Source organism: Vulpes lagopus, chromosome 3, assembly GCF_018345385.1.
Source record: "Vulpes lagopus strain Blue_001 chromosome 3, ASM1834538v1, whole genome shotgun sequence".
Lineage (NCBI taxonomy): Eukaryota > Metazoa > Chordata > Mammalia > Carnivora > Canidae > Vulpes > Vulpes lagopus.
In genome coordinates, this window is record NC_054826.1 from 157,308,495 (window position 1) to 157,380,583 (window position 72,089).

General features: G+C 37.6%; 2 protein-coding genes across 5 annotated transcripts; both read right to left on the reverse strand.

Annotated features, from left to right (window-relative positions):
- Positions 1 to 7,297: 7,297 nt before the first annotated feature.
- IFI44 (interferon induced protein 44) lies at positions 7,298 to 25,986 on the reverse strand. 4 transcript variants are annotated; one of them, XM_041749924.1, is made up of 9 exons: positions 25,874 to 25,986; positions 25,129 to 25,628; positions 20,134 to 20,170; positions 19,209 to 19,404; positions 18,906 to 19,055; positions 15,926 to 16,097; positions 14,786 to 14,886; positions 12,998 to 13,172; positions 7,298 to 7,525 (listed from the first exon to the last, which is right to left on the reverse strand). In XM_041749924.1, exons 2-9 carry the CDS (start codon positions 25,616 to 25,618, stop codon positions 7,494 to 7,496), a joined length of 1,353 nt encoding a protein of 450 aa, XP_041605858.1. In that variant the 5' UTR covers positions 25,619 to 25,628; positions 25,874 to 25,986; the 3' UTR covers positions 7,298 to 7,493. The 4 variants fall into 4 exon arrangements, with proteins under 4 accessions (XP_041605858.1, XP_041605857.1, XP_041605860.1 ...); XM_041749923.1 differs by lacking the exon at positions 7,298 to 7,525 and adding an exon at positions 9,774 to 12,616; XM_041749926.1 differs by lacking the exon at positions 7,298 to 7,525 and adding an exon at positions 12,441 to 12,594.
- Positions 25,987 to 30,214: 4,228 nt separating this feature from the next.
- IFI44L (interferon induced protein 44 like) lies at positions 30,215 to 48,772 on the reverse strand. Its single transcript, XM_041750447.1, has 9 exons — positions 48,662 to 48,772; positions 45,476 to 45,960; positions 44,913 to 44,961; positions 43,982 to 44,177; positions 40,392 to 40,544; positions 38,479 to 38,650; positions 31,928 to 32,028; positions 31,459 to 31,633; positions 30,215 to 30,728 (listed from the first exon to the last, which is right to left on the reverse strand). The coding sequence occupies exons 2-8, from the start codon at positions 45,948 to 45,950 to the stop codon at positions 31,466 to 31,468; spliced, it is 1,314 nt and encodes a 437-aa protein (XP_041606381.1). The 5' UTR covers positions 45,951 to 45,960; positions 48,662 to 48,772; the 3' UTR covers positions 30,215 to 30,728; positions 31,459 to 31,465.
- Between the last annotated feature and the right edge of the window lie 23,317 nt (positions 48,773 to 72,089).

The following is a 72,089-nucleotide window of genomic DNA, read 5'->3' on the forward strand; positions in this document are numbered from 1 at the left end:
GTGAGATTACAGCAAAGCTTAAACCTCTTTTATTTAGATTTTTGACCTTCAAACCTGTTCATCAGCAGGTGCCTCAAGGGGCAGAAGCTGCTGAGGAAGAGGAGCTTAGCTCAGTGTATTGTTGGGTTTTTATTTTCCTTTCTTATTTCTGGTTGCCTTGGTTCCCTTCCAGTGCTTTTATATTTTTTTCCAGTGCTTTTAAATAGACGTTTTTATTGATTGATTTTTTTTTATTGTATCCAGTGTTCATTGTTTGTTTCAAGACAGGAAGTTTGCTCTGATGCAAGCTACTCGCTTAAAATCAGAAGCAGAACTATTTTTTTTTAATCTCTTTTTAAAAGTAAATACTAGTCTCCAGTTTTTTGCTACTAGGATTGCCAGATGATAAAGCTGTCCGCTTCATTCCAAGAAAAAAGTGACCTTAGGCTGGAAATCCTGAGAGATGTCTTTACAATATAAAGTACATTATATTTTCTCTGAGTGTCAAAGGGATTCGCTTTGTGATAGTAAAGATAATACAATTATGTGACACAGAAAAATCCAAACTATGACCTGCGGAAGAATGGAATTTGGTCCCAAGGAGATCTTTGGCAGGTGAAATGCCATTGAGAGACCATGAATCTATGAGGACTGCTCATGTCCGAATTGCCCTTGGATACCCAGTTTGGTCCCTTTTATCATGTTTCCATTCAGATACTGAGCTCTCAGACGAAGTACTCAGAACCAAATTAACTCTATCCCTCTTGGCTATTGTTCGCTTCTTCTCAGTAACCATAGAATGCTGATTTTCCCAAATTATCGCAGTAGAAGACTTCACTGCCATGTTATTTTCATAAAGGTAGACCTTGCCTTAAGATAGTCATAGGCAGCGCAGTGTTTTCAATTGCATTTCCCCGATGACTGTTGGCGTTGGTCATCCTCTGCGATGGATTGAGAGATAACTGGCCACTTTTGTGAAGTATCTGTTCAAATCTTTTGCCCATTTAAAATATTTTCTCTTTGAATAAGAGTCCTTAATATGCTCTGGATGAGGTCTTTGCTTATTTTTTTGGCTATCTGCTCTTTGTTGACATAGATATTTCAAAAAGAAAATATTTTTAGGGCAGCCCGGGTGGCTCAGTGGTTTAGCACCGCCTTCAGCCCAGGGTGTGATCCCGAAGTTCTGGGATCGAGTCCCAAGTCAGGCTCCCTGCATGGAGCCTGCTTCTCTCCCTCTGCCTGTGTCTCTGTCTCTGTCTCTCTTTCTCTCTCTCTCTCTCTCATGAATAAATAAAATATTTTTAAAAAAATAAAATATTTTTAATTCAATCTAGTCCATTTTTCCAATTTTTGTTTTTTGTGGCCATTGTGTCCTGTTTAAGAAATCTCTGTCTAAGCCAGTATCATAAAGATTTTCATTAAGCGCAACACCCGGGTGGTGCAGTGGTTTAGCATATGCCTTCATCTCAGGTGGTGATCCTGAGGTCCTAGGATACAGTCCCATACCAAGCTCCCTACAGGGAGCCTGCTTCTCCCTCTGCCTAAGTCTCCGTCTCTCTGTGTCTCTCATGAATAAATAAAATCTTTAAAAAAAAGATTTTTAAACTTCTTAATTGTAGCTCTTACATTTAACTTTATGGCCCATTTTGGGTTAACTTGCGTTTGTGGGATGAGGTAAGGGTTGGAGTTTCTTTCTTCCCCTTGCATTTATTTATCTACTTGTTCCAGTACTGTTTTTGAAAAGGCGATCTTTTCCTGTTGAATGACTGGAACTCTGATTGAAAATCCACTGAACATTTTAGCATAAGTGTCCTTTCTGATGCCTTTCTAAGCTCCAGCTAGGAAGCACTACATTAGAACAGCAGGCCACCCATTGGAGCCAAAGTGGAGGTCCTCATAACAGGTCATTTATAGGAAGGACTTAGAGACGTAAGCAGTTTTCACTGGTGACCTATACAGCCAAGATCCTACCTAATTCTCCACTTGTTTGCCTATCCAGGCACTTTTTGGCAGGCACCTGGGAAGAATGAGGTAAACAACATGTTTCTTTAGCTATTTTAAGCAGAGTTTCGCTATCCTTCTCTTTGATTTGGATGAGGGGATTTGATCACTCTGAAGAGTCATATAAATTAATAAATGATGATTTAGAAGAGTGCACGGGTTACAGTTAGCTCTTGTGAGTCCTTGTCTTATAATACTGTATAGTATTCTAAATTTTTGCAATGTATTTATAATAACTGGCATTAAGGGAAACCAACGATAATAAATGTTGTGCAGGGAAAATAGCAGTTAATGTGTTGTTGTTTTACAACTGATACTGGCTCTTAATGCAAGTGATTCATTTTGTGACTAATAGCAAGAGAAAACACATGAAATTAGCAGCTGAACAGAGCCACTTAGCCATCATCGTGATCAAGGATCACTGTTGAAGCTCCCAGGCCCTCGATGCACATGATTCTTTCTCAGTTCCCAGCCTCTTGGGTCCTTGCTCCCGCTGAACTGCCTGTCCCTCTCTCTCTACTCGGTCTGTCATTCTCCTGCCCTCCTCCCCACCCCACCCCACCCCCAGGCCTCACTGTAGATTATGAGTTTGTCTCTTTTTGTCCACACAGACTTCACTTGCCTGAAGTAATGATATTCTCACTTCTCTGGACATACAGTCTTGTCATCTGAGCCCACAGGTGACAAACCGGGACCAATTACAGATCCTTGACACAACATTTGGTAATTTTAAATGATCTATGAAAACAGAATAAACATGGATTGATTTCTATGTCCTACTTTGATTCTAGTCAGTTGCAAATTGTGATAAAACTTGTTTTGAATAGAAAACTGGGGAAAGGTGGGAGAAAAGTCACAGAAAGATGTTCTGTAAACTACAGGTTGCCAAAGTCTTTCTGTATTTCTCCCACCACTTGCTCATCAAAGATACTTGCAAAATCAAGTTATATCACTTAGGACCTCATGTGTCAGAGATGTATACTTCATAGAGTTTTAGCTTCCTCCCCCATATATGCAAATATTTAAATCATAATATCAGAATTTCAGAGCTGGAAAAGAGCTTAGAATTAATCTTGTGAAGTCCAAGCTGATAATTTTACAAATAAACTGACTATTACGGAAGTAAAGAAATTAACCTCAAATCACAGACTACTTAATGATTGAGCAAAATGTTGACTCCTTGCTTCCAAAGTCCCATTCTAATGCTACCTCCTCAGACCCTAGAGTCTGGAACAGTACTCTGCACCATAGAGAATCTCATGAAAATAATCTCAAAGAATGGAAGGAATCAATATTCTGGGATACAAATAAGAGTCCATTCTTGTAACTTATGATTTACATGATTTTTCAGGATAAGCATTATTTTCCATGCGTAGAAATATGGAATGCATAGAAAATGTAGTTCAGATGAGTGCTAAATGTTTTAAAAACAGAGTATGCCTGGAAAAGAAGCAAAATTAGAACAATACAGGAGGGAGTCTCAAAAATCCATAGTCTGAGGCTTTGAAGAATATCTCAAAAGTCTATGGAGATTACGAAATAGCTGCAAGTTTCTAGATACTGAGATGTTGAAATGACTGACTAAGGCCTATATGTTAAAATGCATGCCCTTGGCATGGCTGTGATTCAGTTAGATGGTATCATTTTACTCCAAACTGGGCCCTTGATAGACCCAATCCACATCCTGAAAGGAACCACCTCACCACCCCAGGGATCACTATAACCAAACTTTGTGCACAACTAGCCTTCCCAGGGGCCGCCTGGGTGTCTCAGTGGGTTAAGTGGCTGCTTCTGGCTCAGGTCATGACCCCAGGGCCTCGGGATTGAGGAGTTGTTGGGCTCCGTGCTTGTGGGGGAGCAGGGTTCTCCCTTTTTATCCCTCCATCCCTCTCCCTGCTCATACTCGCATGCTCTCTCTCTCTCTCTCTCTCTCTCTCTCCTCTCAATTAAATAAATAAAATCTTTAGAAAAAATAAAAAAAGAACCGACCTTGAAACATTTACACAGTCCATGGCACATGGATGCTTAATAGAGAATGTTGTTGAACAGGTAAATAATTTCTTCCCAGAATACTGAGAAATTTGTAGTATGAGACATTGGGAAATATGGAGTTCGAAGCTCCGTCGGCAGATAGTGAGCAACCCTAATACTGGTGTTACTAAATCAGCCTCACTACCCCTTGTAAAGGAAAAGCATACTGGCTATCATGTTCTCACTCTCTGGAGACTTGTCTTGAAAAAGAGATAGAAATTTCTGTATTTGGAAGAAAAGAAAAACAGTCCTTAAAAAATTCAGTGTACTTATTTTTCTAACTAAATTAGGTCCGTGCCAACAATGGATTCTCCAAAAGAGAGGGCAAAATCTGAACATCCATTATAGCTTCAGTGTCCCCATACCTGAGGAAGAAAGTTCTTTTCCTATCGTAGCTAAACTAACAGAAGTCTTCTCTGGTGCCATAGTCCCTGGGCCGTGGATAGAGGCAAACCACCTCAGGTAATGCCCTGTGGACACAACTCACAGTCCACACATTCTGGCACCAAAGAAAGTGTTGAATCAGGGGGGATTTTTTTAGTCAAACATTAGCCCAAAATATTTTTAATATTAGGAGAGAAGGACACATACATAAATCACCACACTGTAAAGCAAAATTCATTGCTACAGAGATATAATGAAAGTACTAGAAGGTACCAGTGGGATACTTTCTGTAACTGATAGCATGAGGAAAGTCATAAAATGTGGTCAAATTGGGCTTTGAACAATTTGTTAAATTCCAATAGGCAGAACCATCAAGCTTGCATTCTATGCTGCAGACGTAGTGAGGGTGTACATGTTTGGCCTGAGTTTAGGAGTGGAGAGACCAGAGGTCGCAACGTAAGTTGTGGGGAAGAAAAGAGTTATAGGATGGTCCCCGGCACCTTTGCCTCTAGATCTCTTCCTCAGACAGGCACCGGATTCCACTCAGTCACAGGAAAGCCCACTTCTGCAGGCCGCTTTCTCCAGGCTCCTACCTGGGCAGGTTTCCATCTGCGTCTGGCCAGTGGGAGGTACCCACTAGAGATGAGAGGACAGACGTGTGAGATCCGGGCTCCCCTCTTCCTCTTGGGCATGATCTCTGGCAGCCAAAGTGCCTCCTTCCTGGCTCCAGCTCCCATGGGAGGGCCCCATCCCAAGCCCTAACCTTTCACTTGGTACTTCCCTTCTGTTCGCTCCCTCTAGAGAGCTTTGGCCCCTCGGTTCTGAGACCTCTGTCTTATCACATTGTTCCTTCCGCCCTAAGGGTGGTAGTGGCTTCTCTCTTTTAGCTGAAGGGAATTGGAATACTTCACCCCAAAATATGCCTCTTTGACCTAAAAATGATTTTTGAGCTGTAGGCAATTAAGAAGCAGGAAATGCAAGAAAAGCTCTATCACCCCCCCCTTTCTGCCTAAAGGTAGGAGGTACATTCTCCCTTTCCTGGAGACAGACTCTTTATTGGCCCATGGACAGCACCAGAGTGACCTGCAAACAAACCTGACTGGATCAGTGCCCTCTCATGGATTTACCACCCCACAGCTTGCCATCTTGGAAGCCTAAAACTGTTCTCCTTGTCCAGCCATTCCCCCACAAATGTCTTGTTCTTTGACAAGGATGCTACATGAACTGGAGTTGTAAGCCAACAATTTTGTTTGTTTGCAATTGGCATATAAATTTCAGGTGCACAACCTAGAGACTGGATGATTCTGTATATCACACAGTGCTCGCCTCAGGTGGAGTCACCAAGTATGACCACATGACGACGTTACAGGATTATTGGCTATATCCCCCATGCTGTCCTTGTCATCCCCACAATTTATTTATCTTGTAACTGGAAATTGACGCCTCTTGTACCTTCTCCCACCCTCCACCCCCCCACCCTCCACCCTCCAGCCCTTCTGACCATCAGTTTGTTCTCTGTATTTGGGTCTTTTTTTTTTTTTTGACTTTCTGGTTTGCTTTTTTTTTTTTTTTTGATCATTTGTTTCATTTTTATTTTTTCTTAAGGTTTATTTATTTTAGAGAGCAAGTGTCAGCTGGGGGAGGGGCAGAGCGAGAAGAAGAGAATCCTGGAGCTGACTCCTGGCTGAGCACAGAGTCCAAGGATGGGGGGAGGGGCTCAGTCCCAGGACCCTGAGACCATGACCTGAGCCAAAATCAAGAGCTGGACGCTTAGCTAACTGAACCACCCAGGCACCCCTGTTTTGGTTTTAGATTCCACATATAAGTGAAATTGTGTGATTCTTGTCTTTCTCTGTCTGACTTATTTCAGTTAGCGTAATACATACCCTCTAGGTCCAACCATATTGTCACAAAGAGCAAAATTTCATTCTTTTTTATGAGTAATATTCTGTTGTACACATTTTTTCTCCATTTATTCGCTGATGGCCCCTTGGATTGTTGCCATATCTTGGTTATTGTAAATAATGCTACAACGAATATGGGGCTGCATGTATCTTTTTCCAAGCCATGGTTTTGAGTTACTCATTGAGGTTTCTCCATCATGATGTGCGGTGTGCATGTGTTAATAAACTGTTTTTCTCCTGCTGGTCCCGCATTTTGTTAAAGAGCTTCAGCTGAAAACACTGAAGATGATAGAGGTAAAGTTCCATCTCCCATACTTGGCCAACCTATTGCTTGCTTCTCCGTCTTTCATTTGACTTCTCAGCTTTCCCATCACTTGCATAGCCAAATTTCTACATAAAATCACATGGCTTAAAAGACCTGGAGTCCCTTCTATTTTCTGCCAGAGTCCGATAAATAAGGGCAACCTTTAAGACTGACTATTAAGGGCACTTGGGTGGCTCAGTGGTTGAGTGTCTGCCTTCGGCTCAGGACATGACCCCAGGGTCCTGGGATTGAGTCCTGCATCAGGCTCCCCACAGGAAGCCTGCTTCTCTCCCTGCCTATGTCTCCGCCTCTCTCTCTGTGTCTCTCATGAATAAATAAATAAAATATTTTGAAAAAAGACTGACCATTAAAAGGAGTAATGGCTTCAGCTCTACCTTTCTTTGCCTCTTCCTACTTTAGTTTCCTATATTTAAAAATAGTTTTTTTGTTGTTGTTCTCAATTGGCATTAAATGAATCGGGTTCACATTCCAGCAACCTTCATATGTTTTCTCATCACTTCTTTTAGTCTCCCAAAACATTATTGGATGTCTATTATGCACAGAAACTGTACTATTTGGACTCCTGCCCACAAGAAGCTGTGTACCACGTACACAGTCATGTAGCAAGATAATTCGCAGAGTGTGATAATGCTTGAATGATATCTACAAAAAGTCAGCAGAATGCCAATGGCAGAGAAAACAATTCTTTATTGGTAGGTGGTAGATGGGAAAGGGGAGAAATATTACAGAAGGTCAGGAAGGGCAGCCCGGGTGGCTCAGCGGTTTAGCGTCGCCTTCAGCGCAGGGCCTGATCCTGGAGTCCCGCGTTGGACCCTCATGGAGCCTGCTTCTCCCTCTGCCTGTGTCTCTGCCTCTCTCTCTCTCTTACTCTATGTGTCTCTCATGAATGAATAAATAAAATCTTTAAAAAAAAAAAAAGGCCAGGGAAAAGTGAATAATATTTAAAGGCATTTATTTAGTGCTTACTCTGTTTCAGACACTTTTCAAAAAGTACTTTACATATACTTTCTCATTTAATCCTCAAAATAATCGACATAGGTGAAGTATCCCCATTTATCAGATGAGAAAACAAGGCAAACGGAAATTAAGTAACTGCCCCCAAAGTATGAACAAAGCAATGGAGACAGGAGAATGCACAAAAGAGGGAAGAGGAGGAAGTCACGCAGTTGAGCTCTTGTTTTACAGTTTATCAAATATGAGATCAAATATGTCCAGATTAGGAAAACCATCCTAAGAAAGGTTGGACCCAATACTTTTGTAACTGAAAGGAAAGGAATCCACTGTAAATCTCTACAAAGGCAGCATTGGCAGGGAAACAAGGCGTATTTTCATGCTTTGGTAGCAATTTGCTACAGTAACTAATTTGCAAACTCTTGGTTCATAAGTAATAATCCTAAATCAAATAGAAATCAAAATTGAGAGAACACAGCACTTGAAGTACAATGTTTCTCCTGCTCCCCACAACTGTGATTTGTCTATACAAATTAACTCCTGGATAAGTGGGTTCAAGACTTCATCCAAAAGTAATGTAATTGGGGATCACATTTATGAAAAGCAAGGGGCAAAAGTACTCATTTTGTGTGTTCATTGATCACCATAAGCCTTAAATATTGTACATTCAATTTTCTATTCTGCAGGTTAACAAAAACGCTAACATGGGGCACATTACTGTTAGCTTAAAATGCAAATGTGCATAATAATAAGTCTAATATAACGCCAGAAATATTAGAGAATGCAGAACACAGCATTTCCAAATACTACCACAGCTTCAACCAGGAAAAATGTAAATTTTGCATACCTTTTATGAAATTACACATTTAAAATTGTTTCTGTTGTGATAGCTTTTTGAAAAATTAGAAAAACCTTAGTTTTTATGTGAGCTTCCAAATTCAACCTTCAGCATCCTTCCCGCTTTGTAGGGCCAGCAGGGGGCAGACGTGACCAAGCCATTTAATATGTTTCTCTGCTGTTATAAAGTTTGCATTTGAAATACAATATGCTCTTGAAGCCAAAGGTATATTAAAAAAAAAAAAAAACTGGATATGAAACAACCAAAATCGAAAACTCTGATAATTTGACTTTAGGTCTCTTTCATCTTTTTTTTTTTTTATGAGCTACCAAAATCCAAGTCTAACTTTTGTATCAGTTTGCCATTATACAAAATTAGCAATGCCCATGAGCACCTGAGTTTCTGTTTCTAAGCACCTGCACTGATAATCTACTTGTATATATTATCTAATTTAGTTCTTACAACATATCTATGAATAAAGTGTTATCATCATCTGTAAGATCGGGCAATGAGAGACTTTTTAAAGATCACATATGATGTAGCAGAGACTCAGTTTTGTCTAATTCTAATGTTTGTATATGATATCGTTTCTCATTTTTTTCTTTTTTAATTACAAAATATATAATACATACAGAAAGTGTATGCAAGACAAATACACAACTTAAAAATAATTATAAAGCAAATATCCATTTCATCACCACCCTGTTCAACACATGGGACATTTTTAGCTTCTGCAAAACAGCTAGGTGAGCCCCTGACTCTTCACAACCCCAAACCCTTGAAAGGTAATCACCATCTTTTTATGGTCGTCATTTCCTCTCTTTTATTTAGAATTTTTGTGAGACTTATAGAAATCTATTCATAATGTATAGATTCATTGATGTCTTTACCCTTTAGTCAATATTATATTTGCAGTATTTGCACTATTGTATATATAATTCTTTAATTTTCTTTGCTATATGAAATGAAGTACTTTATATAATATGGCACAATTTTATACTATTGATGGGTATGTGGGTTATCTTTTCTACTATTGATGGGTATGTGGGTTGTTTCCAATTGGGACTATGATGAACAATGCTACTACAAAAATTCTTATACATGTATTCAGGTGCACACATGAAAGTATCCCTAAGATACATAACTGAGAGTCAAATTGCTAGCTCATCAGGTCTGTCTGCATATCTTGAACTTTACCACAAACCATCCAAAAGTCTGTTAACAGATGAATGGATAAAGAAATGTAGTATATTCACACCATGAAATACCACTCAAAAAAAAGAAAGAACTATTGTTACATGCAACAATAGGGTTGAATCTCAAAACACACTGAATAAAAGAAGCCAGACACAAAAGGGTATATTTTGTACAATTTCATGTATATAAATTCTAAAAAATGAAAAGTAACTTACAGTGACAGAGTACAGACCAGCAATCATCTGAGGATCAGAACAAGAGGTGGAATAAAAAGAATGGATTATGAAGGCCCCATGTAAATATTTTTGGAGGGAGGGATAGAAATATTTGCTACCTGGATTGTCAAGATCGTTTTACGGTATATTCATATGTCAAAAATCACTCAATTTTACACCTTAAATATGCATACTTTATATGTCAACTAAATCTCAATAAACATAAAAAAAGAATCAAATTATTTTAGTTTGGATTTTTTAATTATTACTAATGATATAGAACACATTTCTTCTGATATAGAACACATTCAAAAAGGAAATATTTGAATTTCCTTTTTCTTTAGAGCTCTTTCTCAAGTCTTTGGTTCATTTTCTGTCATGTTTTAGTTTTCTTCTAGACCTGTAGGATTACTTTGTACATCCTTTTATTAGTTCTTTGTTAGTCATATGTTTTTCCACATTTTGTGGTGTCTTTTCACTATCTTAATGGGATTTGTTGAATATAAAAGTTACTGATTTCAGTGTAGTTGAATTTTCAATCTCTTTTGAGATTAAGCTTTTTGTATCTTGTTTAATAAATATGACATAAGAAATATTTTATTACCCCCATTATAAAAGTACCCTTCTACTTTATCTTCTCAATGCCCTTTAGCACATAGGTACTTAGTTCACCTAAAGTAGACTTTTGTGTATAATGTGAAGGATTCACTGTTATTTTTCCCCAAACCAATTGACTAGACCATTTATGAACTGTCTGTTGTTTTTCCATCCATCTGCAATGCTAACCTTATCATAGGACAAATGTCCAGACGTGTTTGAGTCTGTTTCCGGATTCTCCATTCTGTTCCATTAATTTATTAATGCACCAAAGTCAACTTACATTTCTTAATATGTCTCTTTATACCTTGTTTCCCACTTCATTCTTTAAGAACATCTTGACTATATTTGACCCTTTACACAACTCCATAAATTTTAGGATAATATCAACTTATTCATGATGCTACTTCTCATTTCCAAGGTATATTTACAAACTGAAATATAGTATGTTCCCATTATGGAATATTTATTATCATACAAAACTGGAAAGACCCAAAGTCATATGGTTTATTTCTATGTAGTTATAAATCAGAAAAATGCTTAACACAACATGTATGTTGACCTATAAGGAAAGTATTAGAACTGCCCATTAACATCACAATAACATGAGAGATAAGATTAAATTATCTTTACTTATGTACAATAATAGGAATCAAACAAATATACTATCTCATGAAATAAGTCAGATCCAAAAGAGTAAATAGTGCATGATGTTATGTAAGTGATAAAAGAGACAAGACCAATCTATGCAATTAGCAGCCAGAGTAGTGGATATCCTAGGTGGCTAGATGGGGGACTTCTAGGATATTCTACAATGTTCTGTTTCTTACCTGAGTTCTAGTTTCATGGGTTAAGTCTATCAAAATGTACTGAGCCATGAACTCTGTACTTTTTATGCATATATATTAATAAATAGCTTTTTTAAAGTAACTGTTAACAATTTTAGACCTATTGATAAGACTTTCTTTATAATTTAAGTGAGAAACTAGATACAAAATGTTCTGAATCTGTGAGATACTTCTTGAGGTGCGTCTCCAGCTGAGTTAATACAACAGCGACCATGTCCATGATTAACTCCCTGCTTCTAATAACAAATCACTCTTCCTGGGCAAGTATGACTCAAGGTAGGATGATTATATTTCTCCCTCTTCTGGAGATAAAGTGATTGCTCCTATAGGCTCAGCATATGATTCAAACTAGATCAATTGCGGTCCTTTTTTGGAATATTTCATAATGAAACTGGAAAAGAAAAGCCCTCTTCCTTTTTGGGTCCTGGGACTGAATGAATGTCAACTTGAAGCTTGGGTTCAGATGGCTCAAGATTTATCAAGAATGCTAGCCTGAGAAAATGACAGCAATAGACACAAAGAAGGAACCAGAGAGTCTGTGTTTGTGTATGTGGGTGTGGGTGGGTGTGGGTGTGAGAGCATGTCTGCAAGAGAGAGAAAGAGAGGATAGATTTTGAATCTATAGATACAACTAGCTGAGGCAGTTCTCTTCAATCCCAGCCTTTTCTATGGTTTATTTTTTATTCGTATAATTCAGGTTGAGTCTTTTCACTTGTAACTAAAATAGTCGTAATTGGCAGAAAATCAAGCTATAGTCAGTTTTAATTCTCTAGAATTCTCATAAATATTAATTGTCACATCCTGGAAAAAGGTTTAGATATTATACAAACAAAAACATGGCTTTAGGTTAAAGAATACAACATTGACTGGAGACCCAAAGAGAAGATCAAATGCTTTAGAAATAAAACAAGAAGGCAAAATTAAGATGACGTGGGTGAAGATCAAAATATGCTGACAAGTTATATTAAAATAAACTTTGCTAAAAGCACACACACACTTAAGGTAACAGGTTTTGTAAGAAGAAACCTTCATTTTTCACAGATACAGAACATAAATCCAAAAGAAACTATAATCTTTTTTTCACCATTAATAGCTATAAAGCTATTAGCTTTCCTATTAATAGCTGTTCCTAGTTATTTGCAGGTATTACAATTTCGCATATGCATCTTCATTCCAGATATACATAAAATATGCCCCTTCCGTTTCAGCTACTTCTATTTTTCCTGTTTTCTTATTTCTCAGTTTTTGCTCTTCTATGATGAGATTAAAATTATTAGTATGTGAAGGAGTCACATATTTGTTTCCTTCTTTTACTTCTTTTTCTCTGAGAAAAGAGAAACAAAATACTATTACTGGATTATTTAGGGAAAAGAAACCAGAAGGAAGGGGAACGTTGGGTTACTGGGGGTCTAAACCAACCAACCCCAACTTTGGAAGTGCATGCTCTATGAAGGAGAGAAACCAAGATGGTAGGATCAGTAGTAGCTTGAGGGTTTCTTCGTCATTTGCAAGTGAGAGAGAACAAAGAGGGTAGCATATTCTAATCTGATTTCTTACAAACTAAAATAAGATTTTAGTATAGATTGAAACTTCTATCTGATCTTTGATTGAACTGGCGCAGCATGTATTGTCGAGAGAATTTGAGAAACATGGTGAACAATAGATCCAAGCAGGGGGTAGCCATAGAGCTGACACTTTCAAGTGTCTATACCACCAAATACAACTACCTGTTTTCTCAGGAGGCAAATCCTCTAAGAAGTCATCTGCAGCCCACAGCATCTGTCTCAGTGCAGAGAGAATCAGAAGGTCCTTTACGGGTTCCAGTTCCCACTCTGAGGTATAATTACTAACCACCAAGATGTCAGAAAGAGCAAATCCAAGTTCTTTGTGGACCATCTCTAACTGCAAAACAGAAACAGTGACAAAGACTTATCTTAGGTCAATATATATTGTGAAAACAGTGACAAAAAGCAGGAGCTTGGCAATGGTATACCTGTTGGGGAAATGAGGATAGAGATCTGGTCTCATAAATACTTTCTTAAAGAGCTTCACAAGTCAATGTTCAGTATCGCTATTAATTTTCATCAAGAATACACACAACAGATTCCACGTGAATTAGAAATGAAAGATAACTAATAGTTCTATTAGATAACTTTGAAACTGAAGCATTTTTAATACTCTTACGCTGGAATCTGTAATTTCCCTGTTTCCTATTATAAGTATTCTCATGATTAGTCAATTTTTATTAGACTAGTTTAATGATGATATTTAATTCTTGCTTAGACTAATTTCTCTGTGGAATGACACCACCTGGGTTCAAAACGGGTCTCTGTTACTTCTTGTCACTGTCAAAAACACTGTGCTTTTGTTTCCTCATCTTTAAAATGCGGTAATGATGGCACCCATCTCACAGATGGTAGATTTAATAGGTGATGGGAATGAAGGAGGACACTTGTGATGAGCACTGGGTGATATATGGAAGTGTTGAATCACTATATTGTAAGCCTGAAAGCAATAAAATACAGTATATTAACTAACTGGAATTTAAATAAAAACTTAAAAGAAGAGGAAAAAAATTGCTATGACTCCCTGTAATGTACCTAATTAAGTCAATTCACCTGTGCAAATATAACTTTTTAATTTTATCTCTTCCTACAAGGATTCAGCCCTCCACTAAACGGAATGATTCCATGCTTCCCACTCACACTGCCTTTTCATACACTGATGTATTGACATATATCATCCTCATAACCCCAATTTTTTTCCTCTTTTTGTCTCTTCACCTCCTGAAACTTTCCTCCTCTTTGAAAGCTATTTTCCAGTGACACTCCAGGAATGAAATCTTCCCCATCTCCCTTAACATAATATTTTCCTCTCTAAACTTTCACTTTTGAGTCCCTTCATGAGGTTTATCATACTCATACTCTGTCAATTTTTTCCTATCCCACCCCCCATCCCCTCACCTCCATTGATAAAATTCTAAGCTTTTGAGTGAAGAGAAATTGTTTTAATTATCTGTGTATCTGGTTAGAGATGATCACTCTGACTCAGTATGAAAAGCAATCAATAAATACTTGTTGATGGGCACCTGGGTGGCTCAATGGTTGAGTGTCTGCCTTCAGCTCAGGTCATGAACCCCAGGGTCTCCATCGGGCTCCCCACAGGAAGTCTGCTTCTCCCTCTGCCTACGTCTCTGCCTCTCTCTGTGTGTCTCTCATTAATAAACAAATACAATCTTTCTAAATAAATAAATAAGCAAGCATTTGTTGAATTGAACCTAATTAGATTAAATTATAATGAATGGAATGATCTGTGTCTGTGTAAAGATGAATAAATATTTAATTTTTAAATCTTGGGACACGAATCTGAATTATCCAAGCAATTGTTTTAATTCTTAAGTTCTGTAGGTGTCCATTTTATTTTTTTTCCATTTTATTTTTATACACAGTAGTACCAGGTGATTATAGTGACATATCCCAGAATATGTGTTTACAAAAAGGAACATCATTCATTACCTTGCACTTCACAGGTGTACATCTATATATGTCTATGAAGTCACCTTTTGTAATCAGATCCAAGCTATCCACATGAGTGAGCAACACCACATGTATTATACCTAGACCAAACAGATACATGTCACTTTGATCATTAAAGACAGCATCAGTATTTTTCAGTTAATCAGCTATCAATTATAAAACACACTTTCTATGGAGTCATTTCAGAGATTTGGGAAGGTCCACTCCCCTAAAAATATCCCTTTCAACTACTCATTAGTACATGGAATTCCTTTGACATAGGAAATTTCCTTCATTGCTTTCTATGGTAAGAAATGAGGCTTCAAATAAAACCACCTCTTGGAAGAGATAAACTAAAACTGAGCTACAATATTGTTGACTGGTCTTATGTCCGATCCCAACAATTGTTTTTATGGAGACTAGAGAAAAGAGATCTAATAAACAAGATGGGGGAGAAGAAGGAGGAAATAGCATTGTCAAAGCATCACAAATAAACTGCTCTCTGTCACAATGCTTTCTGCACACCTCCCTTGCAAGATTTCAAACTTCAATGAGCAAGTAAATCATTTCATGCTTCTAACTTAATCAAGATTGTGATAAACTGGCTCTTTCCCAGACAGAATGGATAATAAAGCCAAGAAAAGCCAATATGGGGCTTTTCTAATTCCCTGATCCTGTTTACCTTCTCCTAAGCCTTTATACTACCACTCCCTACCTAACATCTTACTTCCCTGTCACCTTTTCTTACTGATATATTGTTTTCCATTTCTAATCATTTAAGATCCAAGGGAAAAGCTAGAACTTTTGGTAAATAAATTCATGCTAGGATATAGTGATAGCAGGTAGTGAGGACTGTGCTAAACTCTTCAAATATAATGATTTGTTTAATCCTTATAATAAATCTCTGAGGTAGGTGCTATTATTATACTAATTTTATAGATTAGGAAATTGAGACCATAGAGAGTTTAAGTCACTCACACAGAATCATACAGCTATCAAGAGCTTGATTTGATTGAACCACACTGATGGGCCAGAGAAGATTCACATGCCCAATTTCTTAAGCTTCTCATCCTGTTCTAAAACCATTCTATAATATAGTCTAATAAATTACTCTTAATAGCAAAGTGGAATGAGACTCACCACACTTTATCAACTCCCTTCGAATTTTTTTGATCTTTGCCATCATCTCATAAGAGAGGTGTTCAACAGAGTTGATGTTGAACACAAATACCACACAATGAATTCTGTCCTTCAGCAATGGGTTTTCAATATAGTTACTATGACCTGGTGTGATTGGTTTCATGGGATTAAACTGTAAGGTAAACATAAAGCAATATATTAATTCCATGGATATTTATGAGCACATACTATGTATGAGGCGGTATACAAGTCTCTGATATTATGAGGCTAGCAATCCAATAGGGAAGACAGTCTATGTAAGTAGCAAGCAGCCTGTTCACACAGGCAAGTAAAGCTTCTGCAAGAAAGGGACACGTAATCTGGGAGCTACAAAGTAGGGGGGGGGGTTGTCTGATAAAGGGAACGAGCATACAGTAGAAAGTGTTCTAGATAGAAGCAGTGTGGGCGAAGGTGGAGGTGAGAACATTCAGAAAGAAATCCGGCATCATCACACAGAATGCAAGGGCAGAAAGTGGTTCAAAACGAGATGCATATACTCTCAAACTAGCAATCCCTCTGCTGGGAATCTGTCACAGGTATACTAGCAAAAATACAAAATGATGTAGGTACAAGCCTATTAACTTCAGGGCTATTTGTAGTAGCAAGACTCTAATATATCAATTATATATATATATATATATATATATATATATATATATATGGTATTTCATGACTTCCCAAAAAAGAGAAGAACCACAAATCTGTAAGTATTTTCTTATACAGTAAAAAAGGAAAGTAAACCATACATTTTTATATGGTTGCTTATTTTTAAAAAGGAAAAAAAATGTATTTGAAGGGGCAGAGAAATAAAATGGATTCTTTGACTATGCCCCAGTTTGTAAAGTTGACTTTAGACTACATTTCAGTATGCCAAAACTAATTGCATATGGTTTGGGTAAATGTTAGTTGACTACTAAGGGTGTGTTCAGTATTTGTGACCATAGTTTTGGTGTACTTGCTATGATTTATGGATTAAATGCTATGATGTAGGGATGCCTGGGTGGCTCAGTGGTTGGGAGCCTGCCTCTGGCTCAGGTAGTGATCCAGGGATCCAGAATCAAGTCCCTCATTGGACTCCCTGCGAGGAGCCTGCTTCTCCGTCTGCCTATGTCTCTGTCTCTCTCTCTCTCTCTCTCTCAGTCTGTGTATCTCATGAATAAATAAATAAATCTTTTTTTAAAAATGTTACAATGTATTAAATTTGATTCCAAATAATACAGGAGAGGAGAAAGTGGATAGACATGGATGATGCGCTGTGAATCAAAAATTGTTGAAGCTGAGTAAATGGGAATTCGTTAAATTGTCTTGTCTACTTTTGCATTGGTTTGAAATTCTCTATAATAAATTTGTTTTTTTAAAAAAGAATATTTAAAAATAAACTTTGCCTCTATAAGATAATGCTATACTAAAGAATGAAAAGCCATTGCATAAATAGAAAAATAAAACATGCTGTGTTTCTGGATAAAAACACTGGATATGCAAAGATGTAAATAAACTTTCAATATAAAATTTTAATGTAATTTTAATCAAAACACCAACAAATCAAACACAAACAATCAAATAAAATACAAATAAGCTCACTTGGAAAAGTATATTGTGAAAATGTTAAGAAAAACAGATGCAAGAAATAAGTAATGAATATGACATGTCCGGTGAAGTATAAAGACATAGTTGATTACTATGGTAATTAAAACAATTAAATAGGGACACCTGGGTGGCTCAGGGGTTGAGCGGCTGCCTTTGGCTCAGAGTGTGATCCTGGGATCCCGGGATCAAGTCTGACATCGGGCTCCCTGCATGGAGCCTGCTTGTCCCTCTCCCTATGTCTCTGCCTCTCTCTCTGCATCTCTCATTAATAAATAAATAAAATCTTTTAAAAAACAATTAAATGATATGATAATAACAAGAATATCATAAAGGGATTGATAAATACAACAAAAGAACAAACTAGAGAATATGAAAACCAATCCCTACATTTGGTAGGTAAAAGATGCAAAGACATTCAATGAAAGATGTTGGCACAATTGACTATTCATTTGGAACTAGATAAATTAATGACTAATTCAAAATCTAAATGTTTATAAAAAGTACTAGAAAGTTTTAAAAAATATGACAGACTAAAGTGGCTTTCTCTTTAATCTCCCCCCTCCTCTCGCCTAGGACATCTGAGAGCATAAGGATGAAAGCCACATGTCTTAGTCTGCTTGAGCTGTTATAACAAATGACCATATTTGGTGTCTTACAGGACAAAAATTACCTCTCACAGTTCTGGGGGCTAGAAAGTCCAAGATCAAGGTGCTAGCAGATTTGGCATCTCCTTGCTGTGTCCTCATATGGCAGAGAGAAAGATTTATATCACTTCTTGTAAGGACACTACTCCCATTAATGAGGGATTTACCCTGTGACCTAATCACCTTTCAAAGGTCCCAACTGAAAAAAAAAAAAAAAGATCCCCTACAATGTGCTGTAATGCCATCACATTGGGGATTAGGGCTTTGGCAAGTGAATTTTAGGGAGACACAAAGCACCCCATACTGAGGGTCTCAGTAAGAGAAAGTCAGATTGACCTTTGAAATTGATAACCTCAGAGAGCTTTCACACTGGCCCAAAGCTGCCTACCTTCAGACTTCCTGTTACGGAAGGAAAATTACCTTTGTGAGTAAATTGCTGTATTTGGATTTCTGTTTCACATAGCCAAAGGCAATTGAATATGCAACAACATTCAGAGTTGTTATGGCAGCTTTGACAAAAGAGTCTTTGGATGTTTTAATTCTTTGTAGAATAAAGTATCAAAAAGGAACAAATGATCTTGAACAAGTATAGTTCAAGAAAATAAATCATAATGCATTAAATTAGACTAGCCTCTGCCGTTGTCTATAGTGAGCAAAAATAAACATTTTAAATATCAGTTATACTTTCTCAATAATTAGTTCAATCATACCTGGTATCTGTCAGAAATGTGGCCTTTTAAGATGTAGACTATGTCATCCATGCACAGCCCTTTGTCCTCCTCACCCAGGCCCATTGAGTCACACAGAATAAATGGCAGGGAGTAGTTATGCCCCGCATCCTTAATGGAATATACCCTGTACTACAGAGGAGAAAAAGGCAGTATTAAGGTACATTTTTTAAATTGCAAATGGAGGTAAAGCCTTCACGTAATGAAGTCAACCAGCAAAAGACTTTTCAACCCTAATTAACTCAAACAAAGAAGTAAAGACTGAGTGACCTTGAATGGACATACCTTGTCAGACACCCCGGCTGCGTCAGAGCCCACCAGAGCCTGGTGTGTTACATGGCCTCGGAAAACAGACTTAACTGAGTTGAAAAAGCTAGACTTCCCAGCTCCAGTTGGACCCAGGAGCAGAATCCGTATTTGGCGAACCAGGTCTCTATATGGCCTATAGGATTTTATGTCAAACAATAAGCTCTTGTGGAGCCTGTTGAAACAAGACAATTTTAACAGTTGACTGGAGGGTAGATCACAAGAACTTATCATAAATTTTCCTAGGATTCATTTTCTTTTCTTATATATTGTTTTTTTATTTTTGAGTAGCAATTTGCTTTCCTGTTAAAAGGACACGAAATTATCCTACTTCAAATCCTACTACAAAAGAAGAAAAAATAAAAATAACACTTATAAACTAAATCCAATCAGACATAAAATCTACCAGGTTTAAGCAAGCAGATCATATAAACCTAGTAATAAATATGAACTGTGTTAAGTATGAAGATAACTTATCAGTAATAAACTTCAAAAAGCACAACATAATATGTGACTTTTGAAGTTTGTGGAAGTAGGTAATTTCTAACATATTCTTGAAGTTCATATAAGCATTCTCCACCTACCAGCCAGCCCTTCCAAAGTAATTGCCTAAAGTAGTTGAAATTGTAACTGCAAGAAGCCTAAGATATAATGTAGACATACAGCCAAATAATGGTTTTCCTTCAAGTATATAAAAACATTAGGAAGGCTTTCCCTCTACTTGGTGTTCTTTCTGTTTTAACATTGGTATTATCACAAACAGCTTTATAATTATAATTATAGTTTATTCTTAATGATCCACAAGCTGTCTGTTATAATCTATGCTGCCAATTTGACAGAACCTATAATAGAATAAGTCTAAGATAATGAGCAGAATAAAAAAACATTCAAAACATTGACTTACTGAGTAATCTCTTCCATGTTTCTTTTGTCCAGTAAGTCTAGGGGAATAATCAAAGAAAAATGCAAATTACCAGTTGTTGAATGACTGGCTAACTGAATGTCAATGCCTTCACCAGGGAAAAATACAAAAATAGCTTTTCCATAAGAACAGCACAGTATAATGAAAGCAAGTGGAGAAAATTCTGGCAAACCTCCTTAACATCTCTTTGGAGAGTCTAGAGCTAGAGGCAAGGTGGGCACTGTAAGATTAGATGGTTCACAGATCTCTTCTCATCCAATTACTCAGTGGTAGTGTGTGGCTTGCTCCAACACGGGAAATGAGAACTGAGGTCCTTTCTGAATCAGAGAAGCAAGGTATAAAGGCAGGGACAGGCCAAAGAAAGACTGAGAATAGTTAAAGATAGCTACTCTCCATGATCCAAGAGGTCTGAAAGGGATAATGTACAGAGACACACAAACAAAAAAAAAACCCATAGGTACCAATGTTTCTCCGAAACCTACTATCGGTGGGATGCCTGGGTGGCTCAGTGGTTTAGCATCTGCCTTCTGCCCAGGGCATAATCCTGGAGACCCGGGATCAAATCCCACATCTGGTTCCCTGCATGGAGCCTGCTTCTCCCTCTGGTTGTGTCTCTGCCTCTCTTATGAATAAATAAATAAAATCTTAAAAAAAAAAAACCCTGCTATCTGCAATTGGATTTCCTGGAACTTCCAATACATTTGATTTTCTTCTTGGCTCCTAAGAGAATGTAGAACTCATCCCTACCGCATCAGAGTGTAGTGAGTGTTCAGGGAAGGACTGAGGACTTTATGTGAACAATGAGACTCAGGCACAGAATTATTTATTTTCTGTGAAGAGACACTCTTTTGTGGTTGATTTAAAATTGAAAAGGCAAAAAAAAAAAAGAAAAAAAGACAAGAAAAGGCACCTAGTTGGCTCAGTGGGTTGAGTGACCAAATCTTGATTTCTGCTCAGGTCATGATCTCCCAGTAGTGGGACCAAGCCCAGGTCAGGCTCCATGCACCACTTTGGGCTCCACCCGCAGTGTAGAGTCTGCTGCAGATTCTCTCTCCCCCTCCTCCCCTTACTCATGCTTTCTCTCTCTCTCTCATAAATAAATAAATAAATAAATAAATAAATAAATAAATAAATAAATAATAAAATCTTTAAAAAAGAAACTGAAAGGGTCAGGTATAGTGATGCTGGCAATTCTCTATAATACAAAAGAAGAATACTATGTGAAACATTTAAAAATATGGCTATCCATATCTTTCCAGAAAATCTCTTTAAATTACGGAAAGTAGGGATCCCTGGGTGGCACAGCGGTTTAGCGCCTGCCTTTGGCCCAGGGCACGATCCTGGAGACCCGGGATCGAATCCCATGTCGGGCTCCCGGTGCATGGAGCCTGCTTCTCCCTCTGCCTGTGTCTCTGCCTCTCTCTCTGTGTGTGTGTGACTATCATAAATAAATAAAAATTTTTAAAAAATTAAAAAGATAAAATAAATTACGGAAAGTAAAAATATTGAAGACTACATACAATGACTATAATAAAACAAAAAAAAGTGTAAGTGTAACCAAAGAGAAAAGCAACCTCTTGGGATGTTACAAAGCATTTTCTTAACTTTAACATCCAAAAGGAAATTAAAAATCAAAATTGTAAATATATAGAAAATAATAATATAAACACTATATCAACCTTGTGATAAAGTACACTTTGTTAATAACAAGAAAGAAGGAAATTTTTGAAAATAGAAAATAGAAAAGAATATTGAAACAAACCTTAGAAATATAAAAAGGAATTAACAAAAACACAAGATAAATTTTGTACATTGAAGAAAGGATAAATTAATATAGTAATTGGTTTAAACTATAAAATATATTACTGACTAGTCTAATCAAAGAAAACCAAATTCACAAAATGTCATGCCACAACTCACATGCCAAAATGGCTACATATTATAACAAAAAGTGTTGGGAAAAATTCAGACATGACGGAAACTCTAATATACTGCTTGCAACAGTGGAAATTGGTAGGACTATGTTGTAAAACTTTGTCAGAATCCATTGAAGCTGAACATACACAAATCTGATGACCCAGAAAGTTTATATTTATATTCTTTAAAAAATATGAACTAAAACACATGTACAAGAATGCTTATAGCAGTATTATTTGTAATAGCCCCCAACTAGAAAACTCAAATGTCTACCAACAGCAATTTTATTAAAAAACCAAAAGAAAACAAAAATAGAGGCTCCTGAGTGGCTCAGTCAGTTAAGTGCCTGACTTGATCTCAGCACAGGTCCTGAGTTCAAGCCTGGAGTTGGGCTCCACACCGGGCATGGAGCCTACCTAAAAAAAAAGAGAGAGAGAGAAAGAAAAAAAAGAATGAAAGAAAGGAAAGAAAGAAAGAAAGATGGAATCATTACACTGGCAAAGTATATGGAAATGAAAAGGAACAAATGACTACAACACATAATATGGATGAATCAGTAGGGAGGCAGGGAGTTAAACAGCTGTCCTGAGATACATTTGCTCAGTTTACCAAATAACACTCTCAGGGGAAAAAAAGAAAATGACTCAACCTGATTCCTTTGCAAATATGCTACGAATCTTATCTCCTGGTAAACAGACTAATGATATCTCCTGCAAGGAACATACTTATCTCTTGAATGTCCTTAACAGGATGTTCCTGGCTAAGGATTACTTAGGATAAATAAATACGGATCCTATGGATGCATGAGCACATCTTCAACAGGAACTGTCATGTAAGCTGACCGCCTTCGTCTGCTCAAGATGCCATACAAACCATGAAGTAGGACAACAGAAATGTATTTCTCACAGTTCTGGAAGCTGAGAAGTCCAAGAACACTGTGCAGTAAGGTAAATTTCATCCTGAGGCCTCTTCTCTTGTTTTGTAGGGGGCAGCCATCTCACGGTGCTCTCCCATGACCACTTCTTATATGTTCATGGGCGGAGAGTAAGCTCTCCGGTGTCCCTTCTTATAGGAATGCTTGTCGTCTTGAATTAAGGCCCCACTCTTATGACCTCACTTAACCTTAATTACTTCCTTCGAGGCCCCATCTCCAAGTATAGTCATATTCAGTGAACATATGAGTTTGGGGGGGGGGTGGCACAGTCAGGCCATAGCACTGACATATAAAGTTTCCATTACATAATCACTCTTCAATATGTAAAGTGGCCCATAAACTTCATAAAACAACTCTGCTTGTTGTTTTTATACAGAAACATATGTCTAATAAGCAAAGCAAGGACCTAGGAGACACACAGAATATTCTTGCACCCTTTCCGCCTTCTCTGAGATTTCTGATTGCCTTTATCCCTGAAATTATTACCCAAACCTAATACTGGGTAAGATATCTGATTTGTAGAGGTCTTATTTTATAAACCAATCCCTGGTTTAGCTCAGTCCCCCAAACATAATATTGAACATAAGAAGCCAAGCAGAAAAGAGTACATATTTTGATATGATTCCATTTATATAGAATTCAAAAACAAGAAGTAATTAATGTTGACACAAGCCAAAGCAACAATTAACTTGGGTTGGTAATAAGCTGAAAGAATCAGCAAGGAGTCTTTTGAAACGATGATAATAATCTATTTCTTCATCTCACTAGTGGCTGTATTAGTGTGTCTAATTTACAAAAGTTTGTCAGTTGATACATTTATCAATTGTGCACTTCTCTGTTTATGGGTTATACTTTTTTTTTTTAGATTTTATTTTTTTATTCATGAGAGACACACAGAGAGAGGCAGAGACACAGGCAGAGGGAGAAGCAGGCTCCATGCAGGGAGCCAGATGTGGGACTTGATCCCGTGACCCTGGGATCACGCCCAGAGCCAAAGGCAGATGTTCAACCGCTGAGCCACCCAGGCGTCCCTACGTGTTATACTTCAATATAAAGTTTTCTTAACTGATCCATGATTGTCAACATCATGACATAGCCAGGTAAATTTACCAAAGATCAACAAAAAACATTTTAAACGTTTGGGGCAGCCAGGAAGAAAGATCAAATCATCCAAAGGGAAACAATAAAAACAAGTAAGTCTGGCCCTAGGTTTTCCACAGCAACATCAATAGTGTGGAAACATTACAAAATCGCCCCTCCCCCCAAAATTATATACTCTGATGATCATTCAAGTATAAAGACCACAAACCATTAGTTTGGAACATGAAAATACTCAAGGATTATCATTCCCAGGGTCCCTTCTTTTAAATGGATAGACATTATTAACTATTTCAAAGAAGAAATATAAAGAGCCACTACCTATAGACTTGCTAGTAATCAGGAATAAGCACGGAAGAAAATGAGAAACCATCCTTTGACTATCAGATTGCAAATATTCTAACATTTGATATTACCGAATAGTGGCAAGAAGATAGGGAAATAGGCATTTCTATAACACTCTTGGGGATAGTATAAAAGCTTTTGAGAGGTATCTATCAAAGTGTGAATGTAAATAATTCTTAAACAACAATCCTACTTCCACGAAGTTACTATTAAAAAAGCATTTTTGTGCACAATTATATTCATAAATACCTTACCAAAGCATTATTTATAAAAGAAAATACTGGAGACAATGTCCTTTAGCAGAAAAATAAGTAACTTAATTTTGATCTTTTGATATAATGGATACAATGGGAAACTGCTGGATCTAGTACCAATCAAGAGGAGTTCAAGCTTTGGTTTCATTCCAAGAGAATCTAACAATCTTTAGGTTTGCTGCCTCTCTCTCTTTCTCTCCCTTCTCCTTCTACCTTTCCTCATCCTCCCTTACTCCTTCTCCCACACAAACACACTCCAGAAAACTGTAAATGCTACTTTTGGCCATGGTTGGGTCTCAGCAAACAATGTATGGCCAGGTTTCAGTCTGGGTCACCCAGAGATAAGGAGATTCTTTCTTAAAGAGATGAGTCAAAATCTCCCAAACATTCAGGAGAAAACTCTATATAAGTTTATCTGATTAAACCTACCTTCACATCGAAAAACTTCACATTCCTTAATGGAAATAATTTTATCTTTTTGATGCTTTTGATGTCTCTCATTTGAAACTTGACCTTTCAGTTGAAGTTTCTCAATTGTATCTAATTTCATAGTCACTTTTTTTCCATCCAGATTTAAGAGGAATTCTGAACAATTATCTTCATTGTACAGACAGAGAAATGTAGATGGTGAATATGCACCTATTTTGCATTCTGAAATTTCATTCTTTTGAAAGGCAAATAGGACAATGGGAATTTTTTCACCATATTCCTGGTAACTGTCTTTTATATATGCCCCAAAAATATCATGTTCACTATAAATCACCATCACAGTAGGCCCTTGGTTATTGCATCTCTTGTACACATTATGTCCAGAGAAATCATGGACACTTGCTTTATAGAGAAGGGTAAACCGTTTTCCTCCAAAACAACTTTGCAGCTTCTTTTCTTGCATCTCTGTCAAACAAGTTGTCACTGCCATACTTCTCAATCTAGTAGAAAATCAAACACATTCTCCATTAAATATTGAAAAACAGGTAACACATACTGTCACAAAGCTTACATTTGTGCCTCTTATTTACTCTACATTAGACATAAGATGAAGAAATGGAGGATGATCAAATAGCAAGAAAAAATCTTTAACTAGCTTTTCATTCTAAATTATTTTTTTCAATTCAAAAAAGAAGACTTCTATTGGCAAGTGGCTAGGAATAGTGAAAAGCAGCAAGTCATTTACCTGTTTGTAGAATCTGTACAGGGACTGAAGCCAAGGATAGCTGCTCTGTCCTGATAGCTAAGCAGACACAAGATAGAAAGAAAATTCTTCAGCAACCTCCAGGCTTCAGGGACTCCGAGAAAAGGAAAATGAAACTCAGAAAGGCCCAGCCCACTTGGCCGGGTGCCAGCTTCCTTCTGTGAGGGAGCACAAAGCGGCCCAGTTCAACATATACAGTCAAGTCAAATAAAAATATTAGGAAAGTCAAAGAATTGAAGTCAGAAGAAAACCTAACAGCTCGCTAGATTTTTAAGTGACTTTTTGGAAAGAGAAATTCAATTTCTCTATGTTGAGATACCAAAAAGTGCTGTCTATTCCTGCTCCAGGACACAGGCCTCAAAGTGTCCACTTCTCTGCTATCAACTTCCTCTCATCAGAGTCCACTGTTTCCTGTGCTGTTTGTTTGTTGGTTTGTTTTCCTGGGGATTTTTATTTATCTGTTTGGTATTAAAATCCACTAGTTCTTGAGTAAGACATGCAGTCTGAAAACAACTTTCTTGAGATTTATTTCAGCCAAGAACTGTGGAGACTTCTGTCTAGCTGTGACAGAGGAGCAGCAGTGTCACACAGAGAACACTGAGGCAGTATGTAAGGCTTTTGGAGATCAGCAAGTGTTGAGGACAATGTCACCACCATCTGAACACCTTTCATGCTCAGTTCCCACTGTTCCCTGACTCAGAAAAGCAGGAGACTCTTTTTCATTTTGCAGAAGGTCTCAAGAACTCAGGCTCAAGCAGGAGGCTCTAACATTGCCTGGCAAACAACTGTCAGTTCACTAAGGAAGCCAGGGATCTTCATGTTCGACGAATTGCTTGTATCATCAGTGGAATGGACATTTTAAAAGCTTAGCTCTTTAATAATAAAGATACAAGACATGGAGATGGTCGAAGAGATCATTTGGTAGTCTGTACTTAGCCCATATTCTTTTAAGAGGTCCTGTAGAATTGGCATTTAAGACACAGCTTTGAACCTCCCTCTTATCACCCCTGTACACACACCAATAATCCAATGATTATGCCCATAAGTTATGGCATTTGAATGAACAAGCACCTTCCAGAAAGTCATATTCCCAGCTCTCCTTCTCTTGAGCTTTTGGAAGACACCAACTCCCCACATGAGCTCAGAAGTGTGATAGGGCCCATCTAAGGATCTGTGTTGGAGGATGCCTCAGTAGTTCAGTCCGTTAAGTGTCCAACTCTTGATTTGGGTGCAGGTCATGACCTCAGGGTGGTGACATCGAGTCCCGCATGGGGCTATATGCTGGGTGTGGAGTCTACTTAAGATTTTTTCTCTCCCACTCTCTCTTTGCCCCTTCCCCTTCTCCCTGCCTGTACATGCATGTTCTCTTTCTTTCAAGAAAAAAAGAAATCCGTTGTTTTAAAAATTTTGAAAATTATATTTTCACACCATTATTTAACATAGCTTGTTATTCTTCTTCTGCATCTCCACTCCCATTCCTACAGTCTCTACCTGCAGTTTTGCTTATGCTGTCATTCCTGTCCTGGAGTCTGGAAGAGCTCAAATCCATTGTGTGAGCTGTACTGGGAAAGGAAGGGGAGGGGGCATGCAGCTGGATATTGACCATAATCCTAAATTCTCTTGTCTGGCTGGCCCCTGCCGTCTGCATTTTCTCTAACATCAGAAAAAGGTTTTGCAAAGATTTGCAACTAGTATGCAAGTTTCCATCTTGTTCAGATTGATGGCAAAAATCAGATCTACTTACATCTACTATTCTCTCTAAATCGGCCCAGAGATTCACCACATTTGGGATGGGATCTGGGGACTTCCAAATTCCCACAACATTTAGGAGCACCATGAAGACTTCGATCAGCCTTGTTATCAATATAGCTGCTTTAGCATCAGATTGAGTTTTGTCACTTCAAGATGATTACTTGTCAGCTGGTATCTGAAGCATCTGAGGGTTTATCTGAGTCTCTCAATCAACTTTGTTGTATTCAATGTGGACTTGCATTTTTTTTTTATGAAAAAGCAACATGTAATCTTTAAATTTAGCTTTCTAAAAAAGACACAGGCTTACACACCACTCACCGCAATACCTTCTTGGTATATTATTAAGGTGGATGCTGGGTGAATTTGTACCATGCCACAAACTTCTGTCAGAAACAGCCACTTTTACTTTACTTTCCCCGCCCCCAGCTTTATTAAGATATAGTTGATACAAGCAGACTTTTAGACATAGAGAACTGATGGTTGTTGGAGGGGAGGCAGGCAGGGAGATGGGTTCAACGGGTGATGGGCATTGAGGAGGGCACTTGTAACAAGCACTGGGTGGTATATGTAAGGGATGAATCACTAAATCCTACTCCTAAAATTCATAGTACACTCTATGTTAACTAACTGGAATTTAAATGACAACTTGGAACTGTGAACAAGATTAATTCATTACAATTAAAAGATAAATCAATAAATAGGACTCAAGAAAGTTGTTTTCAGACTGCATGTGTTACTCAAGAACTAGTGGATTTTATTACCAAATAAATAAATAAAAATCCCCAGGAAAACAAACAAACAAAAAGATATAATTGACATACTAAAATTGTGTAAGTTTAAGATATTCGATGAGATGATTTGATGCGTGTATATATTGCAAAATGGTTAGCACAATAAGGCTAGTTAACTCATCCATTACCTCAAATAATTACCTTTTTTGTACATGTGGTGAGAACATGTAAGACCTACTCTCCTAGCAACTTTCAGGTATATAATATCTCATTGTTGACTACAGTCACAATGTTGTACATCAAATTCCCAGAACATTCTCAGCTTATAACTGGATATTTGTACCCTTCGAATGACATGACCCCATTCCCCTCACCCCTCAGCCCCAGGCAACCATCATTCTACTCTGTTTCTACGAGTTTGGCTTTCTAAGATTTCACATGATAAGTGAGATCATGCAGTATTTGTCTTTCTCTGACTTATTGTCCTTAGCATAATGCCCGTAAGGTCCATCCATGTTGTCTCAAATAGCAGAATTTCCTTCTTTTCATGGCTGAAGAATACTCCAGTGTGTGTGTGTGTGTGTGTGTGTGTGTGTGTGTGTGTATGTTTAATATTCTTTATCCATTCCTCTGTCAACAGGCACACTTAGGTTCAGAAAGTCATTTTTTAATGCCACAAGCCAACCCACCCAGCCACCTACCACACAAACTCTCTTGCACTGATGCTTAAATTGTCTCCAGCATCCCTTTCCCTTCAGGTGATGTTCTACTTCCCACTATGTTTGTGCTTTATCCACAATGTCCCTTCACATTGTTTTGTTAACACATATTTTAGTGACTTTGGCTGCACTGTACCTGTATGTACAGGTATTATGTAAATTATGTAAATTATGTAAATTTTCCAAATCCTGGGTGGCCTCTAACGTGTGGCAAAGTGGTAAGTCCTCCTTTTAAGATGGTAAAGAAAAATTCAGCAGAATCCTCAAAGTCAGGAAAGGTCCTTTCCCAGATAAAAGAGGAGTCTCCCTTTTTGAGGCTCCCCTCACCAACCTTTCCAGCCTAAGTCCCAAATATACATTTAATCCCATTAAATGTTTAAGTATCCCCAAAGTAGTACAGTAGTGAAGGATTAGAAACTGTGACATCCTTTACCTAACACTGTCCTTTTTAATACAAAAAAGGGGGGAACTTAGCCTCAATTTTACACTCTCAAATGATGTTGATCCACCTGGACAACCCCTCATTGTTTCTCTCTCTTGATCTCTCCATTATTCCTCTTTCTTTCAAGGTCTCCATCTCCTTCATGAGGGTATTCCAGGCTACCCCTTCAGAGTAAAGAAGTTCCACTTTGAATCTAATTTCACATCTAGCAAAACTTTCCTCTGCTCAGATTTTTGCGGAGTCCCCCTGGAGATTGATGAGCTATGGCCTGATAGGTGGTGACGTCCAGTAACAGGTCTTTAATCATCTTCAGTCTTCTAACCAACGAGAGTCATGGCTTGTTTTTGTCATCAATTATGTGGAGAAAACGGGTCCATCTGACTCTTTGGACCTGTTCCTCCCTACATCCACTTCCCAATCATCCTGGCTGGAACTCGGTTTCTGTTTCCAATATCCACTTCTGGCTCTCCCCTTCAATATCTGACCATTCTATTTCTTTCTTTTAAAGACCCTCCCCATCACTTCCGCTAAATCATGAATCCTGAGCATTCATATAAGCACAGCCTTAACCTCTAGCTTTGCTTTAGGAAATAGTTCTTTTTCCATAACTCTCCCCAAGGAATTTTTGCCCTCATAATACACAGGACTTCCCAAAGAAGACAATAATTCTGACTAAAAGTACATTAGATAGCTTTAATATCAATAACTATTGAACCAAAGTCTATTCATTTGAAAAATACAAAGACATTTGGACAAGAGAGTTAGGGCTTTAGGGGGGGGGGAATCTAAAACCAATCTTCTGAAATTGTTTTTTTTTTTTCTTTACTAAACAGTCCTAACTTCTACAGCTGCCCAGAGGAACTTACAATCACTTACGGGCACTCGTATAGGGCGACCTTCTCATTGACTTGCACTAGTAACCTCATTTGATCACTGGACTCAGGAGACATGATAAGGATGGTTTGGAATTCAATTCATGCAAGTCAGGTATAGGTTCATTAAAGGAAGAAACTCTTGTTTGTTTGTTTGTTTGTTTTTGCAGAAATAACATGTAATACATGTAAGTTCTTAAGAAATATTTGCTCTTTTTAATTAACTTAAGTTCATAACTTCATCTGGAGGTAAGTGAAACATTCTCCTTCCTCTATGTACATTTCTTCTCTCCTCATTTCTTTCTCTTCCAGTCTTCATTTCTGTAAGGAGAAAAATTTTAAGTACCTGTTATCACCCAGGGGAAGTTGGGAGGAATGCATAATGGCAAGCATGCTTACATGCTATCAGGCCCTGTGCTAAATTCTATGAATACAAAGCTATGTAAAAGCCAAACCTTACTTCTTAAAGAACTCACCATCCATTTAGGGAAGTGACTATCCATTTTTAAATTGTTACTCCATGTGTTCATACTCACACAGAGTTTTAAATAAAGTGCTGTAGGCAAATAAGTAAGGGGCTAGTCCGTTTTGCTGGGGAGGTTGAGAAGAGTGTCTCAGAAATTAAAATCCTAAATGGTGGTTTGCAGTAGGGCATATCTTGGCCCACTTCTGCTCAGGGTTGGCCTTTGAACTTGAGATATGACTAATCCCAGAAGACACCATCAGTTAGATGCTGTCAGGGACTCTAGGCAAAACATGAATGAAAGCAGAAGTCATAAGGAGGCTGTCAGCAGAGATGGACTCTAACTGGGGCATGCCAATCCATATTTAGGCCAAGTATCAGAACCAAGGCAACTGGTGTCACATGCAGAGCTGAAACATTCCTACAATTTTATCTGAAAACAAAATAGAATAGGAACAAAGCAGATATCCTAACATGGCTATTAGGTCTAGAGCAAGCAAATCAGCACCAGCCATCCAGTGAGGTAGAACTCTGAGATTTTCAAAAAGCACCATGTTTTATGAGAAGAGCAGAAAGGGGCCAGATTACCTGTTTCCTAAAGAGGCAGATCCTCTAAGAAGTCATCTACTATCCGTAACATCTGCCTTAGAACAAAGAGGATCTGAGTGTCCTTTAAAGGGTCCAGCTCCCATTCTGATGTATAGTTTTCAACCATGAAGGTATTATAAATAGGAACACTTAGCATTTTGCTGACATCCATTATCTGTGGAAAAATTGATAAGCATAACTCATCTGAAAATTGACTGAATTCAAATGTAATTCAAGAATGAAACTGAAAAGGCAATAGCTTGATAAATTCTCTTCTGAATATAATCACAATGCAAGTAATTATTGTTTTAAGCTGGGACTTAAACTTGAATTAACCAGGCAATTGAATCATTTCTTCATTTACCTGTAAGTATGTAGCATAAACACACACACACACACACACACACACATTCACACATACACTATTAACACCATTATAAGAATGCCTGGTTAAAAATATATTCTTTACCTGGCTTTGAGAAGTCATAGCTTTAGCCATGTTTAAAAAGTTGTCTTGAGGAAGGGTACTGCAATTATCCATGTTAGTAAGCAAGAGTACACATGCTGTACCTACAGCAAAGAAATAAATCAATTATTTTCTATCATAAACAGCAAGGTGTCAACAAGGTAATTAAGCACATGTGAAAGCAGCTTTCTATCAGATGAGGATCTAACAAATGAAATATCCCCAATAAATGAAAATATGAACCTGAAGTTCTTCTAATAGAAGAAATGATCTTTTTCTTTCAACACGAGAGATCATTCCTAATGCAACTAAATGCACATTACATTGCAATCATCTACTATTCCAAATAGTGTGTTATAAAGTGATCTGAGGGAGGGGAGGGTGAAAGTGGTTGCTGCACACTGAAGACTGAGAAAGAATCCCAGAAAGTGAGGAGGGTTATGTGTGAATATTTGTAAAAGCAAGACATATATTTCGCAGTTCTACTAAAGACCTCTTGCCCTCTCCCAATTGGCTTCTAACTGAATCAAAGTTCTGCTTCACTAACAAATGCTTCCCCAGGAAAATATATAAAACCAAGATTCATTTTCATTTTCTTTGATAAATACCCAAAAGTAGAATTTCTGGATTTCTTGGTAGTTCTATTTTTAATTTTAATTTTTTGAGGAACCTATAGACTATTTTCCCAGTTTCAACAGTTTATATGCCCACTAATGGTGTACAAGTATTCCCTTTTTTTTCACATCTTCACCAATATTTGTTATTCCCTGTCTTTTTGTTAACAGTCATTCTAGCAGGTATGATATGATACCTCATTATGGTTTTATTTAGCATTTCCTTGATGATTAATGATGTTGAGCATCTTTCCAGGTACCTTATGGCCTCCTGTGTATCTTCTTAGGAAAGCTATTCACTTGTCTTCTGCTCATTTTTAATCAGATTGTTTTTTATGTCTTGTTTTGGTTTTGATTGGTATGAATTCTTATATATTTTATCTTTTTAAAGATTTATTTACTTTAGAGAGAGAGAGTGGGAGCAGAGAGAGGGAGAGAGAGAGAGAGAGAATCCTCAAGCAGACTCCCCACTGAGTGAACGCAGAATCCACTTGAAGCTCGATCCCAGGACCCTAAGATCATGACCCAAGTCAAAATCAAGAGTCAGACACTTAATCAACTAAGTCACCCAGGTGCCCCTTTATTTATTTTTGTTATCAATCTCTTATCAGTTACATGATTTGCAAATATTTTCTTTCATTCAGTAGGCTGCCTTTTTTATTTTACTGATAGTTTCCTTTGCTGTGCAGAAGCTTTTTAGGCTGCTGCAGTTCCATTTGCTTATTTTTGCTTTTGTTGCTTTTACTTTTGATGTCAGATTCAGTAAATCATCTCCAAGACCTATGGTGAGGAGCTTACCATGTATGTTTTCTTTTAGGAGTTTTATGATTCCAGGTCTAACTTCAAGACTAAAATCCATTTGGAGTTGATTTTTGTGTATGGTGTAAGATAGTGGTTGAGTTTTGTTCTTTTGCATGTGGCTGTCCAGTTTTCCCAACATCGTTTATTGAAGAGACTGTCTTTTGCCACTGTATATTATTGGCCCCTTTGTCATAAATCAATTGACCAAAATGTGTGGATTTATTTCTGGGCTCTCTATTCTGTTCTATTGATTTATGTGTTCATTTTTATGTTAATACCACACAATGCTTCCAGCCTTGTTCTTTCTCAAATTGTTTTGGCTCTTTGGGGTCTTTGGTGGTTCCATACAAATTTTAGTATTGTTCATTCTATTTCTATAAAAAACACCATTGGAATTTTGATAAGGATAGCACTGAATTTGTACGTTGCTTTGGAGGGTATGTGCACCTTAATATGAATTCTTCTAATCTCTAAGTACAGAATATCTTTCTATTTATTTGTGTCTTCTTCAATTTCTTGCACTAACATCTTGTAGTTTTCAGTATGCAGGTCTCTCATTTCCTTGGTTAAATTTATTCCTAGATATCTCATTCCTTTTGATATAATTAAATAAATTATTAAATGTAAACTCATTATTAGTATACAGAAATGCAACAGATTTTTGCATATAAATTTTGTATGCTACAACTTTACTGAATTTATTAGTTTTAATAGTTCTTTCATGAAGTCTTTAGGATTTTATAATATAATAACTTGTCATCTGCAATTAATGACAGTTTTAATTCTTTTCCAATTTGGACATCTTTCAGCTTTTCTTCAGTAAGTATGATGTTAGCTGTGGGTTGTTATATATGGCCTTTATTATGTTGGGATAGCATTCCCTCTATACATGCTTTGTTGAGAATTTTTATCATAAGTGGATGTTGAGTTTTGTCAAATTATTTTTCTGCAACTATTGAAATGATTATATGATTTTATCCATCATTTTGTTAACTTGGTATGTCACACTGACCGCATGGAACCAATATACGTTTCCCTATTCTTCTTTCTAAATACAATTAGAAACACTAGACATTATTTATAATCAAACACAAATATTGAAAAGTGAAGAAAAAAATTAACACTGGGAAAGGACCTCAGGATCCAAGGAACAATATGGTGGTGAGTTCTCTAGATTTTCTTTTTTTACTTCATAAATCCTATATTGGCTGCTGGAGAAGAGCACACTATGGAAAAAGCCAATTGGAGCTGGTGAAAGGAAAAGGAATGAAAGGAACAAAATGGGAAGGAAAGGGAAAGGGAAGAGGGGGAGAGAGGGGGGAGAAGGCAGGAAGACTGCTGTCTCTAACCAAGCATGAGAAAAGAAGCAACCTATCAAGATAGAAAACTTTCACACAACAGATACACTATCCCAGCCAAACACCAAGAAAGAGCTGCAGTCCCATCCACAGAAGTGTCTCTTCCCTTCTCCATCCTCCACACTATGCCAGTATAGTATCACAGAAGAAGAACAAGTAAGGAGCCAGGACTTTTATACCTGTAATTTGCTAGGTCCCTCTTGATGGTATCAATGGAAGCTACTTGGGGTTCCTGGACTTCTACCCCAATCATTAGGGTAGGGTGCTCCCATCCTCTTTACCAGTGTCAGAGGAGGCCAACCGAAACAGCAAAACTTTAATCACCATTCATCCAGTCTTAAGAAGGCTCCTAGCCTCCTTTGGTATCAGTGAAGGTCATATGGAGAGGAAGAACAAAGTTTGCTTCCCCCTGAAGGTGTCAACCAAGGCCTAGTGGGGAACCTACACTTGCAGATCCACAAGCACAGTGTCACAAGAGGTCTGCTAAACACAAGATTTAAATAAGATCCAGGGGCACCTAGATGGCTTAGTCGGTTGGGCATTTGACTCTTGATTTTTGGCTTGGGTCATAGTGTCAAGGTCATGGGAGGGAGCCCCGAGTTGGGCTCTGCACTCAGTGTGGAATGTGCTTGTCCCTCTCCCTCCCCTCACTTGTGCTCACTGTCTTTCTCAAATAAGAAAAATATTAAAAAAGAAAAAGAAAATAAATAAGATTCAGAGTATCATTGTATCATACCCCAAACATTAAAGGTATAAACAAGAATCACTTGTCATACCAAAACCAAGAAAACCTAATCAAATTTATAGAACATACACATAATTTTCAAGCATCCATGGAACATTTACCAAAATATACTATAGACTAAGACATAATTTAATTTCAAGAGCAATTTAAAGAATTTAAATCAGAGTGTGTCCTTTGACCATAATGGATCAAACTGTAAGTCAGTAACCAAGTGGTAACAAGAAAAACCCCAAGCACTTAAAAACTATACAAAACATTCTAAATAACTCATGAGTCATAAAGGAAGTTTCAAGGGAAAGAAAAAAATACATTAAACTGGAAGATAATAAAGATACAGCATATCAAAATCTGTGTAGATCACTGAAGAACTGTTTACAGGAAAATGTGTAGGACTCAATGCTTATAATAGAAGAGAAAAAAGTCCAAAATCAACAATCTAAGTCCCTCCCCTCAAAAACGTAGTAAAAAGAAAGCAAATTATATCCAAATCAGGAAGATGAAAGAAATCCAAAAGAGCAGAAATCAATGAACAAATTGAAAACAGAAAAACAATTTAAAAATCAATGAAACAAAAACATGGTTCCTTGGAAAGATCAATACAATTGACAAACTTTTAGAAATAGTGTCAGAACAAAGATAAGGCACAAATCACTAACATTAGGAAGGACACAGGGGATATTCCTACACACCCCACAGACATAAAAGGAATAATAAGGAAATGCTATGAACAACTCTACACACATAAATCTGACAACTTGGATGGAATAGACTGAACTAAAAACTACAAACTATCCCAATTTGCCTAATATGAAATAGATTATTTTAATAGCTTGCTAACTATTTTAAAATTAATTTTTGATATTAAAAACGCTAAGAAAGAAATCCCCATACTCAGATGATTTCATTGAAAAACTCTACCAAACATTTTAATAGAAATTAACACCAATTCTTCACAATCTCTTCAAGAAAATGGAAGAGGAGGGGCACCTGGCTGAGTGGCTGAGCATCTGCCTTTGGCTCAGGTCATAATCCCAGGGTTCCTGAGATCAAGTACTGTATCAAGCTCCCAGCAGGGAGCCTGCTTCTCCCTCTGCCTGTGTCTCTGCCTCTCTCTGTGTGTCTCTCATGAATGAATGATTGAATGAATGAATAAATAAATAAATAAATAAATAAATAAATAAATAAATAGAAAGTGGAAGAGGAATACTTTCCAACTCATTTTTTGAATTTAGTGTACTCTAACACCAAAACCTGACTAAAACACCAACTACGGGCGGGGGAACTACAGATCAACATCTTTCATAAATATAGATATAAATATTTTAACAAAATATTATCAATAAGATTCAGCAATATGTGAAAAGAATTATATATCATGATTACACGGCTTTTATTCTAAGGAGACAAGGCTGGCTCGAGAGATTCAAGAACCAATATAATCCACCATATTAAGAAGATAAAGAAAAACTCTGCATGATTATATCAATCAGTGGGGAAAAGTTATTTGATAACATTCAATAGCCATTCATGGTAAGGAAAGAAAAACTCTCAGAGAACTAAGAATTAAGAACTTCCTCAAACTGACAAAGAACAACTGTAAAAAAGCCTATTGCTGTATTTATAATGGTGAAACACTGAATATTTTCCTCCTAAAATCAGAAACACCACAGGGTTATCTGCTCTAAACACTATTACTCAACATAGTACTGGAACTTCTAGGCAGAACAACATGACAAGCGAAGAAAATAAAAGGCATACAGATTAAAGAGAAAGACAAAATTACCCCTATTGAAAATATCATGAAAATCGAAAAAAATAAAAAACCTTTCCTAGAACTAATAAGTGAGTTCAGCAAGGCCACAAGAAACAAGATCTGCATGCAAAATTCTATTGTAATATGAGGTACCAGCAATAAGCATCCGGAAACCAATACAAATATGATACCATTTTAAAAAATTAAACACTTAGGTATAAATCTAATAAACGTGTACAGAACTTGAATCTTAAAAAATGTGGAGCACTTTTGAAAGAAATCAAAGATCTGAATAAATGGATAGACCTAGTATGTTCACGGATTGGAAGACTCCACAGAGTAAGATGTCAATTCTCTCCAAATTGATATATGTGTTTAATATAATTACTATCAGTATCCAATCAAGTTTTTTTTTTTTTTTTTGTAGAAATAGTCAAAGTAATTCTAAAATTCCCATGGAGGAGGAATTGAAGATGGCAGTATAGGAAAACTGTGAACTCACCTCCTCCGCCTGGAGACACAATAAATTTATAGCTACATATGAAATAATTTTCTCTGAAAAGGACCCAGACAACCAGATGAATAATATCTCTATAACAAAAAAAAAAAACAAAAATAGTACATCTAGAAGAGTATGAGAGGCAGAGACACTGCCTTACCCAGGACCCCACTCCAGATGCAGTGACCCTACAATCAGGTGGGATTCAAAAAAATATGAACTCTTTCTCAAGGAATAAAGGGAATGTGCCCCACATCAGGCACCACAACCCTGGGGGTCGGCACCAGAAAGACAAGTCCCCACAACATCTAGTCTTGAAAATCAACAGGGATTAAGACCAGGAGAATCATAGAACTATAAAGAACAGAGATCCCAATCCTAAAGGGTTTCCACACGAACCCAATCACCCCGAGATCTAGTAAGAAAGCAACAGACTGGATAGCACCTAGATTGTAAGTCAAGGAGACCCACTCACGACTTTTAAATGTACACATGTAATAAAACAATACAGAGCCACACACACACATTATAACAGTGTCGATTTCCTGGTTTTGATCAGGTCACATAATGTGGGGAGGTGACTATCCTACCAAGCCACTGGAACATCACATGTGACAAAAAAATATATGAATGATCTGTGTCTGTTATTGCCACCAACCAACCCAGGACTCAGGAAGTAGGGTATAGAGTGCATAGGCCCTCTCTGAACTCTCTCTTTCCAACTTCCCATGAATCTGTGATTATTTCAAAATTAAAGGTTTTTCATAAGGATAATGAGACTCACCACATTTCAAGACTTCTTTTTGAATTTGTTTTAACTTTGCCACCATCTTAGAGGAGAGATCTTGGATAGAGTTGATATCTAAGACATAAGCCACACAGTGAATCCTGTCCTTCAGCGATGGAGAGGTGATGAAGTTAGGATGATTGGGTGTAATTGGTCTATTGGGGTTCAACTGATATGGAAACATAAGATAACATTTAGAGATTATTAACTGAGTTCTTTATGACACATTCATGCTTCAAATGCAACTACCACTAACCTCCAACTTTTCTTCCTCTAGCCACTCTTCCCTCAAGTTAATAAGTAGTACCCCTTCCATACTTCCTCTCCACTATGAGTGTAATGTTATTATATCTTTCTTATGGAAAAAAAAAAAACACTTCATTGCATTGGTGAAAATGAGAATTACACATACTTTATATTATCCATACTGGAAATATTTCAGGAAAGTACAAACTATTTAAAAAGCTAGTTTCACATTCCAGTCTCCAGAAAAACAAAACAAAACAGAACAGAACAAGACAAAAAAAAACTACCATTGATATTGGTTACACATCATTTAGGACTTCTCTCTAAATATTTTGTGTACTTAAATGGACTAATGGATAGAGAAAAAAGGAGAGTGAAAAATAGATGGAAAATACATTTTAAAATAAAATACTATAATTTCTTTAATTTTACAGAAGCAAAAGAAATTAAGATAAAACAGAAGAAATACCAAATTTCAGTTATTATCTCCTTACCACCGAACAATCATCTTTCTAGGATTAAGAAAATAGATTTAAAAGTATCGTGAAGGGCTACATTCATTATTATTTTACCCATATGTTTCAATGTTGGATTGAACTGACTGCCTCTCTGTTGTGAAAAATGAAGGTTCTCATAGGTTCACAATTTCTCCCATCTCTCTGCTCTGTTCCATCTCCCTGTAACTTATGTCTCCTTGGATTGTGAGGATAAGAATTATGTTCTTAGTCAGTTATGTGTTTCCAGTAACTAGCATAGTGTCTGGCACAAATTAGGTTTATCGGGGTTTTTAAATATATAAGTACATAATTAAGGTTTCCAATCAAGCACAAATGAAAGGCAACAGAATTCACTGTTCAGAAATTGAGGCTGATTGTATTATACCCAATGCCTAAAAGAAAGGTGACAATAATGGTTGACCCTTTGAGAATTTAAAGTACATCATCTCATTTATCTTCTCGGGCACCCTATGAAATGGGCATTATTATTATTATTACCTACATTTTATATATGAAAAATTAAAACTTACAGAGACAAGTGTATAACTTGCTTATGGGTACACATCGAACTCATGGCAGAGTCAACCTTTGAATGTAGGTGTTTAAGTAGCATTTAAGTGTGATTCCTAAGTACTGACAGTATAATAATACAACACTTCGACAAAAAGTGTTTAATTGTTCCACGATTTTGTCTGATTGATCAAAAAAGTGCATGAGATTATTATTTTCCTATCTTTTACAATTTTACAATATTGTAAAGAGTGATATAAACACGACTTCTTCTTGTCCTTTTTCTAGAATCTGTATGAGTAAAATGCTGCCTTTTGGCTGTATTTCTTTTCTTTCTTTTTTTTTTTCCTCTGAGGTCCCATTTTTTTTAAGTAATCGCCATATTCATTGTGGAACTCAAACTTATGACCCTGAGTTTAAGAGTCACAAGTTCTATCAACTGAGCCAGCCAAGCATCCCAGGCTTTATTTCTTATTGCTATAGAAAATAAGTTACTCTACTTTACCTATATGAACACTTAATCACCCAACGTAGAATAGTATTGGTTGATGTTGAAAACATCTTAAAGACAGTTGAAACTGCCTTATGGGATAAAACTTTAACAAAAAGCATTGATGAAACTGATTTAAAACGTTTGAGAGATTGGAGAATTCTTACCTGGTATCTGTCTGGCACGCAGCCTTTTAAGATGTAGGGTATGTCTTCCATGCACAATCCTACTCCTTCTTTCTCATGTATCCCCATGGAGTCACACAAGCTAAATTGCAGACATGAGTCATATTTCCCGTATTTAATAGGATATATCCTATACTATAAAACAAAGTATATCAAAGGTAAAAACTCATTCTTCAACTAGCATTCAAGACATGACAATAGGAAAAACAGAGAGTGGTTAATATTTTAACACTGTGGTCCTCAAACATCTTGGGGAAAAATTATTGGAATCTCAAAGATATTTTATTTATGTAGGTTATATCTATTGATATTTAACATACTAAAAATTTTAAACTGAACAAAATTTCAAATGAATTCTTAAATCATTTAAGAATACAATTATAAATCTGTTGCATATTAACCTAAAATATATTTTTATGAAAAAAATAAATTCTCCAAAAAGCATTAAAAAGAGCAGGACCAATTTACTTTTTTGCAATTCTCTTTATTATCTGGATTAATATAAGATGGCTAGATTCTCATATCTGCCTCTGAATTCAATCTGTTGTGATATATCATTTCGGTTGAAGTGTATGAAGAAAATCTATCTCGCATACATGTATGTAGTAGGAAAAGGAAAGAGTGTTTAATTTAACAGCTTTCAAAGAATTGTAGCTATTCCTCATTAATAATCCATCAAAGCTCAATAAGTGATAATTTCTCCAAAGGTTAGCTACAATGTGGAATCTGTGACATTTTCATACTCAGCTACATTAAATTCATTGATCTATCTTATGCTTTGAATATACTTTTTACCCATGCATGACTTACTAATCCAATGCATTTGGTCATTTGAAAATATTGGTTCCTTGGCATATCTAGATCTTCTAAATATTGGCACATTTCACCACACAATATTAAAACATCATATTTGTTACTAACACCATTAATCTCATCAGGTAAATCTTTCAGTTATGAAGTTATGGAGCTCAAAGTGATGGATACAGGTTTCCCAAAGTTCTAATTTTTCTTAAAAGTTCAAATGTTATCACTGGCAACAAACATTGCTGGTTGGTTGCTTTTCTTGTAATGATATGCTCACTTTGTGCATTGTCTATTAATGCCTACCAAATACCTAAGTATGAATAAGCAAGTCCGTCAATTGTCTTCTCAATTAAAAATGACATTACATGAGAAAAGTTCAGCTCACACTCAATTGCACCAGTGTCTTTGCTTAACAACCACCATGTCTTGATATACCTTAAAAACCCTTTGAATGTACTTCCAATTTTATCACACAAAATATTAAAATAATGTGTTCTCAAAAGTTGAGGTCTTTTTTTTTAAAGATTTTATGTATTTATTCATGAGAGACACAGAGAGAGAGGCCGAGACATAGGAAGAGGGAGAAGCAGGCTCCATGCAGGGGGTCTGATGTGGGCCTTGATCCCAGGACCCCAGGATCATGACCTGATCCAAAAGCAGACATTCAACCACTGAGCCACCCAGGCATCCCTCAAAAGTTGAGTTTAAATAAAAATCAATAGTTGTTACTTAGTCATCAATTACATTAAGTGAAATTAGCATTTTGTTTGTTTTTACTGCAAGTGATAAGAGCATACACAGTGATTACTAATAGTGCTTGGTGCCATTGCTTGATTCATGCTAAAGTGCCAGCCAACAAGTAAAACTACATTTGTATGATCAGTTCAAATGTCAGCATATGAGAATAAGCAAAACCATCTAAGTATTATTACACAAATAATTTTAAACTCACGGATCCCCTAAAATGCTCTCAGGAATCCTTAGGGGTCTGCAAACCTCACTTTGAGAAGCTCCACTTTAACAAGTCTTCTTTCCTAGAGAAACACACTCCATCTGATACCAAGAGTATTTTTCAGAACTCTGAAAATTTTTTATTGATCAAACACACTTCCGCACAGGCACAAGTATGGAAGACATAGGAAGAAACACAGAAACGTACTTCTCAGAGATAACAGACAACACCTGAATCACAATTCTCCTATTCCAGACCCGGCAGTTGGGAACCCCTCTAAGATCCTACTGTAATCTGTAATGGGGTCAAAGCTCCATTGGGTGATAAACCCAGTGCCTAGGAGCAATCCCATTAGATATTCTGATCTAAGTGAAAGGGAACTACTACTGGTGCCTCCACCTGAAGGGACTTACACAAAGCAGTCGAGTTACATACTTAAAGTGCGTTGTAAAACTTCAAGATCAGTGGGCGCATTCATAGTCTTCATTAATCTGTTTTCTTCATAAATTTAATTCTTCAAAGAGAAAGGTCTCTTGAGAAATAAAATATTCTGTTTCCCTGACATTCTGTCTCGTGTTCCTTCAGTTTATATAGAAGTATTTGCCTTTCATTTGGACTTTCGGATCTACATCTTCCCTTAAAGCCATGCCTTTGGAGCTTTCAACACGAAAAAGAGGGAGATCAATCCTGTTCTGATGAGTACCTTTATTACAGCATCCATCACATTGAATAGTACTTATTTGCTTATTATCTACACTGAAATCCCTGAATAAAAAGACGAGCTTCTATTTGTATTTAGGTCTTTGTTGCCAATACAATATTTAACAAATAGAAATATGTCAATCAACGCTTAGGGTATTGAATTACTGTTGTGATACCTTGCTTCAGCTTCTGAGACTAGGCTAATATACCAAAATAAAGCCAGTCAAATAAGTAGAATCTAGTCAACATCAAGAAATAAGATGAGGTTCTTGAAGGTGTTAGAAAATGCTTTCATTTATTAAATGTGACACAAAATTAAAATGGGCCATGACTGTCTTACGCTAAATTTTGCACTGACAGTGCACAGCGTGTTTCCAATCAGTAGGCACTATTTGCTTGTAGCAGTCACAGAAAAACAGAGTTGGATTATGAAATGTTCTATTCTTTCATCTTAATATTTTTACTTGAGTATGTAACATTGAAAAGCACAGAATGGAAGAAAGTTTTTCCACCGTACTTTGTAGATCTTCAGATGAACAGTTTCAAAAATGGTATTAGCACTTAACATTTGTTAACAAGTAAGGTGGTATTTGTAGGACCACTGATAGATTTACCGTTTGAGGGTTGACCCACCAAAGTGAAATGCTATCTTGCTTTTCACGATCATTTCTTATAAAATGTCTTGTCAAATGGAAAAGTGTTGTAATACATCATTTTCATTATTTTTATCATGGGAAAAAAGAATTTCAATCCAGATACAACCATGTGGGGCATGAGTAAAACTGACTTCTGATATCATGGACAAAGATTTCTATAAAGTTTCTTAAATTTGAGTGGTTTTTTTTTTTTTTTTTTTTTTTTTGCAAATACCAAAAATCATTCTCCCTGTAACTACTTCTTGCATGCATAAAAATGGAAAGCCTCTCAGTGAAACACAACTCAAGGAGGGAATTCTGAGTTACCTTTTGACTCTTGTTTTACATTTGATTTAGCATTTAATTGCTTGTGGATTGGGAGGAGAGTAATGATCTCAGAGAAAACAACAAAGAAACAAACACACGGAATAGTTGTAATCGATAAAACAAAAGCCTCAGGAAATCCTTAAATAACTCACCTGCTCAGTAATGCTGGTGATATCAGCACCCACTGGGGCATGGCGAGTCCTCTGGCCTCGGAAAATAGACTTCACTGAATTGATAAAACTAGACTTTCCAGACCCAGTTGGACCCAGCAAGAGAATACGAATTTCTGAAATAATGTGTACACAGGGCTTGTAGGCTCTGAGTTCGGCTACAAGTGGATTTCTGTACCTGTCAAATAATATTCAGTACTTAAAGACAACAGCCAAATTTCCATAGGAGCGGTACAATTCTCCTGCTGCTTCTTTTCTTCCCTTAAAAAGTATGTTTTAAGTACTTATTATCTTGGCATTAACACCTATCATATGATTTGAAAGGGTCTAAGGTTACACATTTTGTACTTGAAGAAAATGTGTTTATCGATGTCCAAATAAAGTTGAACATTAACCAGCAACCAAATCACTGTTAAACTATGAGCCCTAGACCACCCAAGTCTAACAAATTCAGCAACTGAAGATGAGTATTATATCAGTAATAATATCATATTAAGGAAAAATAATATACATGCAATGCAGATATTTATCTATAAATTGGGGTGAGGGGGCTTTTTTTAAAAAACTTACTGAAACTACCCCAAAAAAACTTTATTCCCAGGGAAAGGTGTCAGAGGAATTATCTGAAATAGACACCTAGACATTTCTGTCTGGAAAACCTAGAATCTAGCAAGTCCAAGGTGAAACATAAAGTCAAACTGTCACCAGGTAGATTTTTAAAGGATCACAGTTGGTAGTGATCTTGCTTCTGTTGTCGCTGTAAATTGCCTCAAATGTATTATGTAAGTAACATAATAACTCACTGGTATCACTCCAACTTATGTGATCTTTATTTTACGATGTCATTTCCAATGCCATTTATAGGAGTGTTCTAAATAAAATGAGTAATAGATAATCCAAGAACCTAACTTACTTCATGGCTCTTGTTATCTTGCTTATGTAGTTTGTATCATCCTTAATCCCTGTAGGAAATAAACATAGTGTAATAAGTTTTTTTTTTAAGTTACCTGGCTAAATCTCCCCAAGTCTACCTTCTAAATGGGAGCAGCGAGTCTTCCTATATAATTCAGGGCTGAGCCGTCCAGTTAGGAGTCAGAGTTGGCAACATCATGGGAAAAGAAAGGAAAATTATCCTCCCCGCACATTAACTGGCTCTGGAAACTCTCACATAACTATGCCTAGAGATCCTAGAGCTGACCCAAAAGGGGTCATGTGCCAAAATAAACCCTGCTCTCATTAACTCTCCATCTCCATGTCTCCACTTATACCTCTCACCTTTCTTTGCTCAAAGCTGCCTATACTTTCTGGGTAGTATACTCTTCTGCTCCTTGGGTTTCATTTTGAAGTTTATGGAAGAGAAATTCGATGGCGTGAAATCTGACTGCTCCTCTCATTTTTCCTTGTTCTTGCAGCTTGATTATGACCCACAAACACAAAGATGAGAACCAGAATGCTGGATTATCTAATTTAACATACCTTCAACTCGAAAAACTTCACATTCCAAAAACCTGGTGTTGTAGCAGGAATTTTGTTCTGAATCATTGTCTTTTGAAGGGTATGTAAAAAGTATGGCTTTGCCTAGATCTACAGAGAACTTCTTTTTGCCAAAGAAATAAAATTCCAGGTGTTTAGAAACAATTTTCATTTCTGTTTCTAAAACTGCAGTTATTTCACTTTCTCTATCCTTTCGAAATGAAAAATTGAGGGAAGGATTTGGCCTTGTTAACTTATCAGACTTTTCAGGATAATGCTCAAGCATAAAGACCACCCATAAAACTTCAGAAAAGTAAATTATTGTAACAGTAGGTCCCTGATTAATGCACCTCTCAAGCATATAAAAAATGTCACTTTGGTGAACACTAGACTTATAAAGAAGTCTCAAGGACACGTTCCCAAGAAACTTTTGCAGTCTTTTCTCCTCATTCCATGTCAATCTGGTTGTGACTCCCATTGTTCTGTATCTGATAGAAAAACAACAATAGGTTAGGAGGCTAGTTAGTGTATCATAGTGGTTTAAAGCACAGATTTCTGCTTCTAGCTCCAGAGCATTTTTTTTTCCTCTGCTCCAGTGAAAACATTATTTGGATTACAAGGCAAAAAACCATATAGAAATGGAACAATAGTGGTACATATGAAAAAAATAATTTAGAAATAAAAAATATCATCGAATTTTTTAAAGACAAAATAAATGCAAGCCTAGATAAAGAATAAAGTAAGATTAATAAATTAGAACACTGATCACCAAATGTTTTTCTTAATAACAAACAGTAAATATTTTAGGCTTTGCGGGCCATATGGCCTCTGCCATAATGACTCAACTTTGCCAATGTGACACAAAAACAGAGACAATATGTAAAGCCCTTTTTACCAAAACAGGTGGGTGTCACACAGGCCATAGTTGACCAACCCATTGATTAGAAGGTAGGAAAAAGGAACTTATATAGAAAACAGTTCCCAAAGAAGGAAATTGACCTATGAAAGGATTTAAAAGACATTGAGGTCCTACAGCAGCATAAACCATGAGCCATCATGCCAATTCTTTCAATAAGAAAAGAGAACACAGGATAAATTGTAAATACATATATTTGAAAACAGTGGAGGGCTAAGATTTGGAAAATAAGTGAACACGGAGACATGAGCTTGGCATTTGGGAGCACATTTCCCTAAGGAGCATCTGTTAGCTTTAGAAGAGATGCCAAAGATGCTGAGATGTTAGGCAAAAGTTTTACTAGACTCCCAGACCTAGAGGAATATAGTGCAACAAAGAGGATGTCTTGGCAATCCTCCTCTCAGGTCATGGGCAAGGATTATTTTTTTTAAATTTTTGTTTATTTATTTATATGAGACACAGTGAGTGAGCAAGAGAGAGAGAAAACAGAAGCAGAGGGAGGGGGAGAGGAAGAGGGAGAGGCAATCTCCTGCTGAGCAAGGAGCCCTATTTGGGGATGTGGGGTTTAATCACAGGGGCTCCATTCCAGGACTCCAGGATCATGAATGGAGCTGAATGCAGACATTTAACTGACTAAGCCACCGTGGGCAAGGATTCTGAAGACCTACAGGGTAGAAGGAAGAGTGGACTGGAAATGGACAACCTTGACTCCATCTCCTAAGTACTTCCCATCTATGATTGGGTTAGGATAAATGAAGATTGCTTGTGCCTCCAAGCTGCGTGGCAAATACAAAACAAATCTTGTCTAGATGAAGAGAACATCTTTCTAGCTTCAAATGATCTCCACATTCTTTTAATATTCAGTGATTCACGTTCATCATAAACACAAGAGGAAATGAAACAACAGGATAGAAAACCAAGAGAAAAAGTAGAACACATGAATAAACCCATACTGTTTATTCATTTGCTTTGTTTTTTTAGATTCCACATGCAAGAGAAATCCGATGGCATTTTTCTTTGGCTTATTTCATTTACCATAATCTCCTCTAGATCCACCCGTGTTGTCCCAAATGGCAAGATCTCGTCCTTTTTTATAGCTGAGTAATATCATAATGGGTGTGTGTGTGTGCGTGTGTGTGTGTGTGTGTGTGTGCACGTGAGTATGTCACATCTAATGGAAAAACCGTCTCTAATGGAAAAGCAGTCAAAGTATATGAAGAAGACATTCACAGATGAGGTAACTCAAATGAACTATAAACATAGAAAAAAATGTTCAGCCATTCTAGAAAGAACTATAAATTAAACAATAATGAGATGTCATATCACATTCAAACAAAAGTCCGGCAATAGCAAGTTGACCTGGACATGGAGATTCAATAATATTCACATTATTTGACAGACATGCATCATTCTGGGGAACAACTACATTCATAGCAGCATTGTTTAGGATGACATTAGGAGATTGGATGTACACATTTTGGCATATTCACACAATGAAATATTAAAGAGCATTGAAGTGACTGAACTAGACCTATTTGTATCAACATTGATAAAGTTCAAAAAATTAATCTTCAGGGGAATAAAGCAAGTTGAGAATGACACACTTAGTATGGACACACTTAGATATCATTTAAATGAACTGTTAACAAAGCAATACTAGAGATCATGTTTAGATACATATGGGTATACCAAAAGCATAAAAACAGGCAAGACAACAATTTATACCAAAGTCTGGATAATATTTCCCTCAAAGAAGGAAGGGAAGAGAAAAGAACGTAGGAGAGGTTCACAGAGAACTTCGACATTATCTGTAATGCTTTTGTTTTTCAGGAGTGAAAAACTGTCCTAATTGGATAAAGCAAGTCATTTAAAATATCTGATAGAATTGTGTAAGATTACACTGGAGTTTACCTACTCTCTGAAGTGCCCTGTGTTGGAAACTTTCATTAAAAAAGAAAACAGAACAAAATTAAGGAGGAGGGCAGCCCAGGTGGCTCAGCGGTTTAGTGCCGCCTTCAGCCCAGGGTGTGACCCTGGAGACCCCGGATCCAGTCCCACGTCAGGCTCCCTGCATGGGGCCTGCTTCTCCCTCTGCCTGTGTTTCTGCCTGTCTCTCTCTCTCTCTCTCTCATGAATAAATAAATAAAATCTTTTTTAAAAAAAAATTAAGGAGGAAATTGCATTAGCAGCAATTTGAAATTCTTTTTCAAAGAAAGGAAAATATAATTTTCCATACACAGCTAGGAAACATCGGATGGCAAAAAGTCACTTACCTGCTTTTAAGAGTTGGATGGAGCTTCAATGTCGGGTTAGCTGCTCTGTTTGATGCCTCCAGCAGCCGCAGTGTGGAGAACGAAGGTTCTGCTGAGAGCTCTGGTTGAAAGAAAAGAAAGTGAAACTCAAAGTAGCAGGCAGCAGGCAGCTGTCATTAAGTTTCGTTTTCCTTGCTAGAGAAAAGAGACAGAGAAAACAAAAGGGAGAAAAAAGATTTCTGCCAAACACATGAGAAAGATCTTTGGTCCCTCTGTAGCCTGCATGAAATGGCCATTAATAAAAAACTGCACTAAATCTAATAGCTAACATTTCTGTGCATTTAACTATGTGCTTGGCACTGGGCCACTGCATGCATTTTCCTAGTTTCTTCTCAAAACAATCTCACAGAGTAATCACTATTAGTATCTTTATTTCTCAAAGTATGCAGATGAAACTTAGGGACATTTGATGACTTTGCCCAAATTAATCCAGTGAGCAGAGTGGTGGCCCTGGCTGGTGTTTAAAACCAAGTCTTTCGGGGATCCCTGGGTGGCGCAGCGGTTTGGCGCCTGCCTTTGGCCCAGGGCGTGATCCTGGAGACCCGGGATCGAATCCCACATCAGGCTCCCGGTGCATGGAGCTTGCTTCTCCCTCCGCCTGTGTCTCTGCCTCTCTCTCTCTCTCTCTGTGACTATCATTAAAAAAAATAAATTAAAAAAATAAAAATAAAAAAAAAAACCAAGTCTTTCTTTTTTTTTTTTTTAATATTTTATTTATTTATTCATGAGAGACACAGAGAGAGAGGCAGAGACACAGGCAGAGGGAGAAGCAGGCTCCATGCAGGGAGCCCGACGTGGGACTGGATCCCGGGACCCCAGGATCACACCCTGAGCCAAAGGCAGACACTCAACCGCTGGGCCACCCAGGTGTCCCTAAAAACCAAGTCTTTCTGCACTGGAACAAACAGATGGGGACTTGACTTTTCCTGAATTCATCTTTAAGGCAATTTCTTTGCCCATTTATTCACTCAATGCAGGCCTAGACCCTGGGGAAGGATATGGCCAAGTAAGATAAAAACACTGCCCTCAAATGGCACGCTGTGTGCCCAGGGAGATGGTCAGACACACAGACAGTTGTATTAGTGTTCTGATACCAGAACTTAGGGCACTAGTAACAGCTAGTCAAAGTTTAGACTGAGGCACAAAGTTGTAGGGCAGGAAGAAATTTTCCTCTTTCCTCCAAGGTTTTTCTAGTTGGTTTAGGAATTAAACTGACATGAGAGATTAACAAAAGGAAAAAATAAAGTTGTATTATATGTGCATGGAGACCCAATAATAAGATGAGGCCCGAAGAAATGACAAAGGCAGGCAGTTTTTATGGAATTAGACAAAGAGACAATAAATTTGTGAGAACTTGGCAGGATAAAGAAAACAGATGTTTGGGAACTTTAATTAATAAGGAATTCTAAGTAGAATTTGGGGGGGACGTATATACAGATTGGTAAACACACACACACACACACTCATGCACCCTAGGTCTATTTCTACTCCTTTCTTGGCTTTTAAGTCCCTCTCTTTGGTGATAAGGATGTCATTTTACTTATTAGTACAGGCAGGATATTTTTCATTGAAGAGATTTATTTCCTACTTTCTGGGGGTCAGAGAAGGTTCTAAGTGTCCTTGCACTGACTGTTTCCCAAGTAGCTTCAATTCAAAATAATCAATATGTCATGCATGTGCTACATTTGGGGGCAGCCTGTCCTGGGCACCCACAGAGTATAAGGAAGAAGTGAAATAAGAGAGAGCACAGTTGTCATCAAGGACCTCCAAGGATTTTAGCCTGCCTGGAACAGATTGACAGCATCAAACTGGCAAGCAATGAGGCTAGGGAAGTGATTAGGATTTTAAAAGTCTTTAAGTTGGATTTTATCATGAAGTCAATATTAAGACTCTAAAACCTGAAGAATGGCATGATCAAAACTGAAAGTCTTTGAAAGAAGAGCTATTAGTTTTTTCTTGCTTTGTAACAAATGTCATAAACCTAGAGGCTTTATTTATTTATTTTTTGATATTTTATTTGTTTATTTGACAGGGAGAGAGAGAGAGAGGAGAGAGAGAACAAACAGGGGGAAGGGCAGAGGCAGAGGGAGAAGAGACTTCCTGCTAAACAGGAATCCTGCCTGACGGGATGAGCACTGGGTGTTATTCTGTATGTTGGCAAATTGAACACCAATAAAATATAAATTTATTATTTAAAAAAAGTCATTATCGATGCTATGTGTAATGTTATTGGTAATGCAATTATTTTATACATAATATTATGGAATCCTCTTGCATATAACAATGTTATTATAGATATAATGTAGCATACCTCTAAGTCTTAGGAGCAGCATATTAAATATTTTATGGCTGGAATGTCAAAAAAAAAAGAAAAAAAAGGAATCCTGCCTCAGGACTGGATCCATCCCAGGACCCCGGGATCAAGACCTGAGCCAAAGGCAGATGTTTAACCAACTGAGACACCCAAGCGCCCCAACCTAGTGACTTTAAACATTTCACGTTTATTATGGCTCAGTTTCCATGGATGGGGAAACCCAGCGTGGCTCGAATAAAATTTTTGCTCAAGGTGTCTCACTCAAGGTATTAGCTAATGGTGGTCCCATCTTTCTTGGGGAAAGAATCTGATTCAAAGCTCATTTAGGTTATTGGCAGAATTTAGTTCTTTGCTGACTGCCAGCCTGAGGCTATTCTCAGTTCCTAGAGGTTGCTCAGTTGCTTGACAATGGCCTTTGCACTCCTCTTACACAACAGGGCAGCAACAGAATCCTCTGAGGTCAGCAGCAGAATCTTCCCTGTGTCAAATCTCCTTCATGCCTTGAGTCTCTGCCTTCAGAAAGGGTCCCTTTCTTTTAAGGGCTCACCTACTTTTTTCAAGGCCACGGAAGATAATCTCTTTCTTAAAGACAATAAATGAAACATGGAAGTGATATCGCATCATTTTCAGATCTTCACCATACTCAAGGGGAGGGAGTTGTACAAAGAGGTAGGCCACTGGGGAGCCATCATGGATTTCTGACAATAACAAAGAACAAGACTAGAATCAAAGAGGCTAATTTTTAGCCTTTTGCATTTACTCAATCATTCTTTCAACCATCCATCCATCCATCCATCCATCCATCCATTCTTTCTTCTTTAGTAAAACATAAATTGAGCACTAATATACTACACTCTGTGCTAAACTCTGGAGACATAAACAGACATAGATTCTATCCTCCTAAAACCAACCTGGAACAAGATTAAGTGAGGCAATGTATGACCCTAAGAATAAGATTAGGTGCATTAAAGAATTTAAGGCAAACACAAAATAATCTTCTGGTTCTTTTAAAAATATTATTATTTATTAGACCATGGGCAATAGAATATGAAAAAGCTACTTACACAGGAAAACCACAGGATGAATTAATGTCATCTATTCTAGATTAGGAGGTAATATGGCCACCTTTTTTTTTTTTTTTGAGCTATTAGAGTACTTACAAGATCTGCTTTGTATACTTTTCATCAGTTAAAAATATGTTTTAAAAACACATATGTAAAAATACATTGATATTTTCATAAATTTTTGAGAGCACTATTTATTTATAAGGAAATGAATCTTCTGAAAAAGTATATAGAGGCTGTTTAAACAGAAGAAAAATGGAAGATGGAGAAAAATGAAGAGAAGATATTCCCATCTTCCAAGTCCTATGGCGGTAATAAGGAGTGGCTGAAATCATTCCCAGGCCTCCCTGTAGTAGGGCCTAAATCCTACACTCTGCACCTCAAAGACTGAAATGGCCAAAGTTTTTTGTCACTTGAGATATTCCTGTATTCCTGTATTCCTGGATAAGGGACTCACCTCTAAAAGCAGTGAGCATCACCCCTATCATGTGGCTGGTCAGGAAGACCAGGGAGCCAGAGCTATCTCATCTGACGGCCATTAAGGTATGGCTTCGCCTTCGGTCTCCTTCATCACTCTTCCTGTTCTGCAGCCTCTTCCTGGTACAAACTCGGGGTTATTTGTCCCCCAGGACTATCTTGCCTTGAAGAATTCATTTTCTCTCCAATTACTTGGCTTCCCATCTCATAGCTCCTTCTTTTTTTATTTCTGCCTTCTCAACATTTTTCCTTCCTTGGCCTTCTCTTTCCTCCTTTGTAGTTTCCTCCACCTCTGCTTTCCATACCCTAGCTGCTTAATATACATTACAAACAAATTAGGGTGTCTCAGTGGTTGAGCATCTGCCTTCTGCTCAGGGCGTGATCCTGGAGTCCTGGGATCGAGTTCTGCATCGGGCTTCCTGCAGGGAGCCTGCTTCTCCCTCTGCCTGTGTCTTTGCCTCTTTCTCTGTCTCTCATGAATAAATAAAATCTTAAAAAAAAATGAAATTAATTAAGTGAAATAGATGTGTGACAACTTAGAAGCCCCAAAGATTAAAGAAGAGCCTGGTAATAACCCTTTTGACACAATCTGCTTTTCTTAAGGGAGGTAGACCTTATTTAAGAAAAATGGTCTCTTTGAGAAAATAAAAAGAATAAAAATAAGTGTTTTTCTTATGATTAAATCATTTCCTTTCTTTGTGATTAAGCGTTTACCATTTATTGATTTAATATTATTCTGTATTATAGATAAAAAGTGAACTGATTTGAACGCAGACTTAGTCTCAGGAAGAACAATTTATAATGCATATATAATTTCATTGCATATATCAATTTCAGTTGGGGGCTGTGAAAAACTAAGGTATGATAAATGTCAAATTTAAAAATTCTGCTACAAAGACATTTATAATTTTTACTATTAAATGAAAAAGCATGTTTCATAAGAACATGTTCACAATAACCATGGACATAAAGTAGAGATAGATTTTTTTTAAGATTTATTCATTTATTTTAAGGAAAGAGAGCATGAGTGGGGGGAGGGCCAGAGGGAGAGAAAGAATCTTCAAGCAGACTCCCCACTGAGCATGGAGTTTGATGTAAAACTCAATCCCAGAACCCTGAGATCAGGACCTGAGCTGAAATCAAGAATTAGATGCTTAATAGATTGAGCCACCCAGGCACCCTAATAGAGACATACTTAAATGAAATATGAATTCACTCTTTCAACTCAAGTGCATAAGTCATCATTTTCTTTAAATCAATTTAAATTCATTTCTGGATCTCTGTGTCAGTTTTTGGACTTACTCCCCACCATTTGAGAAGGTCTCCACTTTCAGAATTGGACCGGGGATTGGGTGCAGCAGTAGGATAGTATATACCCTGTTGCGATTAGGGTAAGTGTCCTAAGTGAACCATTGCAGAGACAAGAGCTTGGCTGTGCCCCTGCTTCCTTGATTCCTGGACAAACCTACTTCCACAGCTTTTCTGTTGACATCCACATAACACATTCTTTTTCTTTAAGTCAATGAGTTGATTATGGTTGCTTGCTATAGTACAACCCTGACTAGTACACTGGCCTTCATTCTCTATCAACACTCTCACCTCCTAGATGATTTGATTCAATCCCATTGCTGTAAACACCAGATATATTGATATGCCAGTGACTCTCAAATGTATGTCTTCAGTCTGGACCTCTCCCCAGAATATCAGGTGACTTGCTTGAAATCTCTGCTGGATGTATAAAAGGCATCCCATTTTTAACAGATGTACAACAGAACTTGCATTCAAACATGAACTCACTTCTCCCCTAGTACTACCTATTTTAGTAAAAGATACCAATACTCACCCAGTTTTATTAAAGAATTCTCCTTTGTTTCTCTTTATTTCACCCCCATATCCAGATCATGAGCAAAGCTGTCACTATATTTTTTCTCTCTAATATCCCTAGTCTAAAACATTACCTCGATTAGCCTAGATAATGATACAAGCTCTATCTTGATGTTTCAGTTATCTGTTATTGCGTAACAAAGCAATTCTAACATTTAATAACTTAAAACAACAATAGTTTACTAATTACAAGATTCTATGCTTTAGCCATTAAGTGCTTCTGCTTCATTTGATCTCAGATGTGATGTAGGACAGCCAAAAGGTCCACTATAACCTCACTCCCAATGCTGGAAGTTGGAAGTTGTTTCTGTCTCCTGGATAGTAGCTCTTCTGGGGCTGTTGGCCAGAAGTCTCGACTTTCTTTGACATGGCCTCCTCATGGTATAATGAGCAAACAGCTGATTCTTTGCAAAGACAAATAAAATTGATAAATTCCTAGAAAGACAGATCGAGAGAGTAACAGGGTGAGGAAAGAGAGAGGAAAAGACGAAACACAAATCACCAATATTAGATATGAAAGAGGAGACATCACTAGTGATTTAATTCTAAAGACTAAAAGATACTATTCACAGCTTGCATGAACATATGTATAAAATAGAAAATTATCTAGAAAAACACAACTTAAAACTGACAGAAGAAAAAAATAGAAAATTCAAGTTTTCTACTCTCTGATTTAAAAAAATTAAACCCATTTTTAAAAATTTTCCTACAGAAAGAAAGAACAAAGAAAAATTTATAAAAATGCCCATCAAACATACAAAAAAGTGTTAAACACCATCATAACTAGACAATAAAATAAAACGTAGAAAGCATTGATATGCTATTCCTCATATATCAGATTTAAAAATTTTAAGAATTCTGGGGATCCCTGGATGGATCTTAGTGGTTTAGTGCCTGCCTTTGGCCCAGGCCATGGTCCTGGAGTCCCGGGATCAAGTCCCACATTGGGCTCCCTGCATGGAGCATGCTTCTCTCTCTGCCTGTGTCTCTGCTTCTCTCTCTGTGTGTGTCTCTCATGAATAAATAAATAAAATCTTTTAAAAAAATTTTAAGAATTTTGGGACACCTGGGTGGCTTAGCAGTTGAGCACCGGCCTTCGGCTCAGGGCATGATCTCGGGGTCTGGGATGGAGTCCCACATCAGGTTCCCTACAGGGAGGCTGCTTCTCCCTCTGCTTATGTCTCTGCCTCTCTCTCTCTCTCTCTATCTCTCATGAATAAATAAATTTTAAAAATCTTTAAAAATTTTAAGAATTTTAAGTGTGGCACATTCTGTTGGTGAAACTAAGGGAAAACAGGCACCCGTATAGTACTGGTAATAATGCAGACTGGTACAGCACTTCAGGAGAGAATCGAATGATATGTAAGTAAAGTACACATACGTTACCTCCTGGCCAACAATCCCTCCCCTAGAAATCTGTCCTGAAGATACACTTCCAACAATACAAAAAAATACCTGCATACAATGTTATTCATTGCAGCATTGTTTGCAATTGCAACATATTGGAAACAACCTAAATGCTCATAGATAGGAGATCACTTGAAAAGACAACAGTACATTACACAAAGAACTAGGTAGTTGTCAAACAATAAAGAAGATCTCTGAATTGGTAGGAAGCAATTTCGAGAATATACTGTTAAGTGAAAAAAGCAAGTGCAAGAAAGAGTATCTGTAGTAATCCACCTTATATGTAAAAAGAAAAAGAAAGAAGAAAAAAAGAAAGAAAGAAGAAAGAAAGAAAGAAAGAAAGAAAGAAAGAAAGAAGAAAGAAAGAGAAAGAAAGAAAGAGAAAGGAAGAAAGAAAGAAAGAAAGAAAGAAAGAAAGAAAGAAAGAAAGAAAGAAAGAGAAAGGAAGAAAGAAAGAAAGAAAGAAAGAAAGAAAGAAAGAAAGAAAGAAAGAAGGAAAGAAAAGGAGCTATTTTGCACTCATTTTTGCAAATACAGGGATGAAAAGCCAGAAACTAAAGAGACTGGTTACTGACAGGTGGGAAGGGGTAAAATAAAAAGGGGATGAATAGGAGGAAGCAGGTATGAGGGACAGCATCACTTCTCTAGATATACCCTTTGAGTGGCTTTTATTCTTAGAGCTATAGTCAAATTTCATGTGCCAAAAAAAAATCAGTATCTAAACAATTAAAGTCAATCAAGATGTGGGCAGAACCCAAAATCCCATACAGACAATAATAAATGAATCTAACTGTGTGCACATAAATAACATAAGCACCCTTGGGGGGAGAGGGAGGGAGAAAAAGAACTAACCTGAGTAATGGTGGAAACAGTATTTTGACTATACTGTAAGGCCAAAGGCAAAGGGAACCGTACAACACTGTACTCTAGTCAATCAATGTGTTAGCGACAGGGGCTTGAGTTACCAATTTTAAAACAAATTAATGTTGAAGAGAAAAGTAAATTTATTACAAATATTAAGAGCTGGGCTTCTCTTTGTCAGAGAAGAAAAGGAAGAAGACTACCGTCATATATTCCAGGATCTGTCCAGTGAGAAAGCCTGAAAGCAATGACCCTGTAGCAGAGAGTGCACTTGGCTCTAAGATCTTGGTTTCCAAATACCAGTCTCCAATAAAAGGAACCAGAGCTCCCTGGAGAAATATTTGATTCCAAGTCTGGGACAGGAAAAACATAAAATGAACCTATGCTATCTTGTGGTGCCCGAAAGTAAGGGGGTGCTCAAAAAAATGGCTGCACATCAAAAAGACAAAGAATGGCCAAAGGAGGAATAATTTGAGAAACAAAATAAATAATGGTAATATTGAATTACAACCCACAGAATAAAATAGGTAGCCATGAGTCCATGCTGATATAAACAAACAATTTAATAAATGAGTGATAAACTACAGCTTTGAGTTCCAATTAATAATGGTAGAAAAAAATAAGAAAAATACAAAATCAACATTAGGTAAATTTCCTGGTAATCATTTCTGTAGGGAAGCTCCATCAATGAATGCTAAAATTAATTAGCATAAATTTGAGAAGAAATAGGATATTTACAGTCTCAAAGTATCTTCTCCAAGATATTTATTAATTTTTAAGGGAAAAAATAGTAATTTAAAGTAGAGAAATCCTACAGACACCACCTTTACTAAGTGACAGAGATTAACATTGACAGGATAGACATATTGATATCATGTACTTCCAGTTACCATGTACTGAAAAGAGCACATCACCTATGATGTTCTGGCCAAAAATTCATTACCTTCATCTAATCATGAGAAAACATCTGACAAACTCAAAATGAGAGGCATTTTATAAAATGACTGACCAGAATTCTTTAAAAGTGTTGAGGCCATAAAAGACAAGGAGAGGATGAGGAACTGTCATAGATTGGAGAGTAAAAAGACAACTAAATACCATGCAGGCCCTTCTGCGGATCGTGAGACAAAGAAACTAGCAGAAAAACTGATGAACTTGAATGACACCTGTAATTTAGTTAATAGTATAATATCAATATTAAGTTCCTAATTTGGTGATTATATTATGGTTATGGAAGATGCTAATATTAGAGGAAGCTGGGTTGAGAGCATATGGGAACACTCCACTATGTTTGCAATTTGTCCATAAATCTAGAATTACCACAACATACAAATTTAAAGGAAAATCTTCTTACAAAGAAAAGCCTAAACCCTAACCTCTACTAGTAAATTATTTTAAATATTAGAGGACTACGTAATAGTAAACTGAACCCTGGAGAAACCACAGGTTTCAGAACTTGCAGAACCAGGAAGCAAAACCCTTCTCAGGCAGTGTCTCTCCAGTGACTCCTACTGACAAATCTGAACTTTGAGCCAGCAGGCAGGGAAAAAACATTTGAAGGGATCATTTCCATTTCAGAGAGTCCACACTAAAGGAAAATTTTAGAACTAAGAGAAAATAAATTGATCACTGAAACAGAAGAAGAAAAGCAAAACTTGAAGACTACTATGGAACTATTGTAAAACCACAATAAACATGAGGATTGATGACAGAGAGACAAATTGACCAACTGAACCGAATAGAGGCCAGAGACAGACTCATACATAGTCACCTGACGTGCTCATCCCGCCAAGTTCCCCCCTCAGTGCCCATCACCCAGTCACCTCAACCGCCCACTTCCCATTCCACTACACCTTGTCCATTTCCCAGAGTTAGGTGTCTCTCATGTTTTGTCACCCTCACTGATATTTTCACTCATTTTCTCTCCTTTCTATTTATTCCCTTTCACTAATTTTTATATCCCCCAAATGAATGAAACCATATAATGTTTGTCCTTTTCTGATTGACTTGTTTCACTCAGCACAATACCCTTCAGGTCCTTCCACGTTGAAGCAAATAGTGGGTATTTGTCGTTTCTAATGGCTGAGTAATATTCCATTGTATACATAGACCACATCTTCCTTATCCATTCATCTTTTGATGGACACCGAGGCTCCTTCCACAGTTTGGCTCTTGTAGACATTGCTGCTAGAAACATCGGGGTGCAGGTCTCCTGGCATTTCACTGCATCTGTATCTTTGGGGTAAATCCCCAGCAGTGCAATTGCTGGCTCATAGGGCAGGTCTATTTTTAACTCTTTGAGGAACCTCCACAGTTTTCCAGAGTGGCTGCACCAGTTCACATTCCCACCAACAGTGTAAGAGGGTTCCCTTTTCTCCGCATCCTCTCCTGCCTTGGTAATTTTCCCATTCTCGCTGGTGTGAGGTGGGATCTCATTGTGGTTTTGATTTGTATTTCCCTGATGGTCAGTGATGCGGAGCATTTTCTCATGTGCTTGTTGGCCATGTCTATGTCTTCCTCTGTGAAATTTCTGTTCACATCTTTTGCCCATTTCATGATTGGATTGTTTGTTTCTTTGCTGTTGCATTTAATAAGTTCTTTATAGATCTTGGAAACTAGCCCTTTATCTGATACGTCATTTGCAAATACCTTCTCCCATTCTGTAGGTTGCCTTTTAGTTTTGTTGACTGTATCCTTTGCTGTGCAGAAGCTTCTTATCTTGATGAAGTCCCAATAGTTCATTTTTGCTTTTGTTTCCCTTGCCTTCATAGATGTATCTTGCAAGAAGTTGCTGTGGCCAAGTTCAAAAAGGGTGTTGCCTGTGTTCTCCTCTAGGATTTTTATGGATTCTTGTCTCACATTTAGATCTTTCATCCACTTTGAGTTTATCTTTGTGTCTGGTGTAAGAGAATGGCCTAGTTTCATTCTTCTGCATGTGGATGTCCAATTTGCCCAGCACCATTTATTGAAGAGACTGTCTTTTTTCTAGTGGATAGTTTATCCTGCTTTGTCGAATATTAGTTGACCATAAAGTTGAGGGCCCATTTCTGGGTTCTCTATTCTGTTCCATTGATCTAGGTGTCTGTTTTTGTGTCAGTACCACACTGTCTTGATGACAACAGCTTTGTAGTACAACCTGAAATCTGGCATTGTGATGCCCCCAGATATGGTTTTCTTTTTTAAAATTCCCCTGGCTATTCGGGGTCTTTTCTGATTCCACAAAAATCTTAAGATGATTCGTTCCAACTCTCTGAAGAAAGTCCATGGTATTTTGACAGGGATTGCATTAAATGTGTAAATTGCCGTGGGTAACATTGACATTTCCACAATATTAATTCTTCCAATCCATGAGCATGGAATATTTTTCCATCTCTTTGTGTCTTCCTCAATTTCTTTCAGAAGTGTTCTGTAGTTTTTAGGGTATAGATCCTTTACCTCTTTGGTTAGGTTTATTCCTAAGGTATCTTATGCTTTTGAGTGCAATTGTAAATGGGATTGACTCCTTAATTTCTCTTTCTTCAGTCTCTTTGTTAGTGTATAGAAATGCCACTGACTTCTGGGCATTGATTTTGTATCCTGCCACACTGCCGAAATGCTGTCTGAGTTCTAACAATCTTGGGATGGAGTCTTTTGGGTTTACTAGGTACAGTATCATGTCATCTGCGAAGGGGGAGAATTTGACTTCTTCTTTGCCTATTTGAATGCTTTTTATTTCTTTTTGTTGCCTGATTGCTGAGGCTAGGACTTCTAGTACTGTGTTGAATAGCAGTGGTGAGAGTGGACATCCCTCTTCTGTTCCTGATCTTAGGGGAAAGGCTCTCAGTGCTTCCCCATTGATAATGATATTTGCTGTGGGCTTTTCATAGATGGCTTTTAAGATGCTGAGGAATGTTCCCTCCATCCCTATTCTTTGAAGAGTTTTGATCAGGAATGGATGCTGTAGTTTGTCAAATACTTCCTCTGCATCTATTGAGAGGATCATATGGTTCTTGTCTTTTCTCTTGATGATATGATCGATCTCATTGATTGCTTTACAAGTGTTGAACCAGCCTTGCATCCCAGGGATAAAACCCACTTGATCATGGTGAATAATGTTCTTAATGTATTCTTGGATCCTATTGGCTAGTATCTTGTTGAGAATTTTTGCATCCATGTTCATCAGGGATATTGGTCTATAATTCTCCTTTTTGGTGGGGTCTTTGTCTGGTTTTGGAATTAAGGTGGTGCTGGCCTCATAGAACAAGTTTGGAAGTACTCCATCTCTTTCTATCTTTCCGAACAGCTTTAGTAGAATAGGTATGGTTTCTTCTTTAAATATTTGATAGAATTCCCCTGGGAAACCATCTGGCCCTGGACTTTTGTGTCTTAGGAGGTTTTTGATGACTGCTTCAATTTCCTCCCTAGTTATTGGCCTATTCAGGTTTTCTATTTCTTCCTGTTCCAGTTTTGGTAATTTGTGGTTTTCCAGAAATGCGTCCATTTCTTCTAGATTGCTTGATTTATTGGCGTAAAGCTGCTCATAATAAGTTTTTAAGATGGTTTGTATTTCCTTGGTATTGGTGGTGATCTCTCCTTTCTCATTCATGATTTTATTAATTTGAGTCTTCTCCCTTCTTTTTAATAAGGCTGGCTAATGGTTTATCTCTCTTATTAATTCTTTCAAAGAACCAGCTCCTGGTTTTGTTAATCTGTTCCACAGTTCTTCTGGTCTCTATTTCATTGAGTTCTGCTCGAATCTTTATTAACTCTCTTCTTCTGCTGGGTGTAGGATCTATTTGCTGTTTTTTCTCCAGCTCCTTTAGGTGCAAGGTGAGCTTTTGTATTTGAGTTCTTTCCAGTTTTTGGATGGATGCTTGTATTGCGATGTATTTCCTCCTGAGGACTGCTTTTGCTGCATCTCAAAGATTTTGAATGGTTGTATCTTAATTCTTATTAGTTTCCATGAATCTTTTTAATTCTTCCCTAATTTCCTGGTTGACCCTTTCATCTTTTAGCAGGATGGTCCTTAACCTCCACGTGTTTGAAATCCCTCCAAACTTCTTGTGATTTAGTTCTAATTTCAAAGCATTATGGTCTGAAAATATGCAGGGGACGATCTCAATCTTTTGGTATCAGTTAAGACCTGCTTCGTGACCCAGTATGTGGTCTACTCTGGAGAAAAGTTCCATGTGCACTTGAGAAGAATGTGTATTCAGTTGCGTTTGGATGTAAATATCTGTGAAATCCATCTGGTCCAGTGTGTCATTTAAAGCTCTTGTTTCTTTGGAGATGTTGCACTTAGAACATCTGTCATTTGCAGAAAGTGCTGTGTTGAAGTCTCTTACTATCAATTATTACTATCTAAGTATGTCTTTAGTTTGGTTATTAATTGATATATTTGGCAGCTCCCACATTAGGGGCATAAATATTCATGATTGTTAGGTCTTCTTGTTGGATAGATCCATTAAGTATGATATAGTGTCCCTCTTCATCTCTTAGTACAGTCTTTGGGATAAACTTTAATTTATCTGATATGAGGATTGCTACCCCAGCTTTCTTTTGAGGACCATTTGAATGGTAAATGGTTCTCCAACCTTTCATTTTCAGGTTGGAGGTGTCTTTAGGTCTAAAATGATTCTCTTGTAGACAGCAAATAGATGGGTCTTGCTTTTTCATCTGGTCTGAAACCCTGCACTTTTTGATGGGATAATTAAGCCCATTCACGTTCAGAATTACTATTGAAAGATATGAATTTAGTGTCATCATGATACCTATTCAGTCCCTGTTTTTGTGGATTGTTTCCTTGGACTTCCTCTTTCTTTTATAGGATCCCCCTTAGTATTTCTTGGAGAGCTGGTTTGGTGGTCATATATTCTTTCAGTTTCTGCCTATCTTGGAAGCTCTTTATCTTTCCTTCTATCCTGAATGAGAGCCTTGCTGGATAAAGTATTCTTGGCTGCAGGTTCTTCTCATTTAGGACCCTGAATATACCCTGCCAGCCCTTTCTGGCCTGCCAGGTCCCTGTGGAGAGGTCTGCTGTTATCCTAATGCTTCTCCCCATAAGAGTTAGGGATTTCTTGTCTCTTGCTGCTTTCTTTAAGGATCTTCTCTTTATCTTTGGAATTTAAAAGTTTCACTATTAAATGTTGAGGTGTTGAGCAGTTTTTATTGATTTTAGGGGGGATCTCTCTATCTCCTGGATCTGAATGCCTGTTTCCCTTCCCAAGTTAGGGAAGTTCTCAGCTATGATTTGTTCAAATACACATTCTGGACCTCTGTCCCTTTCGGCGCCCTCAGGAACCCCAATTAAATGTGGATTTTTCCTTCTGAGGGTAAAGGAAAAATTTATTTCCCTTAATCTATCCTCATGATCTTTAAATTGTTTTTCTCTTTTTCCCTCAGTTTCCCTCGTTGCCATCAAGTTGTCTTCTATGTCACTCACTCATTCTTCTACCTCATTAACCCTTGTTGTTAGGACCTCCGGTTTGGATTGCATCTCATTTAATTGATTTTTAATTTTGGCTTGATGAGATCTAAATTCTGCAGTCATTAAGTCTCTTGAACCCTTTATGCTCTTTTCTAGAGCCACCAGTAGCTTTATAATTGTGCTTCTGAATTGGCTTTCTGACATTGAATTGTAATCCAAATTTTGTAATTCTGCGGGAGAGAGGACTGTTTATGATTTTTCCTTTTGAGGTGAGTTTTTCCTTCCAGTCATTTTGCTCAGTGCAGAGTGGCCAAAAACAAGTTGTACTGGAAAAAGGAGAAAAAGAGAGAGGGAAAAAAAAGAAAGAAGAAAGGGGGGGGGGGTTCAAACAGAAAACAAAAAACAAGGGGGAGTATCCTCTGATTCTATATACTGTAAATCCCTCGACTTCCCCTGGACCTTTCTAGTGCTGCTTGGTCAATAACTTGCTTTTCTCCTGTCTTTCTAGCTGGTCTTTGGGGGAGGGGCCTGCTGTGCTGATTCTCAGGTGTGAGCACCAGGGGGAGCTGCCCAGCCCCTGCCAGGTGCATGGCTCAGTGGGAGGTGTTTATCCTGTGAGGCCCCTGCTCAGTCCCAGGTACAAGGTGACCCCAGGAGGAACAACTACAGTGGCAACGGCCAGCTCTACAGCCCTGGAGTCAGCTCCTGCAGTAACTCCCAGAGCTCCCAGTCTGCAGGGGCCTGGATGCTCCGGGGGTGGGGGCCGCTGATCTGCAGAGCTCGGGGCCGCCAGGTGGCAGGAGTGACCTTGCTGTCCTGGGCCCTCCCGCCTCTGCCTGTCCCCGGGGGAGCGCCGGATCCTGGGCTGTGTCCCCACGCCCTGGGCTCCGGGGTGGCTCTGCAGCCCTTTAGGGAGCTCTGCCACAGTGTGGGGTGCTCTCCCTGGGGTGCAGGTGCTCTGTTAGTGCCCCCGGGAGCCTAAGCGCATCCCCTCCCCTCCTGGGCTCCTGCTCCAACTCCCTGCGAGCGCCTTTGCCCAGGAAGATCGGTGAAGCTCCTGCTTCTCCGGGCCTGGTCTCTCCTGTCCTGGGGGCACTTGCCACAGGGCCTTAGTCCAGCTCCTCGGGGACCCCTCCCCCTTGGATGCCTTTTTTTTATTATTTTTTTTCCACCTTCCTACCTTGATAGAAGCACAAACTCTTCTCACTGTAGCATTCCAGGCTGTTCTCTCTTTAAATCTCACACCAAATTCGTAGGTTTTCAGGATGATTTAAAAGTTATCTAGGTAAGTCGGTGGGGACCGGTGACTTGGGGACCCTACTCTTCCACCATCTGCCCCCTCCCCCCAGTCAGAAATGGTGATTTATTCAATAAATGGTTCTGAGTCAACCAGGGAGCTTTACAGGAAAAGAAATTAATGTTGATGCATATTCAAAAATTTCCAGGTGGGTTGCCAATCTGAATAAACAATCTTACTTTTAGAAGAAAGTTATATGAGAACATTTCCAAACTTTGGAGTAGACGAAGCGTTCCTAAACAAGATGCAAGACACACTAACCATAAAATCTGATAAAGTGAAAAACCTTAAAAATGAAGGATTTCTTATCAAATGACACAGCGCTGAAAATGAAAAAACCATCCCACAAATTCGGAGAGGAGATTTTTCAGTTCTTGTATCCAACAGAGAACTCCTCTGCAGAATGTTTCGAGAACACCCACAAATCAGAAGAGGCAAACCAATAGAAAAATGAGCACTTCCTCAATGGCCAGTAGGTATACCCAAAGGTACTCGACTTTATCAGCCATCAAGAAAATGAAAAAGTAAAACCACAGCGAGATACCACTATTCACCTAAAACGAAAAAGACCAACCATGGGTTATCCAGAATGTGGTGCAATAGCCATTCTGGTTGTGTAGCTAGAAAATGGGGCGACTACTTGAAAAACTCCTGGGCAATAGCAATGAAAGCCGAGCACACGCATGGCTATGCTCCCAGCAATTCTAGCACATGTGCCTTCTCATAAGCATACCCACCAGAGGACGTGCACAAGAATGCTCGTTGCAGCGCTGTTTATAATTTCCCAGACTGAAAACTGCTCAAAAACCCACTAACAACAGAACAAATGTATTATGATATACGCACAAAATGCAATATGGTCCAGCACTGAGAACAGAAGAACCACACCTATGACACAAGGTACGTACCTGAATCCACAGACACCATGTTAAGTGAAAGAAGCCAGATGGAAAAAGAATACATACCGTTCAGAGTCCAAGCATAATCAAAACCTGCCTGTGGTGTTAAACATCAAAACAATGGCTGCCCTTGCAGGGGTACTGATTAGAAGCAGGGACAAGGGGAATATTCTGGGTGCCTGCAATATCCCTTTCTGGATCTGGGTGCTAGTTACACAGACGTGTTCAATTTGTGATAATTCAAGGAGCTATACCCTTGTGATTTACATACTTGTCTCTGTGTGTTATACTTCAAGAAATTGTTTTTCAAAGAGAGAAACGAAAAGCAAACAAAACCAGGAAAAAAAAAATGGTGACATCATGTTGGTGGATGGGGTACAATGAACTGATTTAAGTATACTGGGTCTCTGGTAAGAAAAATCTGACTAGTTCTAGTTACAGTCTTCATCCACAAGGGGGTTCTCTTGCTACACTCCTTTGTTTATGATAGTACATATTTCCTAGATTCTCTTGGTATTCTAATGCATTTTACCTATTTCTCTTTGAAGGGTTCAACATGGTACACTTTTTGTTGGAAATCTGTAAAATGTCTAGAAAAACATGTACAGCATGAAGAGTCTTCACAATTACTCAGAAAAATAGTCAACCAACAAGTACCAGAATATGTTGCTCCCAAAACTTCTCGGATCACTAGAAAAATGCATCCCAATTTGATATTTAAATCTACTGCTTGTCATTTCTAGTCCTTGTTCTTGCTCTGCTTCTTACAACAAAATTCTCTGGTTTGGGACAAAGTATAAACTTTTATGAGGGCCATCGAGGAATTTTTGTAGGCTCCGTCCTGTCTGACTGCTCTTGAACTGACAGCTAGGTAACTTTCAGATGTTTTGTTTTGTTTTGTTTTTTTCCTGAGTGTCATCATGTTTAAACCAATTTGGACAACCCACGTTGTAAGAGTCTGCTAATTCCTATGTTTACCCTTATTGGCTTTCTGTTAAGTTTAGACAACCGTTTCAGCCTATTACAATATTTTCATTCTGATTCAGTTATCAAACTAGATTTTACAAGTCTTACGTTAGACACAAAATGTACTGAACACCTCATATCTCATAATGCGTCTAGTGTAAAGTAATAATATTCATTGCATCAATTGGGTGAAATGATATACTAAAGAATGGAGCAATTTGAATCCAAATAATTGTAAACTGAATTTACATTTCTCTATCTTGTCCATATATATTTTAAAATATTTATCTTTTTTCTTTTTTTTTTTTCCAAAATCCGTATTTCTACAGCATGACCCCAAGTCTCTGGGTCTAGCAAACCTACTTCACACAGAATTGGGTTTTTCCAGCAGAAACTGTTTTTGACTAATTTATGACAGTAGTTGATGATAGTTGTGCTTCCTTGATAAGTTGGCTCATTTATTCATTCAATCATTCATTCACCAAACATATATGGAGTGCCTGCAAGGTGCTAGGTACTTTTTAGAAGCTGGGGATGGGGACCCTGTATATTACAAACACTGTTCCTACCTTCAAAGAGCCTCATTTTCAGTGGGATAAAAATGGAAAATAAAAAGCAAATAAATTAGTAAGTTAATATCACTATCATTGCATCACTTATCATTGCAATAAGTTCTGATAAGCTAATAAAAGTAAGCTTGGGGCAGTAGAGAGTCACAGGGAGAAAAGATACTTTTGATAAGAAAGCCCAGGGAAGATCTCTGAAAAAAGGATATTTGAGTTGAGAACTGACTCAGTCAAGTTTGGCGGGGGGGGGGTATGTTTAATTTCAAGTGTAATAGGGAGCTACTGAAGATTTCCAATGAAACATATGATTTGCTTGATAAGTTAAAAGCAGTATTATGGATGCTGGGTAGAAGACGGGTGCTAGGGAGGGTGGCTTATTACCCGAGTGGTTATGATGAATTGATGTAGGTGGTGATGGTCAGGACAAAAATAAATGAAACGATAGGGAAATACTTGGAGGTAAAGCCAATCCAGCTTGCTGTTGGATTGTGATGGACTGGCAGGAGAGAAACAAAGAGCAACTCCTCAATTTTTGGCTTTAGTAATTGACTGTATAGAAGTGTCCATTTCTGAACCCAAGGGAAACCGAGGAAAGATTGGATCTGGCGCTCAGATCCGAAGGTTCCATCCTGAATGTCAAGGCTAGATGGTAAACATCCACATGGTGTTTCATGGCTGTTCATCATGAGAGCGTTGAGGGGCTCCTTAGGAGTGCTTGACACTTATAATTTGCTCAGCCCCTTACCTTCCCCTCCTCTCTCTCCATCTGCGAGCTGATTTTTGGAAATTCCAGTAGAACGCATATTCCAGCTTTTATTTAGATGACGTTCAGTGATTCATGCCTCAACTCCCACAGCCTAGCATGTCCCCTAACAGCTGTTACTAAAAACAGAGAGTGCAGTGTAATCTACCATATATACTATATATTTATCTCATTCCCCTCCCCAGAGAGTAAAAAGTTGCAAGAATCAGGAATCATTTCTTATTGTCAGGAATCAGAAACCGGATTTTTTTTTTTGGTCCATTTTTGTATTACCTGAACCAATGCTAATATTTACATAAAACACATTAATTAAACAGAGATTATGTAAACAAAATGTTACCATTTTAAAAACACTTTTAGGGGTGCCTGAGTGGCTCAGTCAGTTAAGCATATGCCTTCGGCTCAGGTCATGGTCCCGGGGTCCTGGCATTGAGCCCCACATGGGGGAGATGGGGCTCCCCCTTACTCAGCAGGGGGCCTGCTTCTCCCTCTCCCTCTGCTTGTGCTCTCTCACTCTCTCTCAAATAAATAAATAAAATCTTAAAAAAATAATTAAAAGATAAAAACACTTTTAAGCCAGCTCAAAAACCAGAACTTTGACATTGTTTTTAAAAAGCAGATAAAGCATTGTTTGCCTGACTTGAGTTTGTTTTCTCCAATAACTTGATAGGTCAAGTCAATCCTAGCAGCCAAACCTGTTTGGCAAAGCAGATGGAGGTTTGCCTAAGTGGAACTGGGCACCACTTAAGTATTGGTCTCACCAAATGACTTCACCTTCTGATTTAAAGAAAACTACTTCTAAAATTTTATGTTTTAATTTTAGTCAGAATGTAGCATAATGAGAAGGCTAGGAGAGAGGGGGAGGGAGTGACAGAGACAGACAGGCAGATGGACAGAGGGAGACAGGGAGAAAAGGAAAGAAACAGATTATAGGGAAATAACATTGGTTTGTTCACAAATATTTAAGTCTGCTGATAATTAAAGATTTTATGTCTTGGAGGAGTGGTAAATAAAGGTCTTCAGTTTTACAGTTTATTCAGTAAAATATAAAAACAATGTTTAGTCAAAATAATAAGGGGATATATTAGTAATGACAGTGCCATGGGCAACAAATGTATTCTCTTAGCATGGAAACTATCTACAAAACAACAAATACTAAAAGAATTATAAATAAATCTCTCTTTTCTTTTTATAAGATGATCATAAATAATTGAAATTAAAGAGAAGCAATTCCAGATGAATTCCAGATCAGCAAACATTGTTCCCTGCAAGAATTCAAAAATTGAAAGACAGGGCTCCTGAGTGACTCAGTCAGATAAGCACTCTTGATTTCCACTCAGGTCATGACCTCAGGGTCACGGGATCAAGTCCCATGTCAGGCTTCTAGCTGAGTGTGGAGCCCACTTGGAATTCTCTCTCTCCCTCTCCCTCTGCCTCTCCTCCCCCAGCTTCCACCTCCCATGCTTTCTCTCTCCCCCCAAAAAGATAAAGAATGATGAGAGAAAGTATATGTCTAAAAGTAAAAGCTTCTCTTATCATTTAAAATCTGATTTTCAATTCAGTAATAAATAGTGTGTTGTGGAAAACACCATGGTATATTGAAAATAATTGATTGCAGCTGGTAGGACCTGCATTGGAATCTTTGGTTCCATTTAGTTCCAGTCAACACATAATTCTATCTTATTTGTCAACTGCAGCAAATCATCAAAATTCTAGCTTACTAAATCTCTGGAAAATCTTCCAAGAAAATTGAATAAAATACTGAGAGAATTAATACTGATCAAGTTTCTTTCTCGCTGTTCTAGAAAGTCAAATTTTAAAGCACCTCTTCATTTGTATTATTCATAATCCTACTATCTTGCTTTAGATTTCTGTATATCTAAACTGTACCAGGAAGGATCGAGAGATAAAGAATTAACAACTGGAAAGCAATGGCAGGATTGGAAGATTGGACAGAGAGATTTTAAAACCATTTTCCATTATTATTAATTTACCTAATCTTTTTTTTTAAAGATTTTTATTTATTTATTAATGAGACATACAGAGAGAGACAGAGACACAGGCAGAGGGAGAAGCAGGCTCCATGCAGGGAGCCCGACATGGGACTCAATCCTGGGTCTCCAGGATCACACCCTGGGCTGAAGGCAGGCGCTAACCCACTGAGCCACCCGGGCTGCCCTAATTTACCTAACCTTTATTGACCATCTTGTATGTGCCTGTTACTAAGCTACCTACCAGCGAGAGGGTGGTATGTGAAATAAATATAGTTCTTGTCCTCACAGAGCTTCCCACATAGTGCCCGACACGGACCTTGAAAAGCATTCACTCAAAAAGCTCCAAGCTACAGAGAGTAGTCATAACAATTTAAATCTCCAACCATTTTCTATCACCCCAAAAATTATTTTTGAAATGTTTGCATCAAGATAGTTCCATAAAAGTAGGGTTGAATACAGCTGGATGGAAAATTTACAAGCTCGGATACAATTGGATGAGATCACACATACCTATGGACAGGAAGAGACAAGGAACAACATTGTTATAATCACTGGATTTTTGTGACATCAGACCACATACTAGCCAGTGGCTTTGGGGTATAATTTAGAAATTTGTTTTCTGGTGTTCTCCCAGATATTTGGCACTTTAAAAATATGTGCAGTAAGAACATTGCATCTGACTATCTTTTGCTTTCAATCTCTGTAGGTTTCTCAAATACTAGTCCCAAAGATGATTTCGGACTCACCATATAATCCTATATTGATAATTGATGAAGTATTATCTGGCAGGATTTTTTCTGGAAAACACAATTTTGTGTATCAGCCAAAGATTCAATACTGGATGAACATTATGTTTATTTTTTCAAGCTAATAGATAACTTACAATTTTTTCAAAGCTTAAGATCCCTTATATTCCATTTTATAAGCAGTTATGCTCTCCAGTTTCTTAATATCTTTGTTAATATAATGTTAAATATGCTTGAGTGTATTAGACATGACTTCATTTAAAATGTCAAAGTATCCAGAACTTAACCTTTATATACTTCACAGTTCTTGCTATTATTTTTTAAAAATATAACTATTATCCTTTTTTGTGTATATTTATATATACATATACATATATATATATGTATATATATTAACTAACCTTGGTGAGAATTATTCAATTCACTAACTCTCAGAATGGTTTCCATGTCATTATTTGTCTCAAATGTAGGGATATTTCTCTCATGATTTCATAAACGTTTGGTTTTACTTTAAATCACTGGTTAGAATCTAGGAAGAATGATTAAGGAATTGTGTGTGTGTGTGTGTGTGTGTGTGCACTTTTTGCAAAATATAATTTTACTCAAGTTATTTCAGTTAATAAGGATCTAGTTGGCTGAATGGAATGTCCAGGGAAATGAGAGATGTTGGAATTATAGACACATGGTTAGTTGTCAGGAGAATTCAAGACAAGCCAAGTACCCAGACCCTACAGAAAGAAAAGGTACCATAGTACTGTTGGCCCTCAGAGTACCAGGGCAGTTTAAAAATCTGGTCCACCTGTCACCCTACCACAGTCAGAGTTCTCACATCCCACCCTAGTCTTCTGTCCAACGGCTCAGTTACTATCTCCATTTCACCTCTAGCTACCAATCTCAAGTTTCAAGATATATTACTAAGGTATAGTAATCAAAGCAATGGAGTACTGGCACAAAAAATACACATGTAGATAAGTGGAACAAGACAGTCTCGAAGTAAACTCATGCTTATATGGTCAGTTAATATGCAACAAGAGAGGAAAGAATATCCAATGGAAAAAAGTCCCTTCAATAAATGGTGTTGTGAAAACTTCCAGCTATAGGCAAAAGAATGAAACGAGACCCACTCTCTTACATCACAACTCAAAATGGATTAAGGACCTAAATGTGAGACCTGAAGCTATAAAACTCCTAAAAGAAAACATGAGCAGTAATCTCTTTTTTAAAAAACTATTTTCTTTATTTATTTGGCAGAGAGAGAGAGAGCACAAGGAGGCAGAGTGGCAGGCAGAGGGAGGAGGAGTTCTCCAAGCAGAGATCCTGATGCGGGGCCCTATCCCAGGACCTCAGGATCATGACCTGAGCCGAACACTGAAGCTTAACCAACTGAGCCACCCAGACACTCTGGTAGTAATCTCTTGGACATCAGCCTTAGTAACATTTTTCTGGATATGTCTCCTCAGCTACGGGAAACAAAAGCAAAAATAAACTATGAGGACTACATCAAACTGAAATTAAGCTTTTGCACAGCAAAAGGAAATAATCAACAAAACAAAAGGTGACCTGCTGGATGGGAGAAGGTATTTGCAAATGATTCATCCAATAAAGGGTTAATATTCAAATTATATAAAGAATTTATGCAACTCAAGACCAAAAGCACAAATAATCTGATTACGGTAGAGTACCTGAGCAGTCATTTCACCAAAGAAGACATACAGATGACCAATGGACACATGAAATGATGCTCA

Coding starts and splice junctions, on each gene's coding strand:
- IFI44 (XM_041749923.1), bottom strand. CDS start 25,618: ATGGCAGTGACAACTTGTTTGACAGAGATGCAAGAAAAGAAGCTGCAA. Junction 14,887..15,925: donor AAGGGAGTTGATAAAGTGTG/GTGAGTCTCATT, acceptor TGTTTGGTCTAG/GTATAATACATGTGGTGTTG. Junction 12,617..12,997: donor TTTGCCTCCTGAGAAAACAG/GTAGTTGTATTT, acceptor ATCCAGTAATAG/TATTTTGTTTCTCTTTTCTC.
- IFI44L (XM_041750447.1), bottom strand. CDS start 45,950: ATGGGAGTCACAACCAGATTGACATGGAATGAGGAGAAAAGACTGCAA. Junction 44,178..44,912: donor AAGATAACAAGAGCCATGAA/GTAAGTTAGGTT, acceptor ATTATTTGACAG/GTACAGAAATCCACTTGTAG. Junction 32,029..38,478: donor AAAAGAAGTCTTGAAATGTG/GTGAGTCTCATT, acceptor TCTTTGCTGTAG/GTACAGCATGTGTACTCTTG.